Raw genomic sequence first — 72,089 nt, 5'->3', positions numbered from 1 at the left:
ATCAAGCAACTGTTTGATTAGAAATTTGGCTTACAAGGCCCAAAATACCAGCTAAGACTCCCCTGTTCAGCAGCTATAAGAACTACAATATGCCATTTCATCTTATCTTAAAGATGGCACACGCAAATGAATGCAAATGTATTTGAAAGTATATTATATATGATCTTTTAGCATCTAACCCGTGATATTTTATCTTCAACTTCCATTTACATCTTTTCTCTTCTGCCACAGCCAACACACATTGATCTGTTTAGAATAATTGTTTTGTGGTCCTCGGTTACAATAAGAAGACTGTACATGCATCCCTGTTTCATATGTTCTTTTTCCTGTGCTCATCTCTACCAGGTGAGTGGTGAATGAAAGGTTGGAGGAAAAACTCCTATTTATCCTTCAAGGCCTATCAAAATCCCACCGTTCCTGTAAAGATCTCCCTAAATTCCAATTCCCATGCTCTGTTACCTACCAGTTTTCATTTTTGCATTCTGGAAACATTTTATGCATAAATTATCTGCACATCACTTGTGGTTTCCATCTGTTTCCATATTTGTTTTTTGGAGAGACTGTAGACTCCATGGGTAGAAACCATGACTTTTTGATTCATTTCCTAATGTAGCCCCTTCTAGATGCTTGGCAATGGGGAATTAAAGGTTAATTTTGGTAATAAAATTTCAATTTATTTCTCCTGCTCATAATTAATGTTCTTTAGTTATTTCAAATATATTAAGGGATGTAGTGATGACAATTATAAGGTGCTCACCTCTCATTCTGGGTAAAATGACTAGCTTTTGCAAAAATGAAAACAGTTTAGACATAGTTTACAATATAATCAATTAAGTGCCTGACTTGTCCAAATGATTGAATAGATTCTATTTTAGAGATCTCAAATTTTTACTCCAAACAAATAAAATGTGTATCATATAATATCACCTACCTATACAGCTGAAATAAAATTAGAAGAAACACTCTTTACCCTCAGTTTCTAAAATGTCACCCAAAAAGCTTTATTTTAAAATCTATTCTATTCTAGTTGATTTTAAAAATTCAGATTTTTGTCACAATTTTTAAAAACAACCTTTAAAACTACCTGGGTAGAAGGTGTTCCTATTTCTTCTCCAAGTGGGTTTGTGCAGCAGTGAACTGCAGGGTTTTATCAATGACCTACCCCAAGGGATCTTACTGAGGGTCTGATGTAAGATCATCAGGAAAGTTACAGACCACACCCCAGAGGGAGCCCACAGCCTGCTGGAGATCAACTTAGCATTGCTCTCTTGTTTGAGGAACCACCCTAGCATCCCCTCATTTTTGAGCTGCTATCATTTACTGATTGCTGTCATAATTGTTCATAATGTTTTTGCTCAAAAACAGGATTTAAATCTATCCATAAAAAAGATAAGAATCTTTCCAACAGCATATCTTTCAAAGAACTAAATATCTAACTCTTCCAAAGATCTATTTCTGAACATGTTGAGACATGACCCTCTTTGGCTTACTCTTTGAAATGCTCATGAAATATTAATTTCCTCTTTCAGGTTATCTCTATCCTTTATTCCTTAATTTCCTTGGTGACCTACTCTAAAGAGCAGTCTTCCAGATTGATTCTTAGCCAATCTGTGTCCACAGCAAGGGTGTTCAGGAAGAATATTATTTTAAAACTTATTAAGAAACAATGCATCTGCTATGAACTCAACTGTATCCTCCTGAAATTCACAGGTTGAAGCCCTCCCCTCCATTGTGATCGTGTTTGCAGATTGCCTTCGGGTACCTCCCAGAGGAGGTCAGGGTTAGATGAGGTCATGAGAATGGGACCTTCATGATGGAATTAGTGTCCTTATAAGGAAAAACACTAGTGTTCCCTCTCTCTCTCTCTCTCTCTCATTCTACACTCCCCTCCTATCCCCCACCCCCACAACACGCACTCACACAGAAGAGGTCACATGATCACACAGTCAGGTAGCAGCCATCTACAATCCAGGAAGAGAGCGTCTACAAATAACCAGATTGTCCAGAATTTTGATCTTCAACTTTCCTGCCTCCAGAACCATGAGAAAATAAATTCCTGTTGGTAAAAGCCTCCCAGTTTTTTAAAATAGTATTTTGTTATGGCAGTTCAAACTAACAAAAACAGCATCTTTAAAGAAACAAAATAATCCTCAGTACTGAAAAGTGTTTTATTGGGTTGGTGGGGGGAGGGGGAGGAAAGGAATTATGGAATTATTTTTCTTTTTCCAATATAGTACATTTTCTGTTGTCTTAGTAATTGAGGAAGGTCCAGCATTTAATTGAAGGTGCACTAGATACTTCAGATATATCTCTGAGAGATTTCAAATAGAGAGAAGGTGAAAAACACAAATTAACTTATATGTGGTGAATTAAACACATAAGTGAGAGGATCAGTAAGACATTTGATGCAAACCCTGGTGTCCAAAGCAAGGGGAAGTTTGCATCCCTAGGGATTGCGGATTTGATGATGGATAAGCAAACGGTAGTGAATATGGTTTGTGAGGAAACAGGAGGGGACTTATCTGCTTCATATACTGACTTTGAATATACAATTTACTGTGTAGTTTTCTATGTGGCACTGGGCTTCAATATAATGGCCAGTGGAGGGTCAGGTGTGTTAGTGTGTGACACTGTACATGATGCATTAACACATGCGGTTCACTGAACAGGAAGAAGCAGCAGAATCCTTACATCGCACAGCTTGGCATGATCGCAATTTGTCAGTGTAAATCAGGATATGTGTACTAGCATGAAATATGCTTAAGATAAGTAATTATTCTGTGAATACACAGTACTTAATGTTGTTTTAAATGGGCAAACATACTTAATACAGATGGAAAAATGCCCTGGTTTTTTTATGTCTTGTTATAAAATGGCATGATTTGTACTTGGTATAGGGATGTTGGAAAATTAACTAAAAATCTTCTATATAAACTCATGCATACAAATAAATTAGTTTGAATTTGAATGACAACATAGAGGAGTTATTAACCAAAATTTGTTAGAATTGTGTTTTTATAATGTTATTTCAACATGAGTTTTTTATATATCATCAAAGGCTTTTCCCAGAGAATGTCTTACCTTCTCATTTCTTAAACTTCAGGAGAAAGAGTCCAATTCAGTTGATCAGAGCTTTGGGGAGGGGACAGTTCTTGACTGGGAGATGCATTCAGGGAGTTTTTAAGATGAAGTAACTGTTCTGCATGTTACCTAAGTTACTTGACTCTATGCACTTTTGTCATAAAATTCATAGAACTGAATACTGCAGGGGCAAATTTTGTATGCAAATTAATAAAAAGTTAATTAGATTGTTAGCCAATGCCAGTGGCTGGCAGAATGCCGGCCACACTATGGCAAATGTATTTAATTCTGTTATCAATGTATGACATAACTACACTCAAGTTGGGGGATTTACTGACCTAAATAATTTGGAAAATGGTGTTTTGATTAGAAAGTGTAAAATTATAGGCAAAAGAAACTGAATACAAACTTTACATTCTAGTTTGTAAATTTCTTTCCTGGGAGAGTTCAAGTTAATTCTTGAATTACTCTACATATATGTTAAGTTTGAACAAATAATTAAACATCTTTTAAGTGGATCCAGGTTTCTCACTGTTGGGGAGGAACTTTACAGATAAGTACACAATTGAATGCTAGAGTGAATCCTGTGGCCCTGGATTAGGGTAAGAGTGATATCAGAATAAATTCAGATTTATCCTTATATATACACTTATATACATGTATATATACATACACACATATGCATATTACATGAATATGGATATGGATATGTATATATGCACAGTGTTCTCTTCAATTCCTCCCTGGGAAACACTCCTCAACATTGTGTTTTTCACTTGTATAAAGAAAGTTTGGGAGTCTCCCTAAACCCCCACCCAGCAGATCTTTATTTGAAAGCCCAGGAAAAGTTGAAAGAAGTTTTCATTGCATCCCCAGTGAGAAAGTACCACTGGGGCTCATTTATTTCACATTCCTTTTTGAGTTGTCACCAGAGAGTGATTGGTAAGAACCTGGGAATTGAGCCTCTATAAACAAACTAAATGTGTTGATATAGTTAGTTAGAAACTTCTTTGTATTGGGAATAAATTATGACAATAATTATGACAAATGGGGATCATAGAAATTTTAGATCCCCAAACATGTCTTCAAAATTAACCTCATTTCAATAACATATTTTTAATCAGAACCTCACAGCAATTTTCACAATTTCATGTTTTCCCTAGCAGCATTATTAAAGAAAATTTATCCTTAACAGTTTGAAAAGAATAACATTTTCTAACCAGTGTTGGCCATCCAGATCTCAAATTTTCCAAGAGACAAAATTTATTTTTTTAATCTAAGATTTTACAATTTTCAGTCCATAGTGGACTTTAGATCCTCGTGAGTGATACTGCACTTAATAAAATTTACAATTGCTGATAAAATGGACATGAATGTTATAAGGAATGGAGGAGATTTAGTCATGGTTCAGGAGTAACAACTGGTGAGAGGGATTTCCCTTGGCAAAGTAGAATTCCTAGGATGCTTATGAGAAATTGAAAACCAGAAAATTACTGAGCAGCATGGGATCATATATCATATTGAATCCCACCATTTCCAGACAGTGCTTTAAAAATAAGCTGGTTTTCTGGTAAGGACTCAAGTGGTTTCTGAGTCATCTGAAGTAATTTGTGTAGAAAATGTGTTAAGAACAACAACTGGACAGAGATTTGTGTCTATCACCTCATTCTACCAGAGTAAATGTAGCCTTTATTGTTTATTGTTATTAACATTAAGAATTCATTTTTGAGCAAAATAATTCTGTAAAAAAATTAAAGCCATATACCTAATACAATCCCATTATTCTACCAATGAGAAAATACACACCTTAAAAGGGAAACAGTAAATTTCCAAAAGTAATTCAGCTAGTGGTTCTATCATAAGTCAAGTCCATACCTCCCAACATCTACATCTATTCATTTGTCTTCCTTCTCCCTCAGAAAAAGGACTCAGAATTTTGTGATTAAGAACAAACTAGGTCTGATTATATATTCTAAAGAATTCTTCAGACTTTTATTTTCCAAGTTTTGTGTTTTAAACTTCTAAGCCAATTTTGTGGTAGGAAGAGATGCTGAAAGTACTCAAGTAAGATTCAGATGGCTAAGAAAGGTTGATAAATGCCAAACAATTTTAATGTTTCAAAATATGTTTACTGTCAAAATGACATTGCTTGCTGGAAAATTACACAAATAATGTAGTGTATAGAAATTATAATACCAAGTTGAGTTCACTCAAAAGGAGACACTGAGTCAATGCTTTGTGTAACTGTGACTTATTAGGAATTGTACCCAAAATAGTTATTGGGATGAGAGGTGGGACCTAAAAAAAGAAGTAAGCCAAGGAATAGTATAGTGTAAACATCCCATGATAGAAATTTTGGTCAGATTCCATGGAAGATTTCTGGGAAAATGGTAAGTTAAACTTCAGAATTTCTCTGAGTGAGCAAAGGAGACTGAGTATTTATAGCTGACTCTTATACAACTCCTAAACCATAAATGCATGAGTTAATCTGTGCATAACTTACAGTCAGTCCTCCATATCAGCAGTTCCTCTGCATTCCCCAATTCAAACAACCACAGACCTTGTAGTACTGCTGTATTTACCATTGGAAAATATCCATGTGTAAGTGAACCCATGTAGTTTAAACCTGCATTGTTTGAGGGTCCACTGTATACTTCTGCACACGTGTCAGTCATTGACAAAGGGCTGTCCTCCATGGTATGTAAATTTCCAGTAACTTCTCCCCTGGCATGCAGGAATTACCGCTTCAGGTAACCTGAAGCAGTTCTCCAAAAAAGAGATGTAAGCATTGCCTCTTAAGAGGGGAAATGCACCAGGAGCTGCATACAAATATGTTAAAGAGGTCTTTTGAGGTAGTAGTTTTCAGAGTGCAGTGCTTGACAAGCAGCATGAAGAAAACTTGGTATTGGTTTGCAAACTTGAGAGCTTCTTGGGTGAAATCTAAAACCACCTATATAAGAAGGGAAAGGAGAGACCAAAGAAAGAGGCAGGTCATCCCAGATTGGTTGGTGGCAATTTTAATAAGAAGAGGAATGTGTATATGAGACTTGACTTCAGGTGGCCAAGAAATTCATCAAGTTGTGTACATTAAAGAGGTACAAGCATTTTGCATGTCAATCACATTCATCATACCTCAAGAAATAGGTTTGAAAAAAGATATATATCATAAATGCCTGAACTGTAAGACTTTTTGAAATATTTTATCTCTTGAAAAAGAATACAATTTAAAAAAAAAGGAAAACTGTTCTCCAGTGAGGAAAGGGAATGAAGCAACAATATAAAAAGAATTGAAGCAATAAAGACCACAATAACTCCTAACATTACTGAGCATTTGTTATTCATTTGCTTCTGACTCCAAACATCATTCTTCCCCTTAATTTCTTTGAATCATGCTCTTATTCATTTCTTTCCTACTCATGACAAGGAATGTTCAAGATTCAGTTAAATTACTTGTCCCTCACCTCTGGATCTACAATTCCAATAATAAGAAAGAGACAAAGGGCTGTAACAAAACATAGGGACAAGATAATTGTAGACTGCAGGAAGCACAGTCAGTAAATTACACATAAATATGCATGAGGATAACCTGGGAGAACTATTTCAAACAGGATATTGAGAGAAGACCTTTCTGAGAGGTGACATTTGAACTGAAACCTAAAGGACAGAAAGGAACCTACTATTGAATAAACCACAGGGCGAACATTCCAGGATTCCAGGCACGAGTGTATTTCTTGAAGATGCTGCTCTGGGGTAAAAAGTAACTAAGTTTTGGAGTTTTTTCTTGCTTGTTTGCTTTTGAGAAGGAATTTAATGGATGCCAGTGTGACTGGAATAATAATGAGGAAATGCAGAATTAGTAGAATCAGATGATGTGGGCCACAATAAATATTTGAATTTTATTCTAAGTGAAATGCAAGGCATTGGTAAATTTTAAGGTAAGTGAATAATACTGATCAGCTTTCCATTTTAAAAAAATAACTATTTCTATTATGAAAATAATGAATTAAATGATTGGAACAGGATAGAAATTATGAGCAAAATTTTTAGAACAATTTAAGCAGTTGCTTTAGGAAACCTGGTGAGAAAATTTGTGATATATAGTTATATTCTCAAAAAGGAACATCATGTAAATTTTGGGCAATTGTGTACCCAGTTTTCTTTCACAGGTTATTTTTGTGAAACACACTTTTTTTCATTTTAGCTAATATTATAGAAATAAAACTGATATAAATAATCTCAGTGAGCAAAAATCTATTGTTTCAGTAGTGATATAATTTATTTAAATACAGAAGACCTAAGGACGCCAATTCTAATTTTGAAACATAAATAGCTGGATGATATTTAATGATGTGTTTTCTCCAAAAATGTTATAAATCTTGGAAATAAGCTTTACTTTAAGTAGCATATTACTTGATCATTCATAATGCCCATTGTCTTCCAAAATGAAAGTGAAGTGGCTCAGTTTAAGGTATAGTTTTGGATCTTTTAAATGTTATTTATACAGAAATAAAATAAATATTTTCTACCCACCTCTAATGGAAAATCTGCTTTAGCTTCTTAAAATTTCTGTGGCAGTGAAGGTTGATGGGTCCTCATAAACCACTGAGAGCCCAACTCTGAAGCACTGGACACTCTAGCATCCACAAATTGCCTTCTGCATCCTTTGGGAAGATGTCTTTTGGGATTGGCTCCTTAACAAGATCTCCCTGTAGGAGTTCAACCAGACACCCCTGCAGTCTTATTTTGTGTCAGTCACCTACATTACTGAAGGAAGCTCAACTCCATGACATCAGATTAAAGTGTATTTGTAGAGGTAACTCATTTGCAATCAGAGATTTGTTATTGCAAAAATGCAATATTGAAAAGCGAGAGACCATTGGGCTAATGGTGAAATTGTAACAAACTCCATCTATAAATTATATTTGTATTACGCCACTATCTCTAGTGGGTTTTTTCCCACTTTTACTTCAAAGACACAAAATCCATACAGTTATTATTTTAAGAAATGGGATAGAGTGGATGTTAAAAGGAAGATGTCGGGAGAGGGTAGAGCTCAGTGGTAGAGCGCATGCTTAGTGTGCAAGAGGTCCTGGGTTCAATCCCCAGCACCTCCATGAAATTAAATAAATAAACCTAATTACCACTCCCTCCACCCCCCCAAAAAAGGAGGATGTGTCCTCCTAAAAATAATCCTCAGTGATAAAAATATTATTTTAATATTTTCTTTATGATTATATTTCAGGTAAGAAAAGGCAGAAGATAACTCCTAGAGAGGAATCAAAACAATATTTAAAAATAAAGCCTTTGTGTCATGTCTATAAATTTCCAGTCACACAAATATATTTTTTAAAGACTAACTGTTTTAGATACACATTCTTGTGTGCTTAAAGACTAACAGAATTATGTAGGAAGAAAACTGGCCTGAAGGAATTCTCTTCTTTGGTGCTTAAATCCTCTTTGCAACAATACTTATTTTTTTGTCATAAGATTTTCCCCTGTAGGCCTTAAATTTAAAGCTGGAAGTGGAAGTATACAGTGAAATGCCATTTATATAGGGTATACATGCATGCACATGGAACAGTGGTGTATACTTTGCAAGAACACAAGAAAACAGATTCACCTTGAATACACTGGGATGGTTACCTCATGGAGGTAGCAGGGACTGAATAAATAAATAAAGATGAGAAATGTATTCGTTTTCTTGGACTGCCATAACCAAACACCACAGACTTGGTGGCTTAAACAACAGAAATATATTTCCTCAGTTCTCGATTCTAGAAGTCCTGGATCAAGAGGCTAGCACATTTGGGATCTTCTGCAAGGCCTGTCTCCCTGGCTTTCAGATAAATGATCAATCATTATTGGATTAGGGCTCACTTTGACAACCCATGTGAACTAATTACTCCTTTAAAGGCCTTGCCCCCAAATACACTTACATTCTGAGATACTTAGTCTTCAACATATGAATTCTGGTGGGACACAATTTAGCCCAGTACAAATTGGAATGAAAAATAAGTAAATAAAAGAGGGGCTTTGCCTGGCCTAAAAGTGATAAGGCATCATGAACTGAGGGAAGTATTTATTCTGGACACCCTGCTCTAGGTTTCAAAACACTTGAAAACATGCACATCTCCAGTGGACAGAAAATGGCTCCTTGAAATCTGTTCTGCAGAAATAATACAAATTATTAAAATCTATAAAAATCTTCACGAGTATTCTTAGTATGGAGGAATGCTGAACATATGTATATGGTTTGGAAATTTATTAAGCTAGGAGCTGAACCTAGTTACCAATATGATGCTTTGTACTTGATAATCTAGTATTTTTCACTTTACCCACACTAGTTGGTGGAGAAATAGTATTTCAGTGTTACTGTAATTTCATTTCTCTGATGACTAAGGATGTTAAACCTTTTTGAATGTGTTTACTTACTATTCATATCTCTTCTGTGAAGTGTTTTTTTCAGGTCCCTTCCCCCATGTTTTTAGGTTGTCTTTTAGTCATTAACTTATAGAGGACATTTGTGTGTATCTTGGAGCCCATTGACTTACTTTGTTTCTTGGCTGATAATCAATTGAATACACACATGTGCACATCTTTTGGACTCTGTACTCTGTTCCATTCCTCTTTGTATCTATTTCTATTATATATTTCTCTACTTTGATTATTATAAATTTATAGTCTTGAAATTGGCCATGTAAGTTTTTTCACTTTGTTCTTCTTTGAAATTGTTTCAGCTGTTCTGGGTCTTCTCTCTGCTAAATGGAAACAGACATAAAGCCGGACATGACCAACCTTGACTTTGTGCCTTGAGCATAGGTCCAGACTTGCCCTCTCACTTCGAGAGTGGTCACATTTAGTAGCAGTTATTAAATTATTTTAATATTAAAATTGATTTTGAACTTAAAATTAAGTCTTATTGAAAGGTATACTTTGGTCTAAATACTGTAGAGTTAACTTAAGGGATGAGTCACTCAGAGGGTGAGGATAAAATATTAAAAAGAGATAATTTTTCCTTTTGGAGACGTCTCTTCCCAACACCTTGAAGTCAGATTGGTTTCCTGTTACATGTGGGAAACTTGAAGTGTTTGAGAAAGTTCCTTCAAGAAAGAGTATACTTTGCTGTCTTAATAGAGGAATAATTAGATAGGAATTGAAGAAATCATTCCAGAGTCAGGAAACCAATCACAAGGACTTTCAGAAATAACTAGGGGTTGAGTGAATGCAATTGAGTCAATAGGGCCTTACAATTATTGCCATTTCAAAATTAATATAAATATATTCCAATTTCCTAACTAAAATCTTTTGCTGCATCAAGCCATTAATTACATATGTGGTGAATATAAACATAAGAACATGAGAGGTTCTACCTGAGGAAGAGGTGTGAGTGGACAGATGCTAAGGGACTTTTACATAGGTTGGAAGCATTATTTCTAAACTATTCATCATTATAATTATGATGAAATATGTGCTTTGTGGTAATTAAGATTGTGACCTTAGTGAAGTTTAAAAAGAAGGGAACATTTTAGAACCATTCACACTGTATCTACAATATATAATAGCTGCTGTTACTCACCTATTATTGCCACTTTGCAATTTTATCATCACACAATGAAAACGATATGTTAGTAAATATTAGTATCCCTTCTTGAATTTTTTTTAAATCGTGGAATAACAATCTCAGTGCATAATACTTTTTCTTAGTGCTTTATTTTTTTATTTCAAATTATTATGCAAATTTGTAAATCATTTACCCAGCAACACATAGAATGTGGAAGAACCCTTATGAATTTATTTTAGAAATAAAAGCAATCATATATCATGTTATAAGCACAAAGCTATTTATTACAACATTTTTAGTAGTGGCAAAAGAAATAAAAACCTGCAAACAACCAAGTGTCCATCAGTTAAAGAAAGGTCAAATACAAAGTAATTAATCTGGGCTCCACTGTTGTATGCTGGTGTTAAAAATGAAAAAAACAAAAATTAATCTTTATTGGCCAAGAAAAATGCCAACAATGAATTCTCAAGTTAGAAAAGTAAGTTGTAGGGAATATAATGTATTAGGATTTTCTAAAAGTTCTTTCTGTATGAATGATACTGCAGAATGCTATTAATATTAATTAACTGTATTTGTAGATTGTAAAAAGTAATGGAAATGCTGTAATTTGGTAAAGAAATAAATGTGACCAAAAAAGTATTTGCAGTACAATATAAAATATTACTCTAGAAAATAAAATTTATTTATAACAGTAAATACGCTTAGGGACAGGATTGAAAATTACCATAGTAAACAAAATTGATATTTTTGGAGAATGCAATTTTGTATTTCTTTTATTTTGCTTAATTTATGTTTTATTTCTTTTCTATTTAAATTTTAAAAATATTTTCCAGCTTTATAGAGATTATAATTGCTAAATAAAATTTGTATATATTTCCAGTGTACAGTGTGATATTCTGATATATGTATATAAAGGTGATGTGATTATTATAATTAGCTAATTAACATATCCATTACCTCACATAGATATTTTATTTTCTTTTGTGGTGAGAACACTTAAGATGAACTCTCAATAAAGTAAACCACAGTATATTAAAAAAGGGACAAAATTAACAAAATGCATAGATCTGGGATAAAGAGACCCTAGTTCATATTTTGATTTACTTCCCCACAATTTTCTCTCTAAATGCTGACACAGATTGAAGCAAGCATGACTGGGGTAGTGTATATATTTTAAAAACTTTAAAAAGACCATCTCAAACAACAAAGAGAACACTAAGATGTATGGAATCCGTTTATTTGCTGAGTAAGTAAACAATTGGAATAAAGTGTTTTTAGCAGAGTCCATTCAAAATATTGGCTCTGTGTATATACAAGCCCACTAAGAAGACAAAATGGACGTGATAAAAGTGCAATTAACCCTAGAGTGTGTCAGTCATCTCTAATCTTAGTTATGGCTGCTAAAGATTTTCAAAAGATTGATGTCATTTTAGTAAATGACCAGATAACTTACTTTTCTTGTGTTTGCCAATTCAACTTGTTTGTTGGGAGGCTATAAACCAAAGTTAGCTATAGTTTGATGGTCTATGGGAGACCCAGAGTTAGCCAAAACTTTTCTCATGGTTCTTAATTAAAAAAAAAAAAAAAAAAACTTCCCAAATGCTCATTCCATCCTTGAGATTAAAACATATGAATGCAATCAGATTGAAAATTCCATTCTGAAGTTCATGCTTTGTTTCTTCTTCAGCTCAGATTCTTGAAGCAGCTCGTTCATGTTGTGTTGTAATCAGAGATTTCATTACTTTCTTGCCTCTTGTCTGACCCACACACTTTTCATGGTCTAATTTTCTTTGTATTTAATTTACAGTGACTGCTATAACATACACATTACCAATTTTCTGGTTAATGGTACTCCATGTTGACTATTTAAGGCTTTTTCTTTCACTTCTGCAAGTCAAAATTTGAGCAAAAATTTGGCATAATCTGCCTTATGTCTAAAATAATTTAAGTTCCAATATGACCTTGAAAATTATCTGGCTGCAATATTTATTCAATTGAAGTGGAAAAGAGTACAAGGAGTTTTAAGAGAAAGTGTTTTATTCAGAAAAAGAGAAAAACAATCTCGTAAAACATTCCTACTTTTTGATGCTATAATCAGAGTGACAGGATATTAAACAACAATTGTTGGACCTACTTTTGTAACTGAATATTAAGATATTAATGGGGAATTTTGCATCGATCAGTTAAGGTTCTCTTCAGAGCATCTTTTACTTCTTTGTTCCTCAGGCTATAGGTCAATGGATTCAGCATAGGAATCACTAGGGTGTAAAACACAGAGGCCATTTTATCAATAGCAAAAGCATGGCTGGATTTGGGTTGCAGGTTAATAAACAATAATGTCCCATAGAACACGACCACCACTGTCAGATGGGAACTGCAAGTGGAGAAGGCTTTGTATCTTCCCCCCGTTGAGCTCATTCTGAGAATGGTCACAAGAATAAACATATAATCACAAGAACAATCAAGAGGGAAGAGAGCAAATTGCACCCTGAAAAGATCAAAATGATCAAATGTAACTCATGTGTGTCGGAGCAGAGCAGTCACAGTTAAAGTAACTGATGATGTTAGAGTCACAGGACAACTGAAATAACTTAATGGTGAGAAATAGTGACACAAATGTGCCATGGAGATAGGCAGTAAGTACCAGCCCCCAACACACTTTCTCTGCCATGATGACCCTGTAGAGAAGAGGCTTGCAGATGGCGATGTAGCAATCATAGGCCATTGCTGATAGGATGAACAGTTCAGTGATGATGAAAACCTCAAAGAAGGCTAGCTGGGTGGCACACGAATAGTAGGAAACTGTATTTTTGTGCACCACAAAGTTGACCATCATTTTGGGGCCAATGACAGTGGAGTAACCAAGATCAGTAATCGACAAATGTCTAAGGAAAAAGTATGTGGGAGTATGTAGCGTGGAGTCCAAATGGGTCAGTATAACCATGTCCAGATTGCCCATCACTGTGACCAAGTATATGACTAGGAAGATTCCAAATAGAGGTGCCTGCAGCCCTGGGCTGTCAGTGAGCCCCAGGAGAATAAATTCTGTCACTTTGGATACTGCAGTATGGTTATGTTTCTCCATGTCGGTTCATCCTGGTAACCTGTTGTAAAATCAATATTGATTATACTTGAGATGCTATCTTCTAAGAGAATTTAATACATGGTGCATGAGATACAGTCATTTTTCTTTGTCTCAAATTGTAAATAAAGATTCCTCTTCCCATCAGGTCAAAACTGTACACATCTACATTCACACTGCAGTGAAAGGGCCTAATGATTAGCATTTTTGATTGTAATGTAAGTTCCTGACATTAATCTTTTGATTGCTGAGTCAGTCCATTCCAAAGATATCCACCTCAAATAAATATATGTCCAGCTACACAATCAAGTAGCCAGCCTGCCCTGTCTGTTAACTTCTCTTTTAGAAAACCCTAGGTTATGTAGGTAACTGACTGCTTGATTGACCCTGCTTTTCCCTTCCTGCATTTTAATTCTTACTCATGTTTTAAATGCACCATTAAAAAGTGAATATAGGTGCCCCACCCTTGACCACAATCAAGCCAGAACTCATGGTATTCTCTCTCTCTTCCTCTCTCCTCAGCCTCTCTGCCTGGCCCTGAGTATGCCATGTACCCTCCAGAATGTGTGCAATAAATCTTGTTTTTCAAAGTTCCCTGAAAATTGTTGCTTAGGTGCATCCTGCAATTGTAATAAAATTCACAAGGGCTGGTCCAGCCACCACACACTATCTCTGGTTGGGGAAATGTTTGTGGGGGCCCACTACAAATAGTAAGGGGCACTTGAGTGCCCACAGCCATTCCTAGTTGATAGAATCACTACCAATAGGCTGAGACCAATGTGAAACACAGATTCATTAAAACTTTGGTAAAGCATGTTATAAGGTGGCAAGACAATTAGAAGATTTTTTTTGAGATGGCTACTATGGCCTACTTCTTTTTACCCAAGTCTTTTGAACTATATCAAGTGACTTATTATATTTCAGGTTTTAAAATTTTCCAAGTAACTTGTAAAAGAAAAAAATCTACACCCAAACCATAAACCTTATATTATTAACAATCATCATATCTGTTTAAAGTTGCAAGACACAAAAAGACTTTCTAAACATTTGGAATGACAAGTTAGATGGTGATCAGAAAAACCTCTGAGTACCGAGTACAGATTTCAGTACTTCTCACTGAATCTAGCCTGGCTTGTTTTCCCAACACAAGATCCAATGCTGTAGTATTTTAGTTTCAGAATTTTGTTATTAGTATCTTTGTCCTCTTTTGCCATGTCAGTTGTTTCTGACTATTGAGTAACCTCGAATGGTCTTCTAATCACACATCCCTCTTCTGCATAAAGAGGGCTTGCCACTTTGATTATTTATTAATGCTGATGGATTATGGAAATTGATGTAAAGAGATCCACTGGAAAGAAGAATACAAATGAATATCAAGCACTGATAGAGAACTCATTAAATGCCAGGCATTTACCCGAGCACTTCACATATATTAAATCATATGATCCACACAATCACTCTAGGAAATAAACTGTACAGTCAGCTGTCTGTTTTCACAGGGGATTGATTCCAGGACCTGCTGCAGATACCAACATCTGCAAATGCTTAAACCTTAAAGGCCACCTTCCACATCCACAGGGGATTTTGCATCTGCAAATTCAACAAACCATCACTGATAAACATAGTAGCATACGTACTGAAAAAAAAATCTACATATAAGTGGATTGTGCAGTTCAAGCCCATGTTGTTTGAAGGTCAACTGTATTAGTATAATCCATCTGAGTGTCAAGGAAACTGGGGCACAGGAAGTGAAATAGCTAATGTTACTCAGGTAATAAGTGGTATTGATAAAAGTTATTCTGTCTTCAGAATATATCCTCATAAACACAGAGACATTCTTCTGCTTTATTAAGGTCACCCTAAGCACAGAGGAAAGGAAAGTGGGACAGGAGGGACACCAGTTGAATTAGGATAGAAAAAGATTCTTGTTAAGATAGATAACTGAAGCATTAAGTTTATTTGAAAAACTGAGATGATCTAAATGCACAGAACAGAGTATCAGAGGTGATATAACAGATCTGTCTTGCACATGAGTCCTACTGATGACCGGAAAGTATATTGCAAGGGGAGAAACAGTTTTGCAGAGCTTAACACCCTTCAAGGTCTACGGTGATGATTGAGTTTAAGCTGTATGTCCTGAGAAGTCATTGAAGACCAGTGTTTCTACTCACCTTACTGAAGAATCTGCTTTGACTTTCTACTGTTTTAATCCCCATTGTCTGTTGCAGAATGTTTTTAAGTGTTTTTCTATCCCCTTAAGACTCATTTTGTTAAAGTTTTGATCTGGTTCAAGGATAAAAAAAAAAGTACATAATTACCTGAGGGTGGGTGACTTGTATACCCATTTATTATTCTCCAAATGTTCTATTAGGAAAAATAAAAAATATTTCATGCCTGGGTCTAATGAAGTAAATTATACATCACTAAACACTGAAAAACATAAGTATAACTTTGTCAGCATCTCAGTTACACAATATAATATGCATATTAGGTGTATCACACACACATGCACACAAAATGCATGAGCAAATGAACAAATGACTTTGTAGAAAAAGATTATGCAATATTTGATAATATAGTGTCCATTAACCAAGAATATTTTTGATGGACATATAATCCTTATGTCAACCTATAGGTTGACAATTACAGGTTGAATTCTAAGGATTTCTCTTTATCATTGGTTTTCAGACATTTTATGTGATGTGATTTGGTATAATTTCCTTTCTGTTTATCCTGCTTAGAATTATTTTAGCTTATTATACCTTGGGTTATAGGGTTTCTTTTTTTTTAATTCTGTCCAACATTCTTCCAGTGGTTTTGCTGCACCATGTAATGTCTTCTTCTCTCTTGGATCTACACTTAAATGTACAGTATGTAGCTTGTTATTTTTCTACAGATCACTAAGACTATTTTCATGGTATTTATTCAGTATTTTTATTTCTCCCTGGCTTTATTTTAGGTAACCTCTATTGTGATGTTTTTAAGAGCAGTTATTGTCTATTTTTCACTGTATAATCTGCTATTACTATTATTCAGCAAATATTAGTTTATATCTAGTACTCTATTTTCATCTTCTGAAGTCCCATTAGGTTATTTTTAAACTTTTTTTTGCCTCCTCAAAAGGTTAGTGTTTTAATTAAGTTATTCAGTATGTTGAACATATTTATAATAAATTTTAAGTCCTTGCCGAATAATTCTATCATCACTGTCATTTAAGAATCTATTTTAATCATCTCCTGGATGAGATCACATGTTCCTGCTTTCACATATGTCTAATATTTGGGATTGAATGCTAAATATTGCGAATTTTTATGTTAATAAGTGTTGTATTTTTTCTGTCTTCTTAAAAGAATGTTAAACATTTTAAACAGGGATTTGGTGGCTCTGTTTAGGACTTGTTTTCAAATTGTATGAGTAGAAGCCTACAGTAGATTTTACCTGTGAGATCCTCTATACTGGATGCCCAGGTGCTGAACAAAGATTCTGCTTTCTGGCTTTTTGTAACTCTAATGTCTTCCTGGGCTTTGTCATCTCTGGAATTATTCAGCTTATAATTCTGTGATTATTCTTTTTTAATAGATTTGTGGACTTTCACTGTAGGCATGCCCAAATTAATGTTCAGTAAGAAACTCAAAGAAACCTTGTAATATTGTTACTTTAAATGTAAATGGATTAAAGTCTCCAAAGGCAGAGACTAGTAGAATGAATTTAAAAAATCATGATCCAATTATCTGCTGTCTTTAAGAGGATTACTGTTTACACTGATGTTTTGTGCAGAAAATACAATGAAAACATGATTGAAAAGATACCTGCCATAAAGAAAAAAAAAAAAAAACCTGACAGAAACAAACAGTTTGCTGACATAGAGTTTAATAATTGTTTCTGTTGGCAGAGATGGGGGATTCTGTGCAATCATTAAATGAAACATTGAATCAACAGCAAGGAATGTTGGGATGTTGGGGAATGAGTGACATTTAATTGAGATCTAAAATATGAAGATTCATTTGGCTGAATAAAAGCAAAACAATGCATTTGTCTGTGCATTTTAATTAGCCTTTGCTCTGGAGCCAAAAAGAATGCATTTATATTTATTAGAAATATTATCAAGTAACATTTGCTTTTATCATAGTTTATTAAAACAATATTCCATATTGGATATTAGATACAAAGTTTGCTTTAATTCTTAAAGATTCTATAAAATGTGTTTTTTACTTCTTTGTTCCTTAAGCTGTAGATGAAGGGGTTAAGCACCGGGATCACTAAAGCGTAAAACACTGAAGCCATTTTATCAGTATGGAAGGAGTGAGCAGAGTTAGGCTCCATGTACATAAAGAGCAGAGACCCATAGAACACAACCACCACCGTCAGATGTGAACCACATGTAGGGAAAGCTTTTTTCCTGCCCTCTGCAGAATGCATTCGAAATATGGGTATCAGAATCAGTATGTAGGATAGTAGGATGCCCACCAGCACATGACGAATTCTCCAGGACATGATGACATTGTAGCACAGAGGGTGACAGAAGGCCAAATAGCGGTCATAGGCCATGGGTGACAGGATAAAAATTTCACTGATAAAGAACATAAGAAAGCAAGCCAACTGTGTGACACATGCATAATAGGATATGGTATTTTGATCCACGACAAAACTTACCAGCATCTTGGGACAAATGACAGTAGAATTACCAAGAACAATGAAAGCCAGATGTTTGATTAAAAAAAACATATAGGTGTGTGTAAATGAGAGTCCACTTGGGTCAAGATAATCATGCCCAGATTGCCCACCACTGTGACTGTGTAGATGATGAGGAAGACCCCAAAAAGGGGGACCTGCAGTTCAGGCTGCCTTGTGACTCCCATCAGAATGAATTCAGTCAACGATGATAGATTCTGCTGGCCCATTTAGTCCAGTTAGCTTTTCTGGGAAAAAGCAGAGGGGTTGTTATTAGTTTCATTTAGTGTCACCTGAACAAAGACATAATGGATGTTTTCTTAGTAATAGGACATAGAAAAATAATTTCCACATCTGATTTTGAAACTAAAATAAATGACAGAAACTTTTACTTCCCAAGAAAGGGTAGTCAAATGAAACACATGCTCTGTTATGACATATGAGACTCTAAAGAGTCAGAAATATTTGGAACATGTCCATTGATTTAGAAAAATCCATAATGGTGTTAACAGAGAAATGTTAGACTTCATTTCATCTACACAATCGTATCCCAATTTTTCTTTCATACACTTCCATTTTTGTCTGAGAATTCTTGCAGTGCTCTCAAATTGTACAAAAGTGTATATAAAGAGCATAACACTGGAATTTTAAAATATTTCAGTGATAGTGTCACCCTCTGCATTTTATAAAATTTATGTAGGAAGTCAGTAAAACTAAGTGGAACCACTCTGGTTGAAGATAATGAACCTGCTTTATCTTAATCCACCTGGATTCCCTTCCTTTCACATTCAGTTTCTTCTCCATGAAAACCTGGAACTCTGTAAGCATGATTTTCAGTTGGAGGAGACATTGGAGTTCAACACGCTCAATCAGGCAAAATGCAGGATAGAATTACTACAATGTAATAGAATGCTTGGCTCTAGCCTGCCCAGTCCAAATGGGCCAAGGCAGAAACTCCTTCCTATCAGGTGAAATTTCTGGGAGTTGTTGAAGAAAAATTAATCAGTCAAACTAAGAAAGAAATGGAGGATTTTATTCTAATGAAATTGAGGATTTTAATCCAAGAACAGCCTCTCAGAAAGCTCTGAGAACTGTCCACCTATTAAAGGTCAAAACATAGTTACATAAGTTTTTGAAACAGAGGGCTGTGCATTAAGTGATGTATTATTGACAGTTTACACAATCCAGCTCTACCCATAGAAGGTGAGTAGCGGGTCATGGGTCATTGTGGTCCCTTACAAGATTAAAAAGGAAAGCTCTCTCCTAAGGAGTTATCTTATTGACAGAATGTTGCTCTTTGCGGTTGAGCTGATGGGTATTTCTGCTGATTGGGGGCGGGTTTGGTGCATAATGCAGACACACAACGCACAGCAGAGGGGAGAGGAGGTTAAAGGGCAGAGGAAAATTTTTATGGTTAAAGTTCTTTGATTTACCTTAGAATATAAATTTTTATTTCATCAGAGCTGTCAGGGGGGAAGAAATTTTCCTCTACCCTTCTAAGTTCTTTTGGCTGGTCTAAGAATTAAATTGCTGTGAGTCAGATTAACAGGAGAAAATCAAATAAAATTTATATAATGTGTATACATGAGAGAGACCCAGGAAACTTGAGTAACTCACCCAAATGACCTAAGTCCTCACCTTAAATGCCATCTTCAACTAAAGGCAAAAGAGGGTGTTGGGGGCAGTGGTTTGGGATTTCAAAGGAGATGGAGGCAATTCACATGCAGATGGAAAGCAAATATTTGGTAAACAGATATTTGCTGGGCCATGCAGAGACAATGGTACGCAGCGTGAGCACTGATCTCCATGCACTGCCTGAGTTTCCCCCACCACACTAGGCGACTTTCTCTGTAGATACCGCTGGTGATAGTTCTATTCTGGGAACAATGCTGTTTATCTAAATTACTTGGGGATGAGCCAGATCTGTCTCTTTTTCCTAGATGATTCTGTCTGTTGTTTCTCCATTGAATCCCATTCTACTTACAGGTTTTTGGGGTTTTTTTTTTTTTTGCTTTTTACCATTTTACAAATAACAGTCAAGTGTTTCAGGATCCTTCTGTTAAGGTTTTCCTACAGAATGAGAGACGCACTGAGTTAAGCAAAGGAATTCAAAATTCCAGTCCTGATCTTACTACTCTGAAGTTTTCAGTGTTGCTGAGAATGTTTATTGAGTTTGTCTCCATCTTCAGTGTTGGTTACTACTTCCCTCTGAAGATGTCTTGATTCTTTGAGCTGCCCATTCTAGTAAGAGAGTGTACTAAGTGAACAATACAGTATTGCTAACTATACACAATGTTGTACAACAGATCTCTGATACTGTTCATCTTTCATAATTGAAATTTCAGATCTGTTGATTAGCAATTCCCCGTATGATCCAGCAATCTCATTTCTGGGCATTTATGGAAAAGCATTGCCATCAGGACATTAAAGTGATATTAATACCTTGCCCATTCTTCTTATTTGGGAAAGGATATCTCTGGTCATGTTTGGACATGTTGATGCAGCATTTTATATAGTTCCATTTAGGCCTAAACATTAGGGCAGGCAGGATGCAAAAAGTATGCAGAAGGACGACTGCTTTTCCATTCTCAGACCTGGTGATAGCAGTTTGGAATTATTTGGGGCTCAGGGCTTTCTCCATAACTCTTAAATAATTCTATTTATTTGCCAGCCTACTAACTCAGTTTTTAAAGCCTGTTCTGAAAATAAAATTAACCAAAGGGTAAGCAACCAGTAGGGAAAACAAGCAGACAACTAAAAAAATCTATATGTTCATGCATGGGAGGTTACCTTATATATAAGGACTTATATCCTTATATTCAATTTATGTTCATTTAAAAATATTGCAAAATTTTATAAAATATTATAATATAGTGCATATTGCAACATATTATTTTTCAAACATTGCATTGGATGTGTTTATATAAAACTATATTTGTCAAATATTATACAGGACATATACTAAGAAAAAAAGTTTTAATCTGAAATTCAGATGTGACTGGGCATCCTGTATTTTATCTAGAAATCCTAACCTTAATAGATTCTAATACATGAGATCAGTAATGATTTTTTCAGATATTTCCAACTTCTTCACTTGCAATATCCAAATGCACTTTCAACATTCAGAAATCAAATGGATGCATGGCATCTAGTAAATTCATAGGATTTAAAGTCCTAACAATACTGTACTACTCCAGTCAAAAAGAGAGATAACGAACTTTTGTGGTGTGAAGTATCAGCTGTCACTGACCACAAGAGTGTCAATGGTCAGCAACCAGAAACCATGCGAAATTACCAACACCCAGGTGATAATCAAAATTGACATTCCTCTCTACTCACCTTTAATGAAGAATTGGCTTTTCTTCTCCAAATTTACATTCACTTTTTCTCTGGGTAGGGAGAGTAAATGCCTTTCCTCTCTCTCTGTGATGATGCCTGAGGAAATAGCATATAATTTATTCAGATGATTAAGCCCAAATTATCTCAGTGATTTTTTTTTTCAATTGCCTGTGGTGTTTACTAATTATCCAGGACATCCTATATATTCCCTAGTGAAAAAATATAAGGGGCAATTTAAGGAAAGGAACAAAATAAGATAAATGATCTGTACATTCATGGAGACCTACATAAATGCACTCACTCCCATACAGAGTCGATGATTAAAGTAACAATGGAAAATACTTTGACATCAGCTTTATCCTACTAAAACTGGAACAATTCAAAACTCATGATACATTTTACATGCCATTATCATCACGTAAGATTTTTTCTTTGAATTTATTATGCAGATAAAACTATGTAGTAGGCACTGGGTTAAAGATATATAAAGAAATTAAAACCTCATTTTTAAATGAGTGCTATACCTGTCTTGTCCTTTCATATGGTAAACCCACAATGATTGTTGTAATGCCATGTGTTACTCTAATGATTGCCTCAACTGTAGTGTTTCTTGAGTTGAAATCCCACCACTCTTGGGTAACATTCAGTACAACCTCATTAAGAATAAAATCTAATATGAGATACTACTTTTCTTCTCATAACATTTCACTCATGCCGTCTTTCTCTATAACTTCCATATGTACAAGAATTGAAGGAAATTTACATACAGCTGAAGATGGATACACTTTGAAGAATATTTTATTTGTTCCTAATACCTAAATCAAGATATAGAGCATTTTCAACACCAAAGACATTTCCCTGATGCTTTATATTTCCTACATCTAGACCACACCCTATCATGAGGAAATTTTCCTTATCTCTTGACTCCCCAAATAATACTGTCCCACCTCTAGCAACTGCAGCTCTGGTTTCTATCCCTAAACTAATTTTTCCCATTTCTGAATTTCATGTAAGTAGAATCACACAATACATACTTTCAGTCTGGTTTCTTTCATTCAGTATAATGATGTTGAATTTCATCTCTGTTATGTTCTTACGGATACACAGTCCACTTTGTGCATATGCCACAATTCTTTATTCTCCTATTGATGGATATTTGAGTTTTGGTTTATTATGAAAAAGTCTACTATAAGCATTCCTATATAAGTTTATTTATGGACAGGTGGGTTAATTTCTCTTTGTTATATTGAAGTGAAATTTTTGGATCATAAGGTAAATGTATATTTAAGTTTATAGAAAACTTCAAGCTTTCCAAACTTATTATAGCATTTTACATTACCAATAAATATATATGAGATTCCCATTTTCTCCATCCCAATATTTGATGTAAATTATTTTTACTTTGAAATGGAAATTTGAGAAAATTATTTCATTGTGATTTTAATTTTCATTTACTTGATAACTAAATATGATGAACACTTTTCTTTGTATCTGTGGGCCATTCATGTAGCTTCTTTTAAAGTATCTAAACTTTTGCCCATTTTAATTTGATTGTTTGTTAATCATTTTTGGGGGGGGGGAATTTTATATGTGTGCTGGACAAAACTGCCTTTTCAGATTTTCTCCTAGAGGTTTTATTGCTTCAGTTGTTTGGCCTAGGATCCTGCAGTGATACAAAGCAGAGCTGTGCTACCACTGGGGGGGGGGGGGCAGAAAACTCTCTCCCATCTGAGAGCTCCATGTATACAAACAGATGTGGGTAAGGGGATGGAGTAGGTAGGAGAGGCCATAAAGTTAGTGAAACCCCAGCCCATGGTGCACAGACTCTGATGACTGAGAAGGTAGCAGAACCAAGAACCACTCCCTGTCATCACTATAAAGGTTGCTTTCATTTCCTTGTACATTTGCATGTCAAGGAATTTTGGAATCTATCTTGGACATTGTAGTATCATGCTACAAAAATGTCTGAAGATTGTTATATCCTTCTTAAGAGGGTTGATTTTATTTGCTCATTTTCTTTCATATTTTATCAGAAAATTAACATGGTTTGACTCAAACTACAAACCCTGTCTCCTGGGTGGTAATACAAATATTACTTCGTATCTTTAGCTCTGTCTGGCATTCTGTAACCTGCTCCACACTTTCATGGCTCAGGGTCGGTTAACTTGGCACACAGAGTATGAATCTAACATTCCCTGGATTTCCCCTTCCTGGAATGCATCCTTTATTTTCCTTTGACTGTGTTTGTCCCCATTCTGGCTTTCCATTCCTTAGCTCAGAAAGGCAGTGTGTTATATAGAAGGTTCCCATTTGGAGCAGATCAAGGCCTTTCTCGAAATAGAATTTGTAAAATGAGAAAATCTCTTGTTCCATTCATATCTAATGCCTTTCAGAACCTGCCTGATTTTCTGTCTCCAATGCTTTCAGGTTTGTTTTGTTCTGTATTTTCTAAGATACTAGATTTTTAACTGTGAGGTGGCATGTATTAGCAAAGCTTACTTGGTCATTACCAGAAACAAATAAGGAAAATGTATATCTCTTTGAGATTCTAAATTATGTTTTTGCCTGATATAGAATTATTGTCTGATATTTTTCCAGTGTTTTAAGAGGTTGCTCAATTTTCTTCTGCTTCCCACTATTTTTATCACAAAGTCTGTGTTCATTCTTATCTTTGTTTTTCCTGTATGTATTATTTTTAGGTCTTTCAAGTGTCTACACTTTTAATACTTTCTATTTAATCTCTTGGTACTTAAGTGTGGATAATTTCTATTCTCTTATGTTCAAATTCACTAATTTATGTCTGTAATGTATATTCTGCCTTTAACAAATACACAATAAAATATTCATATCTGATATGATATTCCGCCCTAGTTACTCAATTTGGTTTTCTATCATGATTCTTCTCTTTTTAATGTTCATGTTGCCTTCGAATTCTTAGAAATGTTTATTACTGTTTTAAAGTTCTTTCTGCCAATTCTATCATCTCTGGTTTTCCTGGGTCCAGATATGATGACTTATTTTCCATAATGTTAATATTTCTTAATGTTTCATAACGTCAATGGTCGTGCATAACGTTCTCCTGCTTCTTCAACATGCATGTAAATGTTTCTTTGGATGTTGGACATTGTGGACATTTTTCAGTTGAGTCCAGAATTTTAAATTTTTCTTCAAACAGTGTTGAACTTTGTTTTGGGAAGAAATTTATTTACTTGCAAGTCTGCTTAATCATTTTGTGAGCTAATGTGGAGCTTTGTTAGAGTGGAGTACAGTGCATCCTTTCCTCTGGGGTCAGTTCTCTCTTCTGCTGTCTTCTGAAAGCCCTAGAGATTCAGTGAGATTCCTGACTAACCTCTGACAGGAGTAAATGTGTCCCAACCCTGTGTGAACTGGTGGTTTTCATCATGCAGATCCCTGGTGGCTTCTTTTTCCCTAGTAGCTGTTCTTGATCTAGCGTTACAGAATCTCACCTTAATAGGTAGGTGCAGTTTAGAAATCAACCAGCATCTCACGTTGATATGCGATCACTTCGTCAGCTTGGGTGTCTCCACTCAAGGACCCAGTTCCACGTGTTCCAGGCACCTCATCCCTTCCTGATCTGATTTTGTGTCTTTATCTTGACATGATTATTGTGTTCCCCATGTACCCACCATCACTCCATGTCGGGGACCAGTAATCATGTCCCTTCTCTCACAGGTCCTGGTTTTGTGCTGACAGACATCAAATATATGACAACTTCTGTTACATGCCTTCCTCTAATTTTCCAGTTGTTTTCAGCAGCAGATTTATTAAAATTCAACATTCCAGGTACCAAGACTGATAAAACCCCTCAGTTTCCCTACCAGTCTAACTTGAGCATCCTTCCCATTTTTCCCTATAGTGATGATCCATGTTTTCCCTATGATTCATAAAAGCCAATTTCCTGTTTTAATAACAGATTTCTAGATAATCTAAGTGTCTTTGGGAGTATATTTATTATTCAATCTTTCTAAAAACAAAGATTTGATCATTCTGGTAACCCCCTTGTCTCTGGTGTGTAACATGATGCCTAGAGTGTGGCATCCTTCAGTAAATATTGGTTTGATGAATGAAAGCCTTGAATTTACACATTTCTAGAAGTATTCTTTCCAACTTATTCTACACAGTAAACTGAAATTAGAGATAGGCGACCTAACCATCAGAACTTGTGTTTGTGCGTGTTGTGTGTGCGTGTTGTTTTTAAAGAGTCTTTAAAAGTAACAGCATTTTCAGGTTCCTTATCTTGGACATCTGCATAAAGACAAAATTTGTAACAAACCTAGCAATGTCTAACAATTTATCGCTTAGGTCATTTTCTGTTCTATGGGGCAAATTCTTCTCAATTATTGTTCCTATTATATGTTACTGAATTCAAGAATCCCCTCCCCCTAGCTTGATGTTTTCTTAAATTCTTTATAGCATTTTAGTTAATTACACACTTCAGGGAGATTTATGAGTCATGGGAGCAGGGTCTCCCAAGGTTTCATGCGTTACTCTGTAACATTTAAGCTGTAAGGGCTCATTAGAGGCTGATGTAAAATGTATATGTGTATACAGTTCTCCCTTCTATCCAAATTTGTCCTCTTAGAGGGAAAAACAATATGTTAAGACTTTATCTGCTGGTTCATTGTTCTGCTTGTTGTATATTAATAGTACAGACTTACCTTCAATCCTTTTACCTGGAGGTGTCTTCAGTTACATACTGTGAATATATTGTTTTTGTTAAAAGTAAGGAAACATGGAAAAGGACATGACTTTTCTAGAGCTGAAATTTTAAAATATTTTCTTTTGGTAAGTTATACTTATTTTATAAAAGCTGATCTTTTTCTTTTCTTTTTAAAATTTCCTTATTATCTGAAAGTTTGTTTTAAATCAGATAGAATCATGAATGTTTAGAATATTTAATCCAACTCCATTCTGTCCATGCCACTTGTCATTCAATTCTGTTCACAATACCACCTTAAGTTTTGCAGGAGATGGGCATCCCTGAACAAGTAATATAGTTTAATTTCTAAATTCTGTCTGGAAATCCCATCTCCTTAATTATTCTTTCAATGAACACTATTCACAATATATAATCTTTCTTTGAGAAAAATTTTATTTAATTGGTACTCTAAAAAGATAAGTCAGAGAGCTAGGGGAGCATTCTAATCAACACATGTATTCCTGCAGTGATGGAAATGTTCTATAATTAGTGCCATTCAGTACAGTGGCTACTAGCTGCAAATGGCTATTGAACACTTGAATTGGGATTAATTCAAAGAGCAGAAATTTCATCAAATTCTATTTAAATATTCACATAAAGTTACTAGCTAGTGTTTTGGATAATTCAGATGTCATGGACTAATGCTATATTTGGTTTTGAAATACCTAGATTTAATATTATTGCTGAAAGAACTCATACATTTTGGTAAGTAAATTTTTGTAGTGTCTAAGAACTGTATGAGAAATTGTGTGATGTAGGTGAAATTATATTCTGTCTGAGAGAAGATAAATGACTTTACCAAAGTCAATAAATCAATAAATGACAGAAACATCTTTTAATCGCAGTTTGGGCTAATGCTAACCACTTTCCTTTTGTGGCAAGTGAAGTATATGAATTAAAGTAAATCAATAGAATTGACATAGATAAACCAAATTTTATCATTGTGTTTATATCTTTATTCCTAAAAATATAAATAATCTTGACTAAATACAGAATATGGGTGAGCTCTATTTTATTTTGGATATATGTATTTTCTTTAAAAAGCAGGATATATTAGAATAAAAAGCCTAAGTAACAAAAAGTAATGAATGGAAACTGGATTTAGAAAACCATAACAGTTTATATATAATTATATAAAGGATAAGAAAGAGTATTCCAGACCAATAGGTAATTGTGGTTATCCACATGCTACATTTTATCTTATCTATGCATGTGTGTATGTGGGTATATACATACATACATTTATATATGCATAACTATAATTGATATATTAAATAATTAAATATAGAAAATGTTAAGCATGACATTTTATAGAAACTTATACAACAACAGATACATAAGCATATAAGCATAATGTGCATAAGCCAAAAATCAGCATGTAATTTGTGATGTCCTCTAACTGCTCCAAGCAGGCAAGATGTAGCTCTCTGTGCTCCAAGTCTCGTGGTTGAGTGAGTCCACTGGTGATCTCCTTCCATGGTTCTGATAAGGAGGCATCAGAAAGGGGCCAGAGATTTAGACACTTTTAAGAGGATCATGACATCATCTTTGGCGGTCAGGACCCCATCTCATAATCTTTGCCTACCTCTGCTTATATCATAGTGCTTTTGTGGACTAGTTACATGTGTAATACCAGAGCTGATTTGAGATCTTCTTGTAATGCACTTCTTTTATACCTAAAAATGAGGAGATTTATAGAAGGCTTAAATTAAATTTTGAAAATTCTTTTCACTTGTCATCAATGTCCCTCATGCCAGATGTCATTTTCTTATAGAGGCAGGCACTTTAGAGACAGGAATTAAATTTGTGAGAGGCAAAATGCATTTTCATCATTTTCTTACAGAATAGAACTATACGTAACACACACACAAATCGAAGCAATCTAATCAAGCTCCAAGGACAGAAGCCTATAGTGTTTCTATTATCTTTTAATAATAAATACCAGATTCTCCTGTGTCCATTCTAACCTGCATGTATTTTTCACCTCAGACGGTCAAGATAAAGAATTAACCAATGGCTGAAGAGAATTTTACAGTTGTCACTAAATTTATTCTTTTAGGACTGACAGACTGGGCTGAACTGAAAGTTGTGCTTTTTGTGTTGTTCCTGGTGATTTATGCTGTTACTTTGGTGGGGAATCTGGGCATGATCTTGTTAATCTACATCACACCCAAGCTCCACACTCCCATGTACTGTTTCCTCAGCTGCCTTTCATTTGTGGATGCCTGCTACTCATCTGCCATAGCACCCAAGATGCTGACCAACCTCGTGGTTGTGAAGGGAACCATCTCTTTCTCTGCTTGCATGGCACAGCATTTATGTTTTGGGATCTTTGTTACCACAGAAGGCTTCTTGCTGTCGGTGATGGCGTACGACCGTTACGTCGCCATTGTGAATCCTTTGCTTTATACTATAGCCATGCCTAAGAGGAAATGTGCAGGGCTGGTCGCTGGGTCATGGATTTGTGGAATAATTAACTTGTTAATACACACAATAAGTTTGGGGAAACTGTCCTTCTGTAGGCTGAATGTTGTCAACCACTTCTTCTGTGATATTCCTATCACTCCTAAAGCTGTCTTGTTCTGATACCTCCATGAATGAGCTGATGCTCTCAGTCTTCTCTGGAGTCATTGCCATGGCCACCTTCTTGACTGTGATCATTTCCTACATGTTCATTGCTGTTGCTATCCTGAGGATCCTGCTCAGCAGCAGGCAGACAGAAAGCCTTCTCCACCTGTGCCTCTCACCTGACTGCTGTGACCATATTCTATGGTACCTTAAGCTTTAGTTACATTCAGCCCAGCTCCCAGTATTCTGTAGAACAGGAGAAGATGGTTTCTGTGTTCTACACACTAGTGATTCCCATGTTAAACCCCCTGATTTACAGTCTGAGAAACAAAGAGGTAAAGGATGCTGTGAGAAGAGCCATAGAAATGAAATATTCCCTCTGATAATTTGAAATCACTGTTAACCCTATAATACTGTACCAGTTGGTTCTCACTTCAAAGACTTCCATGAATGTTAAAGCTTCTAAGGACTGCACAGATAATTTCATTCTATACACTTATTTGCCATATGAGGAGACAGCCAATAGGAGAAAGCTGTGTAACCATACAGCTGCATGAGGAAAACCACAGTCTATCACATAAGTCTTCTTCTGGTATCCTGGGTTGTGAATTTCTGAGTCAGTACACAGTAGAGTATTACATTTATATTTTTGGTTGTTTAGAGAAAATAATTGTATAATAATACTTGCATTTGAAGACATAAAATAAAGTACTTACTAAGAAAAATAATTGGTTTTCAATTTTCTAGGAATATAGATATAATGTCTATAGCCGAAAATCTGCCTTCACTGATTTGTGTTTTAAATGGTCTAAAGAGTGATTGTGACATTATGATAAAAAATACATATTTGATCGATCTTCATCCTCCATTTTTGTACATTGTTCCTAACATCCTTGGAATTTCCTAGGTGAGGAAAACAATAAAGGTGTCTTGTTATGTTTTGAAGACATAGCTTTACAGAAATCATGATGTTAAGTATAGTAAAATTATATATGAAATTCAACCCCCAGGTAACAAAACATCAATTCGCCCAGTCTCTTTAGAAGTTTTGAATTGTGTTTCTATTTTTGTGATTATTTAACATTGCTATTTTTTGTTATGTTTTGAATAAGTAGCTCTCATTTTGCCTTTCTTTAAGTGTATAGTAGACACACAACAAATAAAAATAGAACAAAGTGAGTCCTCTAACTTTGTCCTTTTTTATTTTTAAAATTCTTTGGCCTATTCTAATTTCTTTGTCCTTCCATTTATAGTTTGGAATCAGCTTCTAGATTTCTCCCACTTAATGAATAGATGTTTCACATCTTAAAAATACTGTGGCTTCCAATCCATGAGCAAAATATAATTCTCCATTTACACATCTTCAGTTTGTTTCATCAGTTTTGCTGTGTTCAACAGGTAGAGCTTGATCATATTCTGTCAGATTTATAATAAAATCATGTATTTTTGTTTTATTGTATTAATTTGTATAATTTTTAAAATTTCCAATTGTTTATTACATATATTCAGAAATGCAGAAGAATTCTGTATGTTGGCTTTGCATACTGTGGCTTTACTGTACTGAGTGATTAGTTCTAGTAACTTTTACAGTTTCATTTTCTATGTAAACAATCATGCCAACTACAAATAGAGGCAATTTCACTGATCAGTTTCAAATCAGTATGTCTTTTTATTCTTTTCCTCACCTTATTCCACAGGCTGGGATCTCCATTACGGTCTTTAATAGTTGTGAGATAAAACAGTCTTGTCTTTCTCCAGTTTTAGTAGGAAAATATTTATCTTTTCATAGTTAAGTGTGCTGTTCATGTAAGTTTTACTGTAGATGTCCTGTATCATTTTGCAGGGAGCCCTTATCTATTTCCAGATTGTTGAGATTTAATTTTATTTTTTACTGTAAATGCACACTGAATTTCATCAAACACTTTTTCTGCATCAACTGAGAGAAACCATATTTTTTTCTTTATTCTGTTGATATGATTAACTACATTATTGATATTTAAATGTTGAACTAAGCTTACATTCCTAAAATAAACCTTATTTTGGTCATCATTTATTATTAATTCTATATATTGGATTAAACTTACTAATATTTTATTGAAGATTTTTTATGACTATGATCTTGAGTTTACAGATTAGCAAGCTGTGTTATTCTTTTCTTGTATTGTCTTTGTCTGGTTTTGGTGTCTCAGTTATACTGACGTCAAAAATTTTGCTGGAAAGTGACCTCTTTTCTCCTACTTCTTGGAAGAAGAAAGTGTGAGATTTTTTTTTCATTAAATATTAGTAGAATTTGTCAATGATACCATCATTTAGCCTCTGGTTTTCTTAGGAGGTTTTTCTATTAATTCAATTTTTAAAAATATATATAGCTCTAAAATCTCTCTATTACAATTTAGTGTGTTTTATACTTTGAGTCTTTCAAGGAATTTGCCTGTATGGTCTCAAATTCATGGACAAAAGTTTGTTCATAATATTTCCGTTACACTTTTGATATTTGCAGGGAAGAGATGTCAGTATCAAATTTATTTAATTTTAATCTTATGGTAGTTTATGATGAAAAAGAATGGGAAAATGAATATACATATATTCATGTATGACAGAAGAATTGTGCTGCACACCAGAAATTGACAGAACATTGCAAACTGACTATACCTCTATAAAAAAAAAATTATTTAATTTTAAGAGGCTCTACAGGACAGACAGAACAGCATGGATAACCCCACAGCAGAGATCCAATGACCCCTGATTTCAGCCTCCATTGCCCCAGGACTTTTCTGTTTGAAACAAACTTGGGCACCAGAAACTAAACTGTATGCAGGAAAATCTCAGCTCAAGGAAGCCACCGGCTATAGGACCTCTCAAGTTTTTCATCCTTGTTAGTAACATAGCCTCCTCATATGCTCCATGCAGCATACAATCATGTCAACCGGACTTCCATGCATCATTTTTGGAAGCATATTTTTACTTATCTATTTTTCCATATAGTCCCCACAAATTCCTTGAGTTAATTCTGGAAGTGAGCTCTATCAAGTAGAGCATTAGGTGTCCCGTGGACTAGAAATAATTACACAAACTAACTGTTAAGGAATTTCTTCCACTTATTTTAACTTTGACTTTTGTTATTTGCTACATATTCCTTAGATATTTTTTGAAATGTTTATTACATCAATTTCTATAATGTTCTCTGTACAAGTTAAAATGCTGACCATTTAATAGAGCCCAAATTATCCAATGTCAAGTTGGGATTTTGTAAACAAAAACATATTACCCATAACTACAGCCCCTCATATGTTTTATAACATTTCTTTCCCTCTGCCCTGTATCTCTCAATTCTTTTTTACCTTCCTACAGTTTTTTTCTGGACACAAAGCTACTATATATGTAACTTATCCAAAGCTAAAGTACTAATTTCTCTAACAATGCGGCCACCAATTGTTTTTATGTTATGGGGCTTTTAGGTCAACCTCACATAATGTGTTCCTTGTGATCACTTTTTTCATAAGTTTTACTTTCATTCAGGTTATCAAGTGAAGTTACGGAGCCTCTGCTGTACCATATGGTTGCAGCACACTCAGCAAATCACATGGCAGTTAATATTACCATGTCACTTTAACAGATTTTCCAAGCCAAAGTACCCTCTTTTCCAAGATCATACATTTCTAGACCAGGAGAGTCAGTGGAGACAACTTTCAATAGACCTCAGTCTCTGTCTATTTTGTGGACACCATTACAACCCAGCAGCGAAGGCCAGGTCCCACCAGCTTGGGTTTCCAGTCACCAGTGTGAAAGCCTAAGTCTGACCTGTAAGTCAGACTGCCCTGCAAATGACACGTTAGCCAGTCCTTCCCTCCTGAGGGCTTGCTGTGCACATTTTATTCCATCAGGTTTGTGACAGTCGCAGGACAATTGCACATTTCCTCATCAGCTTTACAAGCAGACTGTGCAACACAGCCATGTTTCCTGGATGAGAGATTTCTCTCTGGTCTCTGCCTCTTTCTGGGTAGACATGCTCTTCCTATGATGGTGAACCTCAAGGAAAACCCTTCGGATGGAGCTGGCATGAGAAGTCTGGCCCTCAAGGGCCTCGAGCCTCTCTTAGACTGTTGTGGCCAGTCAGCTTAGCCACTGAAAGTGTTGTTGCCACTGAGTATTTGCAGAAAGGAGTGACTTAATTTTAATCATGCACCCCAAGGCATTATGTCACACCAGAGATTATTAGTGGTGCGTGTTCGATGGCGTATGATTCAAGGCTTCCTATAGTGGATAATATTTATTTTTTTTGTTTTATGTGAACACAAACTGATAGAAGTCAAGGCTTCCCATAACTGGATATGCATTACTATGCAAAACACACAAGTTTGTCAGGATTTCATACAAAATATTTTAATCCTTATCATCAAGAAGCTAAGGAAGGTAAGATTGCCTGTAAATACAATGTAAACTTCTGTTCAAATATGAAATAGTAGGAAATGGAGAAGCACCACGTGCCCTTGTGAAGGGCATGCCCCTCATATTTCCACTCACATATGCTAGAAATTAGAATAGAACCCCTCCCGTTCCAGGACTTTGAGAGCTCGCTTCTTGATAGCATCACGGTCAGCTCTCCAGCGGTTGCTCTTTTCCCAGGGGACCCTGGGATATTTGTGGTACTGATTTGTTATTTCCCATACTCTCCTTCTTTCCCAGTGGCACCTTTCTCCAATGAAGAAACCATACGCAGATGCAGTTTGACACTTGAGAATATGATGGCTGTTGTGAGTCATTAAATACCTAATGAATTTCTTATTCTAAAGATAATACCATCTAATTTTCATATTCAAGCTTCTCAATTAGTATTGTTTCTCTCTCCCATTTTCAGGCACTCCTTCAATGACACATAGTGTAGGTTTATCAGTGAAGCTTCTTTCCATGACGTTGGTAAATATTTCTGAGTTGTATGTTCCTTTCATCTGTCCAGTCACTGTGCTGGGCAGCCTTTGGGTGTTTCCATGAGTCAGGGCAACACTCAATATGTGGTACCTCTTTGGGAAGGTGTTTTTCTTGGTCTATATGAATGCTACACCCTAAAATACCGTAGTACCCAAACTTTGCACCTGCACGTGACACTCAGCCTTTCCCCACTGTATCATTTAGGAGTACTGTCACCATGCATGTAATGGATCATTTAACAAATTCTAGCTCAACAGAGCTTAATTTTTTTAAAAAAAAGTGATCACATGTCATGCTTTATGGCTTTCATTCTTTAAGTAGTGAATAGTATTAGAGTCAATATATTCTTTTGTCCTTAAATTAATTTCTCAAGTGGCTGAAGCTTACATAAAAAGCTTCTTCAAAGTCTGAGAAGCAGAAGGTGTTGGAGAATGATTATTTCCCTCACAGACTTCTCTTTTTTGGGAAAGAACATTTTTCTCTTGTATTGTGCCTTACCGAATTCCTCCTACAAATCATTAGGGGTATTTCTTAAAATGTAAACTCCCTTGTTTCCTTTTCAGCATGCATGTCCTGAGAACTTAATATTAATTTTTGCCCTCCTTCAATTTATTATAGATCTACTCAGATTTTGTCTTGTCTTCACTTTGCTGTGGATTTCTATTTTAACAAGGATACAGAAACAACTGGAATATAACTTTTAAACATGGATAATTACTTTTTTTTTGTCAAAAAGACAGGAATATATTACAGTCTCCTAAACCAAACTGCCAGTTATAAAAAAAGAACAACGACTTGGGGGAATAAAATTTACAAATCTGGGAGCTTATGAGGGACCACAAAATTTATCTTAATTGGAATATCTTCTGATATCAACCAAATGGACTGTTTGAGACAAAAATTATACACCAAACAGAACCTACAGATGTTTGGTGAGCCTATTAGACTCATATACAGAAGTGAAGGAATTGATGAGTAAAAAAGTGGAATCCCAATGTTTAAAATAAGGATATTTGATTAAACTAATATGACAGAGTACTTCAAGTCATCAAATACACAGATAAAACATAACAAGGAAGAGTGTGAAGGCTAAAACTGAAGGAAAAGAAAGGACTTAGAAGTACAGACACACACTCTACAATTTTATTCTAATAGATGAGAAAAATACCAGAATCATTGACAGCTTTTTTCTGGTCTATATCCACCTAACACATCCTACTGTGTTATAACATTTACTTTACTTATGTATGTAATTGATAGTTCCCACTCAAGATAGTCAAGTATTTTTACTCTTTTGTTCATTAATTTATTTACAATAATTAGAAATACCTGGCATATGTAAGACAATCTATAAATATGTGTTGAACTCATTTATGCTCACTATTTCTTTTGGAGGCAAACAGAGCAAAATTTAAGGTCCATAACCAGTTTGTAGGACTCATATTGTATGTAAACTTTAAGAGAAAACATTGCATAGTTTTTTCCACATCCTTTGTAGGGCACATTTCACATCTTTGTTCTTCAGGCTATAGATCAAGGGATTTAACATGGGGATGACGAGGGTGTAAAATATGGAAGCCACTTTGTCAGTGTCAAAGGAATGACTGGACTCTGGTTGCACATACATAAATGTCAAAGTCCTGTAGAACACTGTGACCACTGTCAGGTGGGACCCACAGGTAGAGAAAGGTTTCCGCCTACCTTCAGCAGAGTTCTTCTTGAGAACGGATTCAAGAATGCGCAGGTAAGACATGAGAACTATCAGAAGGGAGAAAATCAAGTTAAAACCTGCTAAGATCAGAATAATCAGTTCAATTTCACAAGTGTTTGAACAGAGCAAAGATATCAAAGGAAGACTGTCACAGTAGAAATGCTTAATGACATTGTAGCCAGAGAAGGATAAATTAAATATCTTTGTGGTGACTAGAAGAGAAACAAATGTGCAATAGAGATAGGGGACTGCCACCAGCACCTGACATGCCCTTTGTGACATGATGAATGTGTAGAGCAGAAGGTTACAGATGGCAACATAGCGGTCATAGGACATTGCTGACAGAATGAAAAGTTCACTAATGATGAACTCAAGAAAGAAAGCTAGTTGTGTAGCACAAAAATAATAGATTTTATTTTGATCTGCAACAAAATTTACCAACATTTTGGGTCCTATGGTAGTTGAATAACCCAAATCAGTAAAAGCCAGGTGTCTGAGAAGGAAGTACATGGGTGTCTGTAGCCCGGAGTCCACTGTAGTGAGGATGACCACGCCCAAGCTGCCCACCACTGAGATCACATAGATGACGAGGAAGAGCCCAAATAACGGAGCCTGCAGCTCAGAGCGGTCTGTGATTCCCATGAGAATGAATTCGCTCAGCACTGTTTGATTGTAGTTTTCCATCCAGACTTAGTAGAGAACATATTCTGAAAAGAGACATCAGCATAGTCAATAGATTTTATGAATTATCTTCTCGGAGACGTGTTAGTATGCAAAGCTAGTGTGAATATGATACATTTAAACGTTCCAGGTTAGAATATTTGAAAATAAATTCATCTACTGGACATCAAAATCTAGAGATCGAAAAAAATATGGAAATACATCAGTGGTTCTCTACTGGAGTGATTTTACTCCTCAGATAATATCTAATGGTTTGAGTCCAGTTAAGCTGTTCAGTATTTTACAGTAGCCACTATCCAAACTGTAACAATATTCAGCCAGTGGTCACAATAGTATCAAGGTTGAGAAACCCTGATGGTATGCATATAGATATCTAGACAGAGAGAGTTACATAAATATGGATAACAAAGCAAAAAGGAAAACACAATAAAACAATGTTAAAGCTTCAGGTATTAAATATACGGGCAGTTATTTAACTATTCTTTAAAATTTTCCTTTTACTACTTATATGGTACAATCACATAATGACATTTATAAAATGTATCAATAATAGAACATAATACATATGCCAATTATATAATAAAAATTTCAAACCACAAATTCCAAAAGTTCATTTAACCCACTACTCAAAACATAGTCCTATGAAAGATCTGATACCTTCAGGTGGTACTGGCTGAAGAGTTAGCGCCCTTGGCAGTTACAGATAAGTGTATGAATAAGGAAAGTGTAATGGGTCACAGGGGGGATTATTTTTGTTTATATGGTGAAACATACTGGGAGATGTGTGTGTGTAAATACAATTTCTGCAGTACCTTTATGTGTGGTGTAGACAAAGGGTTAATTGGGGCAAATAATGTAAATTATCTAAAACTGTTTATTCTCCTATATAAAGCAAAGTATTTTGCAGGGTTGTTGGGAATGATAAAGATTCCATGGTTCAATGAGTCTCTGTTACCTGAAAATATTTCTCAAATATCAAGTACATAGTTTTTTGTTTTTTTTTTTCTTTTTTAGTAGTGATAGTAACTCTCCTGGAAAAGGTTTTATATCTAAATTCAATTCTCTGGACTGCAAGGTCTTTGGCAGGGCTATAGTGATGGGTAGTGTGGAATTGGTAGGCTGTAACACATGCAACTTACCCCAGTCCCTACCCTACCCCTATTTCACGACTAAACTTGAACAATTGAGTTGGGATCGCTTATCTTCTAATTTTAATCCATTTTACCAGCATTTTAATGCAAGTTCTTTTGATATAAATTTGCTTAAAATATTTTTCCCCTTGCAGCATTTTCATTAAGATTGAAATATACTACCTTGTATGTAACAAATCAGAAGCACTATGTCATGCAAGAAACTAGGGAACTCTGAAGAAATTGGGCCAACTGGGAGGAAAAGAGGTCACTAGCAGTGGTTTTACATAGTAAACTTCTGTAAAAATTCCCTTTGGATTATAGGATACAATACTTTAAAGAAAAAAAATGTTTAAAATCATGATGATGCATGATACCATAGAGACAAGATAAAATGCACCAAAGATGAGACATACATAGATTCCTATATGTGATTTGAAATCCTTCTGCACATTAAGCCCACAGGGACTCTTTCAAACTATGATAAAGCACATAAGACAGATAACCATGTATATAATGGCATGAAATGTATCTAAAATACCCTTAAAACCCACAGATAAAAAATTATATAGCAGAGTAGGAGGTGAATCACATGTTAAAGTAAGATAATTATTTTTGGTTTAAAACTTTCGGCCATCAGTGCTCCTGGGTTTTTGTTGTTATTGTTTGTTTTTTATTTTCTCTCTTTTTTTTAAGGAATAGAAATTATTCTTTTTAAATAAAATAAAAAGAGTCTCTGAGTGCACTCTATGCAGACAAAATCATAGAATTTCACATTAAATATAAAGGTAATTACATGCAATTTACGCTAAATTACTGAAAATGTTGCTTCTAAATTTGTGACCTCCTGCTATTCTACACTGCCTTGAAGCACACACCTTTTTTATATTAGAAACCTGGAAATGTGCATCAGTAGACTGTATTATTAGAGAAATATTAAACTCAATAAAGAGGAGGATAAATCTTGGTTTTTGCTTTTTTTTTTCTTTTTGGCTTCCTTCATATTGTTTCTCTTTACTATCATGGAAGGCTAAAAAAAGCAAACAGCACGTGGTAAGTACCAATTTTCCCATAAGGTAAGGGAAGATAAGATCATTTTCCCACACCGGCTTTGGAGTTTGATGGAAAGAACCAAATTGTTCTTTCACAGTTTAGTATATCTGTTGAATTTTCAGTTTTTATTTTTTTGAAGCTATACTCTTTGAGAGAATTATATCTGGTTTCTGTCAGATCTCACTAGAAAATGGAGCATATGCTGAACATTGCACCATTATCATAAAACTGGGTACTTAAAAGGCTCCTAGTGTCCCAAAAAAGCTTTTCCCATCTCAGTGTGAGGGGGCAACCTCTTTTTTCCTCATCAAGTTATCAAGTGAGAATTATCTTTCTATGGTTATTTAAATGACCATTAAAAGTGAAGTTACCTTTGCAAGGATCACAAAAACAGTCCAGCATCACTAAAAAAGTATTTGGAAGGACATCAGAATGAGAGACTGAATACCTGCGGTTTCTTAATTTTGGCAATTATAAAAATTTCATGCCTCTCTTTTTTGATGGAGGTGCTGCGGATTGAACCCGGGACCTTGTGCATGCACTCTACCACTGAGCTGTACCCTTCCCCTATCACTTAAAAGAAATATTTTACAAACAATAGGATAGTGATTCAAAGAGGCATATGAGCATTAAGCCTCTCTACCCATATGACAGTATTCAACAATTAAGAAGAAAAAAAGAAAGAGTTCCTATTCTTGTTCGAGAGCATTATTGTTGTTAGAAAGAAAACAGGACTGAATCAGAAATGGTCACATTTCGCTTTGGCTTTGCTGTGGAATTAGAGTGGAACTTTGCAAAACGTCACTGAGACAGTGCGGATATCGGTAGCACACGGTCCCATATGAAATATGCTATCATTTTTACCTTTAATAAAGCCTCTGTCTTGACTCCCATATGTGTTTCTTAACATGACATATTGAGAACAATTTATATATTTTGTTCACCTTTTGAGACTCTCCCTGAGGAGATGCCAAGCAATTTGTTGATTATCCCTAAAGCATAGGACAGCACAGCAAAATGCCTGGCAGTGGTTCAAAAATTGTCAAGAACAATTTGTATTCACCAGTGAGTAAGTTTATTATTTGTTTAATTCCTATTTTTCACTCTTAGTTAACTTTCCATTTGTGCCACACAGGACTCTTGAGTAAATGGTTAGATGTTTAGGACCAGATTATCAAGAGCACCCGAACCCACAGAGGTCTCCTCAAGTGGGTAACACGGTGGAGAAGTGTCAAACTCTGTCCTATTACATTCTTTGAAAAATTTAAATAGAGTAAAAATGATGCATTAGGGAAATGTGACCTGTTATCTTCTTGATTTTAGTTGTTTTTGTTGTTTTCCTTCCCTCTGAAGCAGGCATTCGTTACTCATTTTTCCTCACTTCATAGTGTGTTGCCGTCTTTGACTAGTTACAAATTCTCTTTTGATATGTTTTTTCCTTAATTGCACGTTGCAGCATTTCATTTATTCCATTCTGTGCAATTCCTACTCCAATTTTTCTTCCCCTCCTGGAAATGTTCTACTAATCTACAAACTCAGTATATCTTACAGTACATTCAGATCTTTGATTTATTTAATCAGCATACTTTTCTGCATACATATCCTGCACATTTTCTGAGTTTCTTACTATTTCATTATACTTGTGTGATTGTAAGTGGTACATGTATATGCAAGTATATATATATTTATTTTGATTTCTGCATGTTATTTGTATACATATGTGAATTAACATCTTGCTGAACTCACTTTGTGGGGAGAATTCCTTGAGATTTTCTATTCAACAGCATGTTGTTTGCAGTTACAGATCATCTTACTTCTTCTTTTCCAAGATGTATGCCTTTTATGCCTTTTTTTTTTTGTACATTCTGAGATTTCTTATTTGATCTGCTTTGTACAACTACAGATGTGTGCATTTTAGATTTTTTTGTAATTTAATTTTAGATTATTTACTATTTTAAGTCAGCATCCTTTCCTTTGCATAATAATTTTGAGAGCCATCCATGTTTTCAGTGTATCAATAATTTACTACTTTTTATAGCTATGTGGTATTCACTTGCTTGGATATCCCACTCTCAAGTGGATCAATTTTTAGATTGTTTCCAGTGTCTGACTGCTATAAAGAAAGCTTATACAGACATTTGCATACATGTGTTTGTAATAAAATGTGCTTTCATATCTTGTGGGTAAATACGGGCCAGTCGAATAGCTAAATATTATGTTAGAGTCATGTTTAATTTTTAAGGTAGTGAATCTTAAATCAAATGGTTTAAAATATTTATATACCATTTTGCTTTCTATCAATAATGTATGAAATTTGTAGTTTCTCCACACACAGACAACTAGATATTCTAGTTGAATATAGTGTTATCTCATTGAAATTTAAATGAAGATTATTTAGTGAATAATGAGGCTGAGTGACTTTTTATGTTATGCACCAGTTCCTGATTTTTACATTTAATATTCTATAGAAAATATAATATTTTCTGATATAAATTGTGTATCTACTTGGTAATGAAATAAAGACTCATTTTTGAATGAATGAAATATAGTTTCAAAATATGTAAATCTTAATACTTTTTTTCTTTTTGTTTTATAATCTGAGGGATAATCAAAGATACCTCATTATTAATTTTAGAAGTGAGATATTGGGCTGTGTTTATTCAAGTTTGTATTTTCAAATCCATATATTTTAACATTGTACTGTATTTGTGTACAAGATAAATAATCTAGGAAAGAAATTTTTTAACTGTTTATGTATGCATAGCTCATACTTAGGTATATATATATATATTTCTTAATAATTAGAAATAAACTGTAAAGATGTCAATAATATTTACCTCACTCACTATATAACCTTGTGAATTGTTTTTATTCAAATTTGATTGGCTTCACTGATAATTTTATTCCATGATGATGAACTCAGAAAACAGTTCATTATCTCTATGATGTAAATAAGTCTACTGAATGTTAAAAAGTAATAAAATGAACAAAAAATAAGAGAATGTAATAAGGGTCATGTAGGAAGCATGTCCAAAAGACATGACAACTTTATAAATGACTGCATATTACACTACACATTCACTAGAAATATAGTATCATCCAAATCATGAAATCATCTCATTTTGCTTCTTCCAAGTAGGGTCATCAAACTGATGTAGTCAAATAAAGAATCTTAATCAAAACATAGTGACCCTCATTCAAACCACATTTGTGGAAAGGCAGCCAAATTAAAGAGAGGCAACACCCCAATTTATCCAAGAGGAGACCTCATACACAAGAAGAGAAAAACAACTGGAACATAACAAGAATTATTCTTATTTTTCAGAAAGCTTAAAAAAAAGGTAACAATCCATTAAACAAAAGCAAGTGGTTAGGAATCAAGATCAGTTGATAAGAAAAACAAAAAGTAAAAACCCAGGAAGCTTCTATGGCAAACCACAAGAAACAGAACTCAATTGGTATATCCATTTTTTATAGACAAATGGACTGATTTAGACAAACTTAGCTGCTGTGTTGATCTGGGTTGCCAAAATGCCAAGTATGTTGAGTAAATCGACTATTTAAGGCTCATATGTGAAAGTAATGGTACTGATGAGACAAGAGCAGAACACAAAGATCCCCTTGTGGGAAGGAGACATTTGAGCAAATTCAGATGACTTCAAATTAACACAATACACTGAGCCTCCTTGAAACTAACATCAAGTGTGTTTTAACCCATCCTATAGAAACGAATGAAGGCTAAGCAGAAAGTGTGTGCTTACAGGAAAGCAAACATACATACACACTAATATGCAGGCACTGGAACTTTTATTCTAATACTTGAGAATAACACAAGTCACTTTAACTCCCTGTGTGTACCAGCTAATGTTTTTCCCTCCTGTGAATCATACCCACACTCTTTGCCTGTGGCTATAGTCTAACCCATATAATGGGACTCCCTAACCCATTATACTGTAGCAATAAGTTACCTAATTATTATGTTTATGATACATTTCTTCCATCAAAGAAGGAAAAGATATTTATTGCTAATTAACTAATGTATTTAGAGCACTTAGAAGTACGGCTGTTGCATAGAAGACAATCTCTAAATATATGTTGATCTCATTTATCCTTGCTTTCCCCTCTGAGAGGGCACAAAACAATGCTTCATAATGTTCATAGCCTGATTCAGAGGAACATTAAAATGAATTTAAGAAAAGATATTGCATATTTTTTTCCATATCTTATGGACAGTATATTTTACATCTTTGTTCCTCAAGCTATAGAACAAGGGATTCAACATGGGGATACTGAGAGTATAGAATATAGAAGTCACTTTGTCAGTGTCAAAGGAATGTCTGGACTTGGGCTGCAAATACATAAAGAGTAAAGTCCCACAGAAGACTGTCGCCACTGTCAGGTGGGATCCACAGGTAGACCAAGCCTTGTGCCGACCCCCAGTGGAGTTCATCCTGAGAATGGCTACAAGGATACACAGGTAAGACACAAGAACCACCAGAAGCAATGAAATCAAATTAAACACTGAGAAAATCATAATAATCAATTCAATATCCTGCGTATCTGAGCAGAGCAAAGATAACAAGGCAAGACAGTCACAGTAGAAATGACTGACAACATTGTAGCCACAGAAGGATAAATTAAATACCTTTATGGTGACTAGAAGAGACACAAATGTGCTATAGAGATAGGGGACTGCCACCAGCACCTGACACGCCCTTTGTGACATGATGACTGTGTAGAGCAGAGGGTTACAGATGGCCACATAACGGTCATAGGACATTGCTGACAGAATGAAAAATTCACTAATGATGAACATAATGTAGAAAGCTCCTTGTGTGGCACAAAAATAATAGGAGATTGTATTTTCATCCACAGCAAAACTTACTAACATTTTGGGTCCCACAGTTGTTGAATAGCCCAGATCAGTGAGAGACAGATGTTTGAGGAAGAAGTACATGGGTGTCTGTAGCCTGGAGTCCACTGTAGTGAGGATGACCATGCCCAAGTTGCCCACCACTGAGATCATGTAGATGACAAGGAAGAGCCCAAATAACGGAGCCTGCAGCTCAGGGCGGTCTGTGATGCCCATGAGAATGAATTCACTCAGCACTGTTCCATTGTGTTTTTCCATCCAGTTTTATCAGAAAGCCTACTCTGGATAAAGACATCAGCACAGTCAATAGCTGTCACGTGGTATCAGCTGGTAGTGTTTTAGGATGCAGAGCTAGAACAAATATGATAAATCCAAATTTCCAATTCTGGAATTTTAAAATAAACTGGCCTGCCACAATAAACATATATAACAATGATGATGTATAGATAGATAGATAGATAGATAGATAGATAGATGATAGATAGATAGATAGCCATTGATAATAGAGATAGGGTTGGAGACAGAAATAGATCAGTGTTTTTACAATTGGGGATGATTTGTAGCCCAAAGAACATCTGGTAATCTCTTGAGGCATTTTGGTTGCCACAAGTAGAGTGAGTGAAAGGGGGAGCTACTGGCATCTGATGGTTGGAATCTAGTGATGCTGCCATTTGTCTTGCTACATTACGACTAGACCCCCACACATGACAACAAAGTTTTATCAAAACCAAAATGTCAGTAAGGCCAAGATTTACAAACACTTACATAGACAGGTACAGATAGATATAAATACAGATATAGACTAATTTTTTAAAAAATGGTAAAAAAGTATATGAATATCCCTAATAAGCTGCTAATTAAAAAAATACAAGAATAGAAGGAGGATGGCAGGGTAGAGTAAAATGATTAGTGGTTTAAAAAATTGACTATCAGCGTTTCAAAAGAAAGAGAAAGGAAAGAAAAAGAAAAAGAAAGAAGGAAAAAACTGAAGAAGGAAAAAGAAAAAGGGAATTGATTCTGGGTACAAGGAAAATATGTGTCCGGTGTCTTTTAGTGAGCTATAAGAAAGACAATAGAAAAACACAGCATTAACAGCATTCAGTTATATATCTATACCTATACATTTACAGAAAACCCACATTTTTCTCAAATAAAACATGGCTTATAAGGTTGTGAGTGTCTGATATTCTATCCCCATGTGCTTACCTCTCCATGTCAGAAATACTGAACTTCTCTTAAAAATATTTAAATCAAAGAAATAAGAAGCAATATAAATCTTGTTTGAGTACAATGATGGAAAACTAAAGAAAAATTATATTAAATGCTGATTTTCCAGTAAAATAAGGAATGTTACCATTACTCGCACCATTTTTAGACATCTATGGACAGCATCAAATTGCATTTTCATACTTTATGACCTGTGTTGATTATCTGATTATTCTTTTTAAGGCTATGTATCTTTTGAGAAAATTGAATGTGTTTCCTTCAAATTCCACTGGAAACCGTACATGCTGTATATTGGATCATCACCTTAAAACTGGATACTTAAAAGTTTTCTGAACACCAAAAGTTATTTTTCATATCATTGTAAGATGGAAGTACTCATTTTGTTCGTCAAAATTTCAGGAAAAATATCACATTTATAGATTGTTTTAATTTCATATTAATTATTAAAATATTTTGAGACAAAAATAAGAAGAGCCACAGTTACCAACTAACTAAAGATTTAGAAAGACATCAAACAGGAAACTGAACACCTGCAGCTTCATATTTCTGCCATAATTTTTGTTATTTATTCCTGGCTCTTTAGTTAGCCTTTCTTGACCCACAGTTTTGTCCTTTCTTATTCAGATGATTATTTATATAGACTATAAATATTAAATTAACAACATGACACTGACATTTCAAAGATGCTCATTAGCATTTGTGAAAATATTTGAACATTAATCTGAAGGAAAGGGGGGAAGTCCTGTTCTGCTCAGGCATTATTAATAGTAGGATGTACATGGAAATAGAAGTCCTCATATTTTGCTGTGCTCTGTCAGTGAATAAAAGTGTTATCTTGCAAATGTCACCCAAACTATTAAAATACAGGTACAATATGATGCCATATGAAATATACTGTTTACCTGTAATGGAACCTCTGACGTGGCTTCCCCATGTGCTTCATAAGGTGCATAATGAGATAAATTTATTCATTCTTTTCACCCTCTGAGACTCTCCCTGAGGAGATCCCAAGCAATTTCTTGATTGTCCCTGAAGCACTGAAATCACAACAGAGGGCAAAGGAGAGTGTGTTTATCAGTAGTCCAGAACAGTTTTACACACCAGTGAGTTAGGTATATTATTGTACGTGTGTTACATTTCTACCTTTTACTCCTGATTGATTTTCTTTTCTTCCTGACTCTGATGTTTATTTATTTTCTGTCCATGTAGTTAGACTACGCTGCCCAGTTGTTTGGCCAAACATCAGTCTAGATGTAGCTATGGGGATATTTTTCAGATGTGATTAACTTTTAAAGCAGTAGATTTTGAGTACAGCCAACTTCCCTCCAGAATGTGGATGGGTCCTTTTCTATCAAGAGTAAAGACTTAGAACCCCTAAAGAAAAAGGAATTCTGCTTCCAGATTGCCAGAAAGACATTCTGCCTCAGTTTCCCACACTTTTGCTCAGCATCCACTCTTGCTATCTGCCAGGCCCCACAACCACATCGTATAATCTTAAAATCTCTCTCTCTCTGCCCCCATATATATTCTATTTCTCTGGTGTACTTTAATACAGCCATACAGGCATCTGGAATATTAGATTCTATCCATCACAGGCCTGTCAGCATTCCCCTGTGACTGCAACGGTCCTCTGAATTAGGTGATGTGAAATGTGCTTAATCACTGTCCTACTGCATGAGTTAAAAAATGTAAATGAGCTAAAAATAATAATAAGTTGTGTAGATGTAAGATGTTTCTTTTTTAACTCTAGGGAGAGGAATTAGTTACTTCTGTTTCTCATTTTCAGTCCATACTGAATCATCATCATCTGTCTGTTTAGGACTTTTTCATTATGTCTGTATTCATTACATTCCAATATTCCTTGTTTTCCCATCATGCCCAATACCCTATCAAATTTCTCTTGTCTACCTTGACATATACTCCAACGTGCTTCATATAAGTCATACATTCTGCAACGATGGAATGTTTTCCATGCATATGTTTTACTATGTGTGTATGTTACTGAGCTGTACATTTGCATTGTTGAATATAATTCACTATTTGTGGTATATCCATGTTATGATGAAAGGCTACAGAAACAAAGCACATTGATAAGTGTTGAGTTTTCTGTAAGATAAGGGAGGGTTGAAGAACTTTTCCTTACCAGCAACAGAGTTGTATGGAAGGTATCAAATTAACTTTTCATAGTTTACTATCTGTGTTGATTACCTGATTATTATTTTTAAAGCTATATTCTTTGAGAAAATTTTATGTGCTTTCTGTCTGATTGCACTGGAAACTGAACATTATACCATCACTGTAACCCTGGGCACTCAAAATCTCCTAGCTTCCAAAAGTTGCTTTTCACATCTCACTGCAAGGTGGAAACTCCCTTTGTGCTAAACAAGAGATCAGAAAAATTCACATTTATACATTGATTTCAATATTCATTAAATATACAATATTTTTGAGAAAGGAATAAGAAGTGCCTAGAGTCACTAATTGACTAAGGATTTGACAGGACATCAAACTAGAAACTGACCACCTGTGGCTTCTTAATTCTGCCATGATTTTAATTTTTTATTCCTGACTCTTTAGTTAGGCTTTCTTGTCCCTCAGTTTTGAACTTTCTTCTTCATATGACTAAGTATGTATATAAAACTTAAATATTACATAAACAATATGGCACTGACATTTCAAAGATGCTCATTAGCCTTTGTGAAAATATTTGTACATCAATCTGAAGGAAAAGGGAAGCCGTCCTGTTCTGCTCCATGCATTATCAACGGCAGGGTGTACACGGAAGTGAATCAGACTCCTTATGTTTTACTGTGCTTTGTCATAGAATAGGCACTCTACTGCAAGTCACCAAGCTGTCTGGATATTGGTAAAATATGGCACCAACATGGAATGTACTACCTGTTTACCTGTGATGAGACCTCTGCCCTGGCTTCTCCACGTGTTTCATGACACACATAGTGAGATCAATTTATGGGTTCTTTTTCACCCCATGAGACCCTCCCTCAGGGAATGCCAAGCACTTTCTTGATTGTCCCTGAAGTACTGAAATCATAATAGATTACAAAGGAAAGGGTGGATTTATTAATAGTACAGAACAATTTGTTTTTACCAGTAGGTGATTTAGATTGCATTCCTACTTTTTACTCTTTATTAACTTTCTATTTTTTCTGCTTTGATAGTTAATTTCTGCATCCCTTTGGCCAGGCTGTGGTGCCCAGTCATTTGGTCAAACATCAGTCTAGACGTCATTGTGAAGATTTTTTTTAAAGATTTTGTTAACATTTAAATCAATAGAATTTTAGTATAGCCAGTTATCCTCCTGAATAGAGGTGTGCTTCATCTAATTAGCTGAATGTCCTAAAAAGTAAATGCTGAGGTCCCCTGATCTCTCTCTATGTATACATATATATATGTATGAATCTTCTTTTGAATCTGTTTCTCTGAGTATCTTTACTAATACAATCCCACAGGCAAATGGATTTCTTTATTTTATCTATACAACAACCTTGTCAATATTCCTCCCATCTACAATGGTCTCCACAAATGGGTGATAATTGAGACATTTTAAACAATGTCCTATCACATTATTTAAATGATTGAATGAACTCAAAGTAATAATGCATTATGTGTATGAAGTGTGATTTCCTTCAATTATTTTTTCATTAATTTCTTTTTTTTCTTTTTGAAGATAGAGAGATAAATTAGTTACTTACACTTCCCATTCTCATTTTATATTGTATTGTCATGATCTCTTTAGGTCTTCTCTTTCATTACATTTGCCTGTGTTATATTTCATTATTTCTTATTCTTCCATTATGTCCAATATTCACTCCAACTCTTCTTGTCTAACTTGACACATATTCTACTATGCTTGATATATACCCAGCATGATCAATGTGGTCTGCAAAAATGTAATATTTTCTGTGCATATTTTACTGTGTTATTTTGCTGTAATTTGTTTTGTTGCATTTTAGGTCACTTTATTTGTCACAAATCCATGTTGTGACTTTTTTTTGTTACTTTCTTCATTGTAGTCAATAATATATGATAATTTCATACATCTATTCTTTATATAGTAAACAGGCTACGTGTGAGAACATGTAGGAATGACACGTCATTTGGACTGGAAACTAGATATGGGTAGATATCTGAAGTATGAGCAGGAATTAGTCACCTGTGATATACTTTGTTTTGAAAATAATAAATCATTTTCTTTATTTATATGCTTATCATACATTGATTTTTGTTTATCCCATAGAGGTAACATTACGGAGCTAAAACAATGCCGGTTATAGTATACATAGATGAATATATAATTTACTGTTAGCATATCCTACAGTGAATTTTAAGTAGAATAATTGCACACATTCTCCAGGTTCTAAGTCAGGCAGTTTTCACCTCTTTGTTCCTCAAACTGTAGATCATAGGATTTAGCATGGGTATTACTAAAGTATAAAATAAAGAGGCCATTTTATCTGCATCAAATGAATCACTGGATTTGGACTTCACATACATAAAGAATAGAGTACTGTAGAATATGACTATCACTGTCAGGTGAGACCCACAGGTGAAGAAAGATTTGTGCCTGCCTTCTGCAGAGTTTGTCTTGAGGATGGTGACCAGGATCAAACTATAGGGCACAAGGACTACCAGGAGGGATGAAATCAAATTAAAAGCTGAAAGGATCAGAATTATCGACTTAATCTTCATGTCTCTGTGCAGAGCAAAGATATCAGTGGCTGAGAGTCGCAGTAGAACTGCCTAATGACATTATAGCCACAAAACAATGAAGTAAAAATTTTTATGATGGTCAGCAAAGACAAAAAGACACCGTAGAAATAGAAGATTGCTACAAGTGCCTGACATAATCTTTGGGACATGATGACTGTGTAGAGCAGGGGGTTACAGATGGCCACATAGTGGTCATAGGCCATTGCAGACAGAATGAAACGTTCACTGATGATAAACACACCAAAGACAGTCAGCTGGGCACACCAGTTATGAGAGATTGCATGCTCATCTACAGCCAAGTCGACTAGCATTTTGGGCCCCACAGCTGTTGAATAACCAAGATCAGTGAAAGCCAGGTGTCTGAGGAAAAAATACATGGGTGTTTGTAGCCTTGAAGTCTATCTTGGTGAGGATGATCAAGCCCAGATTACCCACCACTGAGACCATGTATACAATGAGGAAGAGTCCAAACAATGGAGCCTGCAGCTCAGGGAGGTCCGTGATCCTATTAGGATGAATTCATTCAACACTGTCAAACTGCATTTGTGCATCCAAGCCATTTGGGAAACATACTGGAAATGAATATCAAAATAATTGTTAACTTTCATGAGATATATCTGAGATTATCATTGTAATAAGTGATTTAAGTCTTACATCTTTTATTTATGGCTTGCTGGTTTAATTGGCTAGCCCAACACATGGCACCTTAATTCTCTCTCTCCCCCTGCTCAGCTAAGCTGTTGACAGGTTTCTTAGACATGACACCAAAAACACAAACAGCAGAAGTAAACATAGATACATTGGACTTAATCAAAATTAAAACAAAACAAAACAAAACAAAACTTTGTGCAGCATAGGACATTCTCAAAGAATTAAAAATGTGACACACACAATAGAAAAAAATTGCAAATCATATATTTGATGAGAATCTAGTATACAGAGTATAGAAAGGATTTCTATAACTCAACAACAAAAAGACTTAATGACCCAAATTTGAAAACAGGCAAAGACCTTAAATAGAAATTTGTCACAGAAGATACACAAATGGACAATAAGCACATGAAAAGATATCCAACACTATTAGTCATTAGGGAAATGCAAATCAAAGCCACAATGAGATATCACTTCATACCACCCCTTCCACCATGGCTATTTAAAAAAAAAAAATTGCAAATGCTGACAAGGGTGTGGAAAGATTAGAACCTTTACCCATTGTTTTGAGGAATGTAAAATGGTGTAGCCACTACGAAAATAATTTGGCACTCTATAAATTAACCATAGATTTGCCACTGTGACCCAGCAATTCCACTCCTGGATATGTGCCTCAAAGTTCTGAAAACCACACATGCTCCTACAAAATCATGTACATAAATGTTCATTGCAACATTTTTCATAATAGTCAAAAGGTAGAAACCACATAGGTGTCCATCTAGTAATGAATAAATATGATATATCCATACAATGTAATATGAATGAGCCATAAAAGGGAAGAGATACTGATACATGCTGCACCATCCATGAGCCTTTGAAGCACTGTGCTAAGTGAAAGAAGCCAAGTATAAAAAGCTACATATCACACATATCCATCGTGTGAAATACCCAGAACAGACAAATCCACAGAGACAGAAAGCAGGTTATTGTGGCTTGTTCAGGAACACTGAATTAATTAACAAGAGACAATCCATTTGGGGACAAATTTCAGTGGATATAAAATTATATAAATTTTTATGTACAAATCTCAACTGGTTGGATAAATGAGGTTAGGAAGTGTGTTCTTTTCTAAATCCATGCTAATAAGTACCAGTCTCCTTGTATGTGAGAAAATTGTGAAATATTTTTCTCACCATCCTTAGAGTTCTGTGTAAAGCACTAAATGAAAAAAAATTCTACTTATATTATTTTACATGATTAGTGAAGATGGTCTGGTTCTGAACCTTTAAATCTTTTTTTCTCTCAAGATTCTTGAAACATGTACAAAATACAACAGGCAAGGCTTAGCATTGGACCATCACTATAAAGCTATGCTGAGGAGAGAGATTAGAGAGGTCAAATAATTTCCATCCCTGCCCTGTGCACCAAATACACATTCAACACTAAAATAAGTGACAGTAAATGTATTCTACAATGAGAGATCAAAAATATATATCTAAATCGATATATTTAAACACCAAAGTAATTTTTGAGAAGGAATAAAGGGAGTTTTACTAAGAACTACTAAAAAAAGAATGGTAAAGACACCATAATTTTAGGCAAAATACACATTCCTCTTTTATAATTTTGAAAGGACTGTTTTTTGCTTAAATCTGTATTTGTATAGATTTTAATCTTAGTTCCAATCTCCTTTAGATGTGCATTTAGTCATTCAAGGGACAATATGATGGCATTTCAAATACTAATCAGACATTATGGTGTGATGGATGCTTTAATATTTTACTTTGGCCTTCCCTTCAACAACAAAAATAGTAACTTTCAAATGACATTGATCCTTTCAATGATATTGGTAAATTTGGGAAACACATGGCATATCTGAAATGCTGAAACAAATCCCACTAACTAAAAATGACAATATCATATTTGACCTCTTGATTAAGGATCCAAGTGAAAGAAAATAATTATAAAAATCTCAAGGTCTTGTTAGTTTCTTAATAATGCTAGGTCCATTTTTAGAGATATTTCTTTACCAAAGAGTACAAACTTACCATATCAAAGTAAATGCCTAGCTTCCATCAAAAATCATAATAAAGATGTTTACAACATGGTACTGGCCCAGAGAAGAATATATGGGTTTCTTTGCTCCTTTGAGTCTCTCACAGAGGAGAAAAGATATAATTTGTTAATTACACCTGAAGCATTTTAAGTTTTAAACAAAGTCAATGGGATATCTGGAAATTATACAGAGTATCTTTATATTCCTATACAAATAAAGTTTTGTTAGATACCTTTCCACAGCTTCTCTTCGGTTAAGTGTTTTCTGCTGCAGCTCAGAGATCTGGAATCACACCACTGTGTCTGTAAGACAGGCATTTTAGTTTCTCTTGCAGCCTTTCATTTTCTCCTATTAATGCAATGGCTTTGATGACTTTATGGCTGCTGACATAATGGAGAAATATTTGAACAATTCTTGTATTGTTTTAAAATTCACAAGGGGAAACAATACATATGTGTAGCTCCTTTCCCCTTATTTGTGGTGTTTTAAACTTATTCCTGAAGTGTAATGTACATATTAACAAAAGCATACTTCATAAATAACTTTTTAAAATAGAACTACCATATGATCCAGGAATTCCACTTCTAGGTATATATCTGAAAAAAATTAAAACACTAATTTGCAAAGATACATGCACTCTGATCTTCATAACAATATTATGGAATAGCCAAGATATGGAAGCAACTTGCATTTCCATCCACAGATGCATGGATAAAAATGGATATATATATACACAATGGAATAATACTTAGCCATTAAAAATAAAATTTTTCCATTTGCAACAAGTCCATGGATGGACTTGGGGGGTATTATGCTAAGTGAAATAAGTCAGACAGAGAAAGACAAATATTGTATGGTATCATTTATATGTAGAATCTAAAAAAATAAAACAAACTAGTGAATAAAATAGAAATGAAGCACTCACAGATAAAATACAAAACAATCCCCCCCAAAGACAGCTACTCCTACATTACTTTTATCAACATCAATATTCAATCTAGATCGACTTAGTCGTAAATGTATTTCTATTTGGCTGCATTACTTACATTGAAATTGCTGAGTCATGGGATACTCTTATTCAGAGCAGCAAATACTGCCAAATGTATTTCCAGAGTAATTATATCAAGGTGCATTCGTACCAGCAGTGAAAATAGTTATGATCGCTCAGCATCCTTGTCAGGGTTTGATATTTTCCATTATTTTGTTTTTTGCCCTTCGGGGTGAAGTGTACGTGTGTCACTGTGGTTTCAGTTTGCATTATCCTATCCTGAATGAAATTAAAAATGTGTTCACAAGTTTAATGGTCATTTAGATATTTTCTTTTGAGACGTGCTTGTTCATGTCTTGTGTCATCTTTTTGTAGTATTTCATGCCAAATATTTATTGATTTGTAAGAGTTATTTTTATCTTTTACATATGGGCCACTCTGAGATATACGTGTTTGATTCTGTACATCTAATAAAAATATCCTCTCCCAATGAGAGTTTCCCTTTCCACATTATTACTTTTGATGAATAGAATTTCTTAAAACAGTTCAATTAATTTTTTAAAATTTTATATAGTTATTGCTTTGTGTGTTCTGTTTTAAAATTTGTACATATTCCAATATCACAAAGATTTCTCACATGTTTTCCTCTAAAATGTTTATTGTTTACCTTTCACATTTATCTAGGTAGGACTGATTCTGTATAGGGTATGGGTAGATGCTCAGGTTCTTTTATTTTTTCCTCAAAATAAATATACAAATTACCTAATAGCATTTATTGAAAAGATCTTTCTCTTTTGGAAAATAGTGATACCTCTGTTTTAAGTCAGGTAACAATAAGTGTGTGGATCTGTTTCTGGAGTCATTCCATAGCTCAGTCTGTCTGTCCTCAGGAAAGTGTTTCTTTAATTATTAAAGCTTTATAACAGGCCATAGTATCTGGTCATGTAGCTTCTGCAACTTTATTCTCTTTCCTCAAGATTATCTTTGCTATTTGTGGTGTTTTGCCTTCCTGAATAAATTTTACAATAAGCTTCTGAGGTTCTAAAAGGAAGAAAAAAGAAGGGAAGAAAGGAAGGAAGGAAGGAAAAGTGGGAAAAGAAAGGAAGTTGGGGCAAGGGAGGGAGAAAGGATTTATGTTGGGATTATACTGAACCTATAAATCAATCTAAAGATTCTAAACTTTGTTACAATAATAAGTCCTCCATTCCATGGACAAATGCGTTATCAGTTTACATTAATTTATCTCTATTAAATGCATTGTTAATTTTTATACCTACAATTGCTGAGGGCTTAAATATTTTTTGTTATATTCATTCCTAAATTAGGTTTCATTTTTTATGGTTTTGTCATTTTTAAAAATTTCCTCAAATTTTATTTTCTAATTTGTAGTTGGTAGCATATATAAAGTTGATTTTTCTAAGTTCTTTTTGTATCCAGTAATTTTGTTAAATTCACTTACCATTTTTAATAAATTATGCATGGGTTTTTCACTATATAGTTAATCATAACATATACCAAATTTAGAAAAAAATTGGCAGTATGTGATTTTCTGTTTTAATATCTCATTTTTTTCCCTTTATTATCAAGAACCAACTACTATGTTCAATACATACTAAATATTAATGGTGAGACTGGGTATCCTGATCCTGGGACCAATTTCAGGACACAATTTTCAATGTTGCAGTATTACGTTAGAAGTTTTATATAGTTTTTTTTTTAATGTAATGATGTGCATCCATAATTATATCATACAGAGCATTTTCACTGCCCTAAAAATTCTCTGTGCTCTAACTATTCATTCTCTCCCTATGTGTAGAAATTTTGTAGATACTGTTCATAAAGTTGTTTTCTTCTATTTTACTTTGCTAGACAGTTTATTACAAATGGGTGTTTAATTTTATTGTAAACCTATTTTATAGCTTCTCTTTTAACTTATAGCAAAATTAATTACATAGATTGATTTCCAAGTGTGAAATCAACCTCACATTTTTGCTTATATGCTGTATCCTTTAACTGTATCACATATTCCAAGAAAAAATGTAACATATAAAATGTCTGTACTTTTGAGTAAAGGTCAATATTTTTTCCATTTGTATATACCAGTGTAACTTTTGGAGAACCTAGGGTCTTTCACTTAATATCATATTCATTCATTTTTCTCCCCATCCCTTCCCCTCCCCCCTCTACTTTAGACTTGATTTTCACTTATTTTATTGGTCTGTCTGTCTATACATGCACGATGATATAATTTTTAAAATAATCTAGCTTTATTAAAAGAATTGATATCTGTGAATGGAAGTCCTCTGGATTCTTTCTTCTTCTAACATATTGCTCTGGTTATCCTGGATCTTTGCATTTCCATATTAATTTTAATACCAGCTTCAGTAATTTTTTTTTAAATAGAATTTTTCAATGACTTAGGTCCAGGAGAGCCTGGAGATTGGAGGGGTCCCATCCCTCAGGGAATTGAGTGCATGCACCTTAGGACACATGTCTGCATGTTTACTGGTTACTCTGAGAAGGGCAGAGGGTGAGGGATTGGAATTTGTTGTCCATACCTGATCCTATTCTTGGCAGGGAGAGGGAAAAAGGCCCAATGGCTTCATTAGTGTTTTAAACCTTCAGAGTAAAAGATGTCTTGTTGGAAGACAGGGTTGCCCCTGGGTGTGGATGAACAAATGTCCCCTGCAGGAATTGGTCCCCCAACCTTAGGTCACCCAGAGAAGATTATGGGTTTCCTGGGGGGGTCTCTGGACATGTTTCCTCAGAGATCAAATTTGAATAATTAGAAGCAGGGGCCTTCCTTTCCCACTGGCCAGGGCCAAGTCCTAGGATAGTGAAACTGACATTGACCAGTGGAAGGTTTTACTGCTTAAGTAACTGCTTTGGTCACAGAACAGGGTGGGAACATATCTATGAGGAAATTCTGATTGTCCCTCAAGCTTAGCTTCTGGGAAGGATTCAATTGTTTCTCTCCACTTAGCATAGAGTAGACACTAGGATTGAATTGTTGCTAGGTCACGTGTGTTAAAGGAGGACCAATTTTTGGACTTAAATCTGGATTCAAATTTCACTACATAGCCTCATGATACAAGGTATAATCACTGTTTAATCTCTTACATGCCCTCTGCAAATATGTGCCTTGGTAGTTGGTTGTGAGCTTCAAATGACATAAAGCATAGAAACTTCTGACATGTAGAGATGCTTAAAAAAATTATACATCTTATAATTATATTATTATAAAAATGGAATCAGATGGACCATTTCAGGAACCAAGAGTAAACAGAGATTCTTTTATTTTAAAATTTAAAAAAAGAATTTTGTTATTGCATTAAATCTATAAGAAAATTTAGGGAGAACTGACTTCATCACATTTATTTCCTCTAGTCAATTGGCACAGTATATTGCTGCATTTGTGTCTTCTTTAATAACTCAATAATGTTTCCATAATTTGTAGCCATAATGTCACACAAATCACTCATTAGATTTTTCTTTGAGTATTTTTCAGATTTTTTTTCAAGTGTGATGGATTGTTTAAAATTTTATTTTTACCTGTTTCATTCTAGTATATAGAAACATAATGAACTTTTGGTATGCTGAACTTGTATCCACCAATTTTGCAAAATTCACCTTTTATTTCTAATTTTTTAGCTTGAAAATTCTTTTGGATTTTTAATTAACACAATTATGCTACTTGAAAACAGTTACACTTTTATTTTTGCTTCCCTGAGCATATACATGTTTACATATAATTTAACAGAAATCTGAGGTGTCAGCAACCACAAAGGAGACAGAGTTAGAGCATCATGAAGGCCAATATTTTTAATGCATTTTTTATTGCTGTATACATGCCCAGCACACAGAACAGTCACTGTCATCTTCCACGTGTCAGTATGCCAGTATGACAGGCACTAGTATTTAAATATTGTGTGATACACACACATATGAAATATTTTATTAAAAGACACAAGCATACCTTTGAAAACAAGATTATTTAATGGTAGATGCAGTGAAAAAGACTTCCCTTCAATTTCAACATAAATATTTGGCAACGTGAGAACAGGGATGTGGACTTCAGTCTCTTGCCCTAAAAGTTGAGGACAAATCAAAGTTGATCAATACTTGAATATCTATAAGTTGAAAATGAGAAACATGTTTCTAGTTTGCATTCCTTTCACCCATTACTGCTTTCTAACAGTTAATCACATGTAATAAACAGTTGTCTATAGTCTAATTTGTTTTATATGCATTGCCTATTAAACTTTATATAGGGAATTTGCACAGATTTTTCCACATCCTACACAGGGCACCTTTGACCTCTCTGTTCCTCAAACTGTAGATCGTAGGATTCAGCATGGGAATTACCAAAGTGAAAAACACAGAGGCTATTTTATCAGAATTGAAGGAATGACTGGACTTGGGCTGCATGTACATGAAGGAGAGAGTCACATATAACACAACTACCACTGTCAGGTGAGACCCACAGGTGGAGAAGGCTTTGTACCTGCCTTCTGCAGAGTTCATCCTGAGGATGGCCTTAAGGATCAGTATGTAGGACACAAGGACAATCAGAAGAGATGAAACCAAATGAAACACTGAACAGATCAGTATGAACAACTCAATTTCTCGGGTGCTTGAGCACAGCAAACTTAACAAGAGAAGACTGTCACAGTAGAAGTGACTAATGACATAGCCACAGAATGATGAAGTAAATATCTTTATGGTGGTTATCAGAGACACAGAGGCACTGTAAAGTTAGGGGACTCCAACCAGCACCCAGCACATGCTTTGGGACATAACTACACTGTAGAGCAGAGGGTTACAGATGGCCACAGAATGGTCATATGCCATTGCTGACAGGATGAAAAGCTCACCGATGATGAACAAGATGAAGAAATCCAGCTGTGTGGCACACTAATTACAGGGGATTGTGTTTTGATCACTTATAAAATTTACAAACATTTTGGGCCCCACAGTTGTTGAATAACCAAACTCAATGAAAGCCAGGTGTCTGAGAAAGAAGAAGTACATGGGTGTCTGTAGCCTGGAGTCCACCTTGGTGGGGATGACCATGCCCAAGTTGCCCACCACTGAGATCATGTAGATGATGAGAAAGAGCCCAAATAATGGAGCCTGGAGCTCAGGGTGGTCTGTGATTCCCAAGAGAATGAATTCTTTCAGCTCCATTTGATTGTGTCTGTCCATCCAGGCCATGGAGGAAATTAACTGTGGGAAGAACCATTAGAAGAGACACTGGGTTTCAGAAGACATCATCTGTGAAAAGTCTAGTATTCACAGTCATCCTGTGTAAGACAGATCCCATTATTTTAGACAGAGTGATTTAAAACAAGACTCACCTCCCTCATTGAACCTGGAACCAAATTTAGAGACCGTTACAACCTAAGATCTAAAGCAGCCATCTTATTTTTGTGTGTCATGTACTGGTTATCACTTCAAGGTACATACATTTCCTTTACAGCTCTGTCAACAATGTCATCAGAGAAGTTCGATCAGAGTGGGAATTCTTACATTTTTTCAAAATTTTTTTTCATTTAAACCGCACATAATTGGTTACAATGTATCAATTTTAGAAAGAATTATAATAAAAAGTAATAACCCTTTGCTTCCTGACCTTGCAATTTAGCCCCAGTCTCCAAAAAAATGCTATTAAACTAATTTAATAGACTTTGATTCACTTCTCTTCATTATAACTCCACATAGACAAATGGTATTTTCATTCCACTATCCATTTGATTTTTTAAATTTTACTCTCATTCAACCATGCTTTTATGAGTTTTAAATATTGTTTAGTGATGTTTATAATGATAGAAAATAATTTAGCAAATTTTTAGTAGTCCCCAATATGCCCACTGTACTGCACATAAATGACTTATTTCTTCAAGAAATGTGGATCTGAAACTTCAGCAAATGTGTGCCGATTTTTGAAGTTTCTGAGCTTTTCCTATATTGCATACCAAGTAAACCCTGCATCTGTAATTGATTCAATCTGGGAAAGAACAACGGATAAATATGCCCACATTTGCTTTGACCTTAGCCCAATATCTCTGAAATGATGGATTTAATATTGTAGTTGTTATATTTTTCTAGAACATTTTAAGACAAGTAAAAATTAAAACCATCTAGTAAACTACTAGGATATACTTATCCAACAGAAAGAAACATCTCTGTGAAGGAGAGAATTCTCTCTCAAATGCCTCATCAAATGGCAAAGGATATCACTGCATGAAGGATAAGGATGAAAAATAAAGATGTCATAGGGAACAAGAGGAACTAGATATTGCATGATTCATTTGAAGTATTTGAATTTTATTTAAATTTACATAGACAGGACAAGACTATACTGTATAGCACAGGGAAATACATACAAGATTTTGTGGCAGCTCACAGTGAAAAACATGTGACAATGAATATATGTATGTTCACATAAAACTGAAAAATGTTGCTCTACACTGGAATTTGACACAACATTGTAAAATGAATATAACTCAATAAAAAATGTTAAAAAAACAAATAACACTGTTTAGAATAAATAAAAACAATAAAATTAAGAATAAGAGGGGAATTTCATAACTTTGATAAAATATTTATAAAAAATAAACAACTACTTGTAAAAGGAGACAAAACTTTATTGAGAAACAAGACAGAAGAAGTGAATTCAATATTAATTTGGAAGATTAAATCTGCCTCATACAAGTTACTTTCACAGACACAAAAAGGAAAAATAAGCATTCATTAGCAGCAAACAAACAAGGAAAATGACAAAGTCTAATGCCTTTAGCTACAAAAAACTATACCCAAAGAAAGGAAGTTTCCACCACGGCTTGTTCATAATGGCAAACCTCTTCATCCAAACATTTGCCGTTTTTACAAATCCTTGGAGTTCTTCTGAAACTGAGCTGAGCTGATGTTTTTATCTGATCCTCCCCTCAACATCCCCACCCAAGCACTAACTGGAAAGAAACAAGGAGGCTGAGCAACAAGACTGACTCTTTTCAGATGGAAGCACACACTTCAGAGTTGCACCAGGACTTGGGGGATGGAACTGAAGCCCACGGACGTCCTCTTATGCAAATGCAAACACCCAATCTCAACTAAGCTTTCTAGAAAACTTTGCAAATAGCCTCAACTGAGATACATGTTTGGTCAAACTGAGAATACTGTATTCCCACACAAAGGAAGGAGAGAAAGAACCAGAAAGGATAAAAGAAAGAAGAATCTTGAACAGCTCTAAAACTATGTCAGGCTCACCAATCTTTGACTGAATTAGCATCTTCAAAAGTATGTACATATAGTATTTAAAGACACCCATACTTCTCTCATCCAGCCCAGCTAATAAGGCTACAAGTCCTTCCTTATATATGTTTTACTCCCTATTGTGTAAAAGAGTTTGCATTTTCTCAATAAAGGACCACTAACTACAATTAGGTGGTGTTAGTGAAGGATATAAAATCAATGTAAATCTTTTCTAATTACAACTTTGGAATTTGACCAACTGTGCTGCTTAGCAAGTCCTAGTTAGAAAACACCAAATTTTTGTAACTTAAGATGTTCAGTATTATACTCAGTGTCATCCCCTAAACCGCTATTATGTGGCTTGTTATAATCCTTGAAGATTTTTTAAAAACTGTACTTCTTCATTATAATCATGTAGAATAATGCTAAATTCTAAAATGCGTGGGTCAAATTCTAAGAGCTAAGTAACAGTTGGTGTTTTATCTGTGCCAAATAACGGACCTTTGGAGAGATATGGGAAGGTCTCCTGCTCTCCTCTTTCCATCCTTCAAAACATATTTTTTCCTACTCACTTGTGATATGCACAATTTGTAATACAAAAAAGAGATCAGGAAGAAAATGTGCCTTAATGCATGTAAGTACGTTATGAGCAAGGCAAGGCAGTATCGTGGGCTAGATTATGAAGTGGCTAAGGAGTGGCGAGTTCACCAGTACTAAGAGTGCAATGCATGCGCTAGATTGATGATTCTTCCAAAGACCGATCTTCCTTGACCACTTAATGCCATTGATTTTAGACTCAGTTTTGCCCCCACTGTCAATATATAGGCTATACTCCCAAGCCTTAAGCCTCACCATTCATACAAAAATAAATTTATGTAAAGCTAGTAGGGCAAAGACATCCTTTCATGGTGGTGTGGTGGAGATATTAGCCCAAGTCAAAAATCTATTTTGTATTATTTTGGCTTTGCCATCAACTTACAGTTACAAATATCACTGTAGCAGACATACCTGTCTCTCATCCCTTGTCATTTTGGGTCACCCATGACTTGGCTTGCAGCCATGCTAGATTATTTTCTGGCATGCTGGTAGAAGCCCATGTCCCATGACCTCTTTTTCTGAAGGCATAATATCTTGAGATCTTGCTCAGACCACAGGCTAGGCACTTTGGAAGTGCCTGAGATTTAATGTGTTGAGGAGCAATAACCAACCAATAAGGGACAGGAATCAGTGGATAATTGTCCAAGCCTTTCTAGCCTTCTTCTGAGTAATTCCTAAAAGAAATCTGAAGGGCACTGCAATAAATCTTAAGTGATTGAAACTTAGTTGCATATAGCAGTAATCTATTCTTTAATGCACACTTTATTAGCTTTCTCCCTTCTCGGTCTCACACTTCCTGTTTCTCTCATTTTTGCTTCCTAGAATCATCTACCAAGTTAACTTTATATACCCAACTCCTGGCCTCAGAATCTTCTTTTGGGGAAATTTGCAATCTGACAATTATAGGGTATTAGCTAAAAGAAAAAAAAAAAGGCCATAAATATGTAGAACACAAATGAAACTCTATGGATACATGACAATAAGAGATAATGATAACATTGTGTTACTGAATAACTGAAAGCCTGATCAGAAACTATAATATCGAGGCATTGACACTTAGAATCAAAACCTCAGTCAGCATCTTTGCTTAGACAACGTTCAAGAGCTTTCAGGAAATGCTTATTCCCTCTTCAGAAGGCCTATGATCTAGAATCCTAGTATAAATACAGAAATAATAACATAGAAATGAGGTCCCTTATTACCTTCAAAGAACACCAATAATTGTCAAAATATATCATTTATCTAGAAAACACAGTTATGAAAAAAGTGTATTAATATTCATGGTACAGAGTACTGAGACTGGCATTGGTGACTAAAACCCATATCTGTAATTTAAAATTGAAGACAGGGGTCAAGAATTGTCATTGGAGCTAATCTAGTAATTAGGATAATCAGTGCCATCTACTCACCTAAAACAAGGAATGCCTCTTTGTTCCCCAATGTGATTACTAGTCTGACTGCAGCCAGAAGAATTTATGTGTCTGTCCCCTTTGAGATACTCCTCTGGGAACTTGATGCAATTCCTTGGTTATTCCCAAAGCATCTGAGAACAGGAAATGATGCCACTGGTCTTTGTTAAGTATTCAAGGTATTTTTGATTTCCTTATAAAAGAAACATTCTTTATGTACAATTCACCTGCTTTATTTTTAAGTTATTTTTACTGCCCTCACTCAAATATCTGGATTTAAGTTTATTAATTGTTGGATATATGCATTCATCACCCATAATTACTTCAACATTCAGTGTTTCCCACAATTCTTTTGCTACAAAGGAATAAACAACACTGTGACTCAGTATGGTGACTCAGGGGAATACGAGACATGTCCTCATATTAATTTCAGGGGATGTATAATTTCCCAGGTGCAAGTCAGGAGAAAGTGACAAGGTGGTGGGTCAAGTGTTTGTGCCCCTGACTGCAGAATCAAATGGAAATACATGAGTGTTCACTTGCTGATTGAATTCATGCCATTTCTAAACCATCAGGTCAGCTGGTTAATTGACCACTGCATTCTGTTAGCTGTCTTCATATTAAAGCCCATTAAAACTCCAAGTGATTTGCCAAAAAATAATTTCCTTCTGACATTGAAACTCATGAGATAGTATATCAGTGTATAGATAATTAGAACAGAATATCAGCATTCCAGACCTTTCAGTAATTGTAAAAAATGATTTGCTATAATCTGGTCACCTATAGAATGAGAACATTAATATTTACGCCACAGTGTTGAAATAACTACTTTTTTAAATGTGAGGAGGAATCATAAGAAGGCTAGCCCTGATACAATTCTTGACATTAGTTCAATGATATTCCTTGTTCAAGGTAAATAACAGAATTTAGAATCTGAAAGGACGTGTTCATAAGCCAGGTTCATGATTAAAAGCCACGTGTGGTGTTAGACTTGCTCTCCAAAGTTTACCCACTTTAAAGTACCAATATATTTAAATGACCAAGGGGAAAAAAACAGATGCATCCAGGCAGACTAATTAAATGTGTAAAGCAATGAAGATACAAAGCAATTTCCTTTGAATATGTCAGTTTTGTGTTATAAATTTAAGACTGCCCTATAATTGAACTTTGTCACTAAATGCATGCATTTTTAAAGCATTAGAAAATATTGGATCACAAAATTAGTGTTATAACTAATCATTGAATAGAAGTGGCAAGAACCTTAATCCAGATATTTCATTCTTTTTTAAAATATATTTTTATTGAAGTACAGTCAATTTATAATGTTGTGTCAGTTTCTGGTGTATACCATAATACTTCAGTCATATAGGAACATACATATATTCATTTTCAAATCAGATATTTCATTCTTTACCTTCATGTAACATATGTGATTTGTGATTATTAATACACACCAAAACATTATTCTCTCAGGATAAATCCAATGAATCACATTTTGATCATATTTTTTTTACTCTATTCACTCTTTATGTCTCTGGATTATTCCTTAGAAAATAAAGAAGTGTTATGATTGTGTATTCTGTTGATACTAAAAAATACACACACAGCTCACCACAATTGTATTTTCTACATTACAGTGAGCTTAAATTGACTTGGCTCAAAAAGAGAGTGAAAGACTACCAAGTTAAATACTTCAGCTAAATTCCTCTTTAAAGAGGCATTTCTGCTACAGGCAAAAATGAAAGTTATACTGGGTACAACTAAGTCAATATTAGAATATATTGAAAGGATTTAGAATTATGAAAAGGAAGTGACAATAACTCTTGAAGAATTCAATAATCTATGATCAACTTTTAAAATTAATATAAGGCTTCTTCAAAAATATAATTTAATGGAAGACAGAAAAATCCAAATATCTTAGAATCAACATTGAAACACTAAGTTTGCAAAAGAGGAAAAGTAATAACAGCCATGTGCTGAGCACAGGCCACAGGAATGGACTTTTGCATACATTCCTTCATTTCCCTTTTATAGCAATTGTCACAGCTAAAACATCCCAGAATCAAGTTTCAGCCCAAGGTCTTCCTCACGATGCATGTACTTTTCACCATCCTTCCCTGCCTCCTGTGATACCATGGTTTCTCTCTGTAACTGACTTCCTTCTTGCTACTCTCAGTGAAATAAATAAAATAAATTAAAAATTTGTATATCCCTCCATGAGAGACAAAAATGATTCCCAAATGTCATATACCCAGTGGTTGACTGACAGAAAATTTTCTCTCCATTCACTAATTTTCCTACTTTTGAAATAAAGCCTCTTATTCTCACTCCCTCTATTTACCTTAAGTTATCTTCCATCAAAGAAATTAAATAAAATTTCTAACTTACAAATCTATTGACCTAAATACGTAAGGAGTCTTTCCTAGTTATGTCCCCTGGCCTTCTTTCACTCAACTTTTATTCCACTCTGAGTTAACTAAACATTTCTATCTCAAATTTAAATACTAAAGCATATCATGTAGTTTGAGATACAAGATTATAATTTCTGGTGTATTTTGTAAATTATGGAAAAGCTTTCTTCTTACCTGTAGAAATGGAGCTACTCATTTCATGAAGCCACACTATGCCTTCTGAACATCTGAACTCTTATATCAGGTTCTCAAGCTCTTCTTGAAGTCTACAGGGATGCCCCAAGGTGAAAACACACTAATTCCCTTCTGGGACCAAAAAGGAGCAGAAGGATTTTGGTTTTTCAAATGGTAAAAAGGAGAATGGTACACTTGTAAGTAGTATGAAAGATATTCTAAAACTCATTGGGTAATTAATAGAGAGGGTAAGATATAAATAAAGCAATATGAAACATTGACAACAAAAATAGGACAGTGTGTGAATAACTGTAAAATTCTACATAATAGAACATTAGAATCTTAGAGATCTAACAAAGATGAAGGTCAAATTTGAGTTGTGTAGCATCTTGTGTCATCTTGGGAACCCTTTATACTAATTTATAAACTAGTGCTAGGCTATGTACTTAAAGAAATTCTTCAAAAAATTGTGAAAAATACATAAATGCTTAAGCCTTACACTCAGAGATACTAAATTAATAGATAGGGAATGGAATCTGATTTTTAAAAGAAAGAAAGAAGGAAAGAAGAAAAGAAGGAAATAAAGGAAATATGAAAGATGATACTGATATACATACAATTATCAAAAAAAGATCTGTTTATTAGATGCATTCCCAAATGATCCATATGTTCAATGCAACTCTAATTAAAATTAAACAAGCTATTTTTTTAAACAAATTGACAAGGTAATTCTACAATTTATTTTAAAAAGCAAAGAAAGTAAAGTAGTCAGAGCAATTTTTAAAAAGAAGAGTAAAGTAAGATTTATATAATCTAATTTCAAGATTTGCCACAAAACTAATACATCAAGGAGTATGTAGATCAATGGAATAATCTTCAGCAATAGATTCACACTGTGCAGTCAATTGATTCTTGATGCATTTGCTAAGGAAAATATACAGAGGAAGAACAGTATTTTTCTAATGATATGAATGTATAGAATAGCCTTATGTCACAAAAAAACAGACATGACTCATTCTTTGCATCATATATAAAAGTTGTCTCAAAATAAATCTTAGACCTTAATGTAAAACCCTAATACAATATCATTTTTAAGAAAAAAATTAGGACAACATTTTTGTGATTGTGGGTTAGTCACAAACTTTTGTATAAAACACAAAATTCATGAACCCTAGGAGAAAAATGATAAATTATACTTTATTACATTTAAAGTTTGTTTTGTGAAAGACCTTGTTGAGAAAATTAACAAACCACAGACTGAATAGCTATTCAATAAAGAATATGAATATTGAATAAGAATATGAATTTATTGTACATAATATACAAAGTACTTTAAAAATTCAATAATATGAAAACAAAAGGAAAGATAAACAATTAAAATATGGGCATACATTTGAATATACACTTCACTAGACACTGGTAGCAACTAAGTCTATAAAAAATAATGTTCAAGAACATTTGTGATTAGAGAAATACAATTTTAAAACCACAATGTGATCTCTTAGTATCTATCAGAATGACTAGAATTTTTAAAATATAATAGTAGGTAAGCATACAAAGTTCTCACAGTGATGGAGCGCATCTGGAGCTCTCATCCATCCACTGCTAGGAGGAAAGCAAAATGGTGCAGCTCACCCAGCAATCTCACTCAGTCTGATTTACCCAGGATAAAAGAAAACGTGTCTACACCAAGACCTGTATGCCAATATTTCTAGCATCCGTATTCACTATATTCTAAACCTTGAAATAACCCAAATGCCCATCAACTATTGAATGGATAAGTGAAACATGGTACATCTTTACAGTGGAATACTATTCAGCAATGAACAGGAACAGGGGGAGGGTATAGCTCAAGTGGTGGAGCACATGCCTAGCATTTATGAGGTCCTGGGTTCTATCCCCAGTATCTCCTCTAAAAGTAAATAAATCTAATTGTCTCCCCACTACCACCAAAAAATATAATTAAATAATACAATAATAACTGTATCAGTCTCTCACAGTCCCTTTGTGACTGAATGGTTGAGATCATGTGGCAAACTGAAGAAAAATATAAGTTCTACTGGATCTCCCTTGTTAACCAATGTTAATTTTCTCTATTTTGGTCCTAGGTGCGTGTTTGTGTGGGTATGTATGATTGTGTGTGTTTTATTGTATGTGTATATTAGATACTTTAAAATTTATTCTGCATAGATTTATTTAATCTGAACAATCTATAGATAATCTATGTAATAGTTTCCAAATAGGTTAATATTTAAGATTCATGGATTACGTGGCTTACAAAATCCTACAGAGCTTTAAACTTTTGAGGTCTCCTCCACATTTCCATGGCTTATTTTTCTTTTTACTTTTCTTATTACCTTGAATAATAAACTTATAATAAGCTCAAAATTTATACTTTACTGTTTTTAACCAAGCACTTTGTAATTTGAACAGAGTAAATGTGTAATGAATTTTATTGACTATAAATCCATCTGCTAGATTCTGCAAAATAAGTATTGTGGTTTTACATTACTATAGTTTACCATATTTACTTACTTGTTGCAATGTAAAATGGCTTACATTGCCAGGATGAAAGCATTGGTTCTCAGAGAAATTAGTGCTAACCCAGTGTCAGGGCTATGGTATAAGAATATGTCTCACATCTTAAGGTTTCCTATATAGGGTTAGACAATGTATATATTTTTTGAAGGCATCATTTTAAACCAGACATTGAAAACGTTATTCATTTTATTCATATCAACATGTAGTACATTATTTTAGAACCACTTACTTTTTTTATTATTGAGTAAATCATCGTGTTGCTGTTTTGAACCAGAAGATAATTGAAGGATATTCCCCTTGGGGCATCTCCTGTGGGTTTACCAACAGTTAAGTAACTGAATATAAGAATCTGAAGGAACCATATTCACAATGTACTGATGATTGCATTTTCTGTTCCATAGGTAAGAGAAATTTTCAGATCATCTGCAGAATATTTCAGGAGTTGGGATCTAAATTATCAAAATTAATTACGTTATAAAATCCCTAGTACCAAGGCTTTCTGTTGTTGCCGTTTCTACTGGTGAATAGAACGCATTCATCACAATGTAATTCACGCAGTGTCGGTCTAAAAATTGAAAAACAATACTTCTTGGAACAAAACAAAAGCAAAATGGACAATACTGTTTCACTTTTGTAGAAGTAGTGAGTTTAAGTTTTTATTTTCCATCTGGAAGAAGACAGTCCAAGTCAAAGTAAAATGGGAAATTTATCAACAGAAGCCAAGAAAACATTTGACCTACTCACCTATCTGGGGGCTTATGTTTTGACGTGAGAAAAATAATCAGTAATTTTTTTATGCTTGTTTTGTTAGTTACGTAATGCAGAAGCCACTACTACTTGTGTCATAGTGCTTCTCTTGTCTTAAGGGTTTGAAAATATCCGAATGCATCAAAGATCATGTTTTATTTTATTTCAGTGGGGGTGAGGGGATGAGAGGGGGAAGATCAGATCCAGAATGAAGCCAGGATGTAGTAAGAGGTGGGAAGAAGTGGTGAAAAGCACATATACCCTGGGGGAGATCGGGACTCAACCTTGGCCAGCACTTCTCAGTTGGCAGGGTTTCTGCAAAGGTGAACTAGAGCAACGTGTGCAAAGCCCCCTTCCTACAGTTCAATAACTAGCAGTTATAATTTCTCTCCTCCTTTTTGAACTTAGTGTTTCAATACTGAGCCCAAGGCATTTGGACTATTCCACCTTGCATTAAAGTCATATGTTGACATTCTTTCTGGGTGATCTTGGCTTTGTCTTCCAGAAGGTTATTGGTATGCACATTCGTCTCCTTCTACCACTTTTTCTAATCAAGATGGCTCTTTCTCTCACTAATGGGATGCATCTGAATGAATTGCAACTGGATGAATTTAAATAATGTGCAGATTATTTGCAGTACACTAGGTACCCTGAAGGCTGACTCAGATTTTTTGAAGGGTAGATTTATAAAAAATAAATGACTTAAATAAAATCTATCCTCCAACTAGTGTTATAATTACAGGTGAATAACAGAACTCTGAATTCGTGTTCAGGTAACACTGAGAGTCCTCATTTGATCAACCATGGGACAACACAGGGAAGACTTTTTCTAACTTTCATTTCCTGCTAAGTTTTTTTTAAACTCTTAAATATTAAGTTTTATGTCTAGGTGCAAAGATTGTTTTTGTTGTAGTTATATTTTTAAATGACTAATATCTATAAGTTTATTTGTTACTTTTAAATAATAGTTACCTACCTGTCATTTCCCTGTATAAAAAAATCAGTGATATATAATCAAATGTTATGCTATGAGAGAAAAAAATGTTTCTTATTTTTATTATAATTCTCCTATTTCACCACAGAATTTGAGAGAAGAAAAAGTATCTATTATTGAGAATTTAGATTCCCCAAAACAAAAGACCAAATTATTCAATCATAGCAATCAATTCAATTCTCAGAAAAAAATTAATTAGTTCTTTTCAGAAAAATCTAATCGAGCTGTAAATGTTTTTACAGAGATTAACTCATAAAATACTACAATTCAGTTGGCAATTAGTCTACCAAACAAATCTTATTCAGCCCGTTCTACATGTAAACTCATTTTAAATATTTAAGTTTATTAATACACTTTGCACATTTATATGTATTCTGCTTTTGAGATAAATATTAATGTAATAATTATATAAGAAATCTTTCTTTAGCTGTAAACTTTGTGTTTCAGTGTGACTTCATAGGAAAAAAGCTAATAGAATTCAGTAGAAAATTAATCATTTGACTTGATAGTTTTTAGAAATGACAGGAATTGAACCAGTTAGTTAAATCCCAAGTCTTCCATCTGATTCCACAGTGAATGGTGTCAACCTTCGGCCCACCGTCTTATCACTGTCTCTAGAACTGCTGCTGGGAAGTTATGCATTTCCAAGAAATAAATATGAGAATACGGTTCACATTTCTTAAGTCACAATATTGCTCACTCTTGTCATAGCACTATGAATTATAATTTTATGAATACCTTCAAGTTTGTTTCATGAGGGGTCACCATGCAGAATGTCACTGAAGTGACTCTGTACTGAAGGGCTTCACAGACAAGCCTGACCTGCAGATCTTCCTATTTTCCCGGTTTTAGTGATCTACCTGTTTAATCTGATGGGAAAATTAGGACTAGTTGTGTTGATCACCAAGGCTTCCTGGCTGCACAACCCCATGTACTATTTTCTGAGTCTGTTATCATATGTGGATGCCAGCCTTTCCTCAGTAATTACCCCAAATATGTTAGTAGATTTTATGTCAAAAAATAAAGCCATTACATTCTTTGAATGTGCAGCCCAGTTGTTTCTCATTGTTACTTTAGGGACCACAGAATGCTTCCTCTTGGCCACAATGGCATATGATCACTACGTAGCAATCTACAAGCCCCTCCTTTATTCAATGAGCATGGTGCCCAGAGTCTATGTGCCACTCATCACTGCTTCCTATGTTGGTGGCATTGTGAATGCTTCTGTGCACACAGCGGACACAGTTAGCCTGTCCTTCTGTGTGTCCAATGAAATTAAACACGTCTTTTGTGACATCCCTCTTTCTTGCTCTGACACACACAAACCAGCTTCTACTCTTCTACTTCGTGGGCTCTATTGAGATAGTCACTATCCTGATTGTCCTGATCTCCTATGGCTTCATTCTGCTGGCCATTCTGAGGATGCATTCTGTCGAAGGGAGAAGGAAAGCCTTCTCTATGTGCGGCTGTCACCTAACTGCAGTGTCTATTTACCATGGAACCATCCTCTTCATGTACGTGAGACCGAGTTCTAGCTATGCCTTGGACCATGACTTGATAGTGTCTGTATTTTATAGCATCGTGATTCCCATGCTGAATCCAATCATTTATAGTTCAAGGAACAAAGATGTCAAAGAGGCCATGAAGAGAGTGTTTGGGAAACATTGGATAATTAATAAAGCATATTTTTCAAATTAACCAGTAAATTGAAACAAATGAAGAATGATGTTCTTTGTCTCCATATCAAGAAGTTATGATAAAATTATTTTAGTGTAGTAATCTCCCCATTCTTTTTAGACATCTTTAAATAAAGATCATAGTCAAACCTCCACCTGTACACTTTCCACACAGGCAGGAAAAGTGAGTCTTCCATTTGCTTCTTACTTGATTCACTCAGATACACAGACACATAGACAGACGGGTACAGATAGGTAGATACTGACTGCATCAGCACAATAGTATGAGTGCTGACACAGCAAAGCATGGCAGGCTAGTGGCTTAAACAACTGAAATTTATTTCTCACTAGTCTAGAGTCCACAAGTCTGAGTTCAGGGTGAAGCCAGATTTGCCTTCTGCAGTCCTGGCCTTTGTATCATCAATTGCAGTCTCCCTCGCCCTGTGTCTTCACGTATTCTTTTCTCTCTGTGAGTCTATTGCATTAGAGTCCACCCTAAAGGTTTCATTTTCACTTAATTACCATCACAAAGAACTTATCTCCAAACACAGTCACATTCTGTGGTACGAGGATTAGAATTTGAACACATGAATGCTGGCATATATCCTCTGTTTATCTACACACACACAGTCACATAAGAATGTTCTCTTTTCTTTAAAATGTATAGTATTAACTTTCATCTCAATGCAAGTTAAGTTGGATAGGATTCCAAGTTGCAATTGCAAGTAACTTTATGATTATATCTGACAAGCTTGAGCAAATACCACCCAATTGATAGCAAACCTACAGCTGGCATACCCCTGTACCACTTTCCGTGGAATCACTGATTTGGACTCCAGTTTAAAGCACTTTTCTCCATCCTTAGATCCACGCATGGACATCAGTCTAATCCCAGCCAGGGAGTCAGGGATCACGGATATGTGTTCCAGTTCCTAGTTTCACTACCCGATGTTTGTGAGGGTAACTTTCTCTTGTTTTTATATGTTCATCCAGAGCATGTACATTAAACTCATTGTATAATTTTTTACAGAATACAGAGGCTAGGCATTAGGATTTATCAAGATTATACTTAAACTCAAGAATGACAAACCAAGCACAATTTACAGGGTAAGGTACATCTGGCCCTTGGATTTGGCTCTTTCTGAACTAAGCTCCTCTACATCTTTCTGGGTTTCCCTAGAGGTGTGGTCCAGACTCAGTTTTGCTCTCTTTCCCTTTCACCCTTACCCCTCTG

General features: G+C 34.8%; 4 protein-coding genes and 3 pseudogenes across 4 annotated transcripts; 2 read left to right on the top strand and 5 right to left on the bottom strand.

Annotated features, from left to right (window-relative positions):
* Positions 1-12,764: 12,764 nt before the first annotated feature.
* Positions 12,765-13,727, bottom strand: LOC102503624 (olfactory receptor 8K1-like). Its single transcript, XM_014550850.2, is given in 3 exon segments — positions 12,765-13,092; positions 13,095-13,181; positions 13,184-13,727. Coding segments are annotated over 3 exon segments (924 nt in total). The 3' UTR covers positions 12,765-12,799.
* A 14,510-nt stretch (positions 13,728-28,237) lies between these two features.
* Positions 28,238-29,521, top strand: LOC102507684 (olfactory receptor 5J2-like). The gene is given in 3 exon segments (XM_014568311.2): positions 28,238-29,013; positions 29,015-29,155; positions 29,157-29,521. Coding segments are annotated over 3 exon segments (936 nt in total). The 5' UTR covers positions 28,238-28,467; the 3' UTR covers positions 29,406-29,521.
* A 5,559-nt stretch (positions 29,522-35,080) lies between these two features.
* On the bottom strand, positions 35,081-36,829 carry LOC102507156 (olfactory receptor 8K3). The gene has a single exon (XM_006195402.2). It carries the CDS (start codon positions 36,344-36,346, stop codon positions 35,408-35,410), a length of 939 nt encoding a protein of 312 aa, XP_006195464.2. The 5' UTR covers positions 36,347-36,829; the 3' UTR covers positions 35,081-35,407.
* A 5,792-nt stretch (positions 36,830-42,621) lies between these two features.
* On the bottom strand, positions 42,622-43,815 carry LOC102520743 (olfactory receptor 8K3). The gene has a single exon (XM_006194522.2). It carries the CDS (start codon positions 43,655-43,657, stop codon positions 42,716-42,718), a length of 942 nt encoding a protein of 313 aa, XP_006194584.1. The 5' UTR covers positions 43,658-43,815; the 3' UTR covers positions 42,622-42,715.
* A 3,847-nt stretch (positions 43,816-47,662) lies between these two features.
* Positions 47,663-50,213, bottom strand: LOC102521474 (annotated as a pseudogene).
* Positions 50,214-57,315: 7,102 nt separating this feature from the next.
* LOC116656663 lies at positions 57,316-58,541 on the bottom strand (annotated as a pseudogene).
* Positions 58,542-68,393: 9,852 nt separating this feature from the next.
* LOC106730257 lies at positions 68,394-70,886 on the top strand (annotated as a pseudogene).
* The last annotated feature ends 1,203 nt before the right edge of the window (positions 70,887-72,089 follow it).

The sequence above is a fragment of the Camelus ferus genome, chromosome 36, assembly GCF_009834535.1.
Source record: "Camelus ferus isolate YT-003-E chromosome 36, BCGSAC_Cfer_1.0, whole genome shotgun sequence".
In the NCBI taxonomy this organism is placed as follows: domain Eukaryota; kingdom Metazoa; phylum Chordata; class Mammalia; order Artiodactyla; family Camelidae; genus Camelus; species Camelus ferus.
The sequence above is the reverse complement of the archived record's forward strand: the minus strand, read 5'-3'. Positions and strand labels throughout refer to the sequence as shown.

Coding starts and splice junctions, on each gene's coding strand:
- LOC102520743 (XM_006194522.2), bottom strand. CDS start 43,657: ATGGAAAAACACAATGGAACAGTGCTGAGTGAATTCATTCTCATGGGC.
- LOC102507156 (XM_006195402.2), bottom strand. CDS start 36,346: ATGGAAAACTACAATCAAACAGTGCTGAGCGAATTCATTCTCATGGGA.